The sequence below is a fragment of the Xyrauchen texanus genome, chromosome 1, assembly GCF_025860055.1.
Source record: "Xyrauchen texanus isolate HMW12.3.18 chromosome 1, RBS_HiC_50CHRs, whole genome shotgun sequence".
NCBI lineage: Eukaryota > Metazoa > Chordata > Actinopteri > Cypriniformes > Catostomidae > Xyrauchen > Xyrauchen texanus.
The window spans coordinates 32,562,759-32,634,847 of NC_068276.1; the positions used below are offsets into that span (position 1 = coordinate 32,562,759).

Below are 72,089 nucleotides of genomic sequence, written 5' to 3' on the forward strand. Positions count from 1 at the left end.
AATTGGAATACACAAATTTGTTGGTTTTTCATTTTCCAGGTACCACTCGGCATCTGTGACCTCATTACCTATGCGTTACCTTATTACCTATGTGTACCTATGCTTTTTGCATAGCCGAATTTAAAACATCGCTAGTTAACGCTACTAAGACAGACAGAAAACATGGGCAAGTTCTTGAAAAATAGTACAATAGTACTTTTTTTTTTTTCTCATTTTGTCCAAAGCACTTGTTGGTGCTCATTTGTTTTGGTTTTTCAGTAGCTGTGTAAAGGGAGCTCACTCTAATTTTGCATCTCTTTTATTCATCAATTCTATTGACGATGGTTATATGGGATAGTGGTGTGCCATGGGCTTTTTTAATCATAAAAAATTGTGCTGTGGCAGAAAAAAGGTTGGGAAACACTGATCTTAACCACAAAGAGTTCATCTGCAAAAAATCGTCCAAAAGAAACACACAGCAGTATGTAAATTCTGCAATGCAATGCTAACCGAGACTGCTGGGACGACATCAAACTTTTATCGACACTTAGAAAGGAAGCATAAAGTAAGGTAAGTGATGCTAGCAAGCTAGCAAACATTAGCAATCTGCATTCCATTCAACTTGGAAAGTCTGATTTTCCAACTTCCTACTGGGAAAAGTGCAATAGAACACCACTTGAAGTTTTAATTACAACTCTGATTTCGCCGAGATGCTGGTGCGTGAAGTCACATAATCTTGTCGACACCCAGGAAGATGTAAAAAACAAGTGATAAACATTCACTTTTATTAAATAATATTGATAATTTAGTCAAAGTTCCTACATTACACGATATTAAAGCTTGTTTAAAAACGTTAGCAGAGTAGCAGTTGTTCAAAACATGGTAAATTATACTCTTTTGATAATCGTACACCTGTAGCACAAATGCTAGCATTGCAGATTGTTTCTGAATTGGGTTGCTAGGAGACATCTCTGGTGACAGTCAAACACCTGCTAAGCTAATGGGAGCATCATCTTCCTTTAACGTTATCTTCTGAGCATCTCCATTGGAATGCATTTTGTTGGAGTTCGGAGATATCAAGTGGATTATCCCACATCCGATTTGAATGGAATGCAGCATCTGTACCAAATCTCATCTTCATCCCTCACCCAAAGAGATTTAGCGGGTATTAGCAATACATATTAGCTACCTATGTATTTACTGTTTTTTAGGGCGCTAGTTTTGTTTTTAGGTGTATTTAGTTAATTTCCTCTTCTGTGTTTTCAGGAGCTGAAGGCCTAGTGCAGGGGGGCTAGCTGTTCCCCGCGCTAAATGGTGGTAGTGCCCCTTTTCACCTGTGGAGTGCTGTGTGTCTACAACTGACTCACCTGTTTTTGTGTGTGTATGTGCGTGTGAGAGAGTGTACACTTGGGGGTGACATGTCTTTAGCGGGGAATTGCTGCCCCCGGCTAGCCTTCCTGCTCCTGGTAAGCCTCAGCCTTTGGCGTTAGTGTATAGGTTTATGGGTGTGTGAAGCCTACTACAAACTATGCAGCTGATTGTGGTACTCATAATTTTAATATACTTTTAAAGCACGAAAGAGCATTCAGTGCCCATTATGATTAATCTGTATAGATGAATAAAATATTTTGTACCTTGGTATTCACGTCTCTTGCCCTCTTGTCTTGAAACAATGAACCTGTGTGCCCTTTCCGATTTGGGTTTTTATTTCCCTGTTAAATACATGGTGGCGTAGTCTGCTCTTTTGATTGTCGTTTTCGTGGCGGCATCGGCAACGAGCGTCTCCCCATCGGCCGATGCCGCCGCCCTATCTATCCTCGACCGGCCGTACCCCGCTACACACACACACACACAGACACACATGCGCGCACACACACTCACAAATGGCAATAAAGAGGTGAGTCAGATATGCTCAGAATGACATGAGGGTGTGTAAATTATGACAGAATAAAAAATTTTGGGTGAACTATTCCTTTAATACCCCTTGTGACTTAACACTTGATTACAATACATCTGTAAATGCAGCACAATGACTGTGATCAGGGTGATATGGTAGGATTTTCTGTATGTATTAACAAAGAAAAATAATAAGAAAAAGTTGTTTTTCATGCCTTCAACATACTCCTAAAACTTCCCTAAATCTTTTTGGGTGTCTCTGTATAAGATTGTGTTTAACTGCCTTTTTGGAGTTTTCATGAACGTTTGCTGAGAAAAATATGTCTTTCTGGTTCAGAAAGCTTAAAGTAAATACAGTTGAGTGCATTGAGAAAAGTATTGTGAAATATGTTATCGAGTCAGTCTCTCTACATTCTCAATTTCTATATGTCTAATCATCCACCTTAAAGCAGTTTTAATTTTTTATTTGATTATGTAATTCGTCTTGCTTAATGGTTTTGGTTTTGTAGTTCATTCCTATGTTAAGTCTTTACAGTCTTTGTCATTTTGTCAAGTTTTTTTTTTTTTTGCTTTGCAAAAAAGTTTTTATGTTGTGATTCACCTGGTTAATTTGGAATTAGGAATTATAACTCTTTTATGGAGAATTGTATGAAAACACAATGGAAAAAACACAAGGGGAAAAATACATCCCACTCCAAGACAGCTGAAAAAGTGGGTGGGCACTGTTGCGCTCTGCTCCAATGTAATCTGTTTTTATACTTCTATGAATACATCCTGAGCATATGTGTGAGAATGGCTACTTTCAAAGATGCTTGGAGGGCCATGCCACAATGACATTATGATCTAGTTGAAAAGTGATATAGAGAGCAAAAATATATCTATATTATTTGATGTTTTTTAAATGCAGGACACACCATGGCCCATAGCTTGATTTTTAAATGCATGTCCTGTTTCACTTTCCTTCTTTCTCTCTCTTTCTTTCATACTTTGTCTGTCTGTCTTCCTCCTGCAATTTTTCTTTCTCCTCCCTTAGGCTTTAGAGGCCAGATGCTTCTAACAGCACATTTAGCTAAACTACAGTATGGTGTATATTTTCGAGAGCCCCCCCAAACACCTCCTCCCCACACAACCTGCTCTTCTTCTCCTTTCTCTTTTCCTCTTTTAAATCCCATCCCCCTCTCCATCTCCTTCTTTCCCTATCTACCACAGCTGAAATGGAATTGGATCAAAGAAGGGAGGAGGAAAGGGGTATAGAGACTGAGAGAGAGAGAAAAAAAAACAATCTCATTGGGTTTTATTGAAATATTTATAGTTCAAGGTTGGCTGGCTAAATTGAATATCTATGCTGATCTCACTCGCCTGTTTAACTTGTGCTTAGGCAAATATGTTTCCTAGGTGATAACCTTTTATGTACAGATCTAACTTCATTGAAATGCATGAAGATAAAAACGTGTCACCCTTCAGAGAGGCTCGGGTCTGCCACGCTGCTGCCTCGATTATTCAAATGATAATTGACCCCCACCTGTAGCTAGCTTATTTTCTCTCCTCAAATCACTTCATTGGTTTTCAGATGTGTAATAAATAACATTTTTGTAATGTACATTACAACCATTGCAGAATGTCAAGCACCTCTGGCAGAAAATGTTTATGAGATGGTGAGAAATATGGCCAATTATTATTTCCAGTCCTGTTAATGATGTAAACAGTGTTGATACTGAAGGTACAATATGCATTTACTGCAGTGAATTGTGAGGCCTCATCTATTTTCCTCCACATAATAAATGTGTTGATGTTTATCATCATTTGTATGTATCATTTTTCAGGTGGAAATGAATGCTGTATAGCGGCTGGCTGTCAGAAGGTGATAAATTGACATCTAGTGTCAAGCTACTGAGCCCTGTGATTTAAAAGAGCCATAATATAATACATCATCCACTTTCCCAGCCAGAAGGGAAAGTTGTCAATTATTTGAACGTATTTGTCAACAGCATTCATCCACAACCACACCCTCACACTCACCAGTCTGACTCTTGCTTTGTAATTTGTGCCAACCATAAAGCCTGCATTTTTACTAGGCCAAATGAAAAAAGTGTTTACTTTGTTTAATGTGTGCTATCCTCAAAGGGAAATCATTTTCAGAGGAATTGCATTCTGGATAATTTTAAATAACTAATTAAAGAGTAATACCTCCCCATTATTAAATGTGATTGACCGTACGCTTTGATAACCCTCTCCTCTCCTGTACAAACAAATGGCCGCAGTTTAGCTCCTAATGAGCAGGGATGCTAAATGTCCTCTTGCTTCATTAGTGCATGCATTAACCAGAGCACTGATTTAAAAAGAGCTCTAATGAAAGACGTCGAACATTTCCCACTCCGCTGCTGGTGCCTGTTTGCTCAGAGCCAGCCAAAGCTCCAAAATTAGAAATGTTTAATTATGAAAATGGTTACTGTGGAGAATTTCAAACGCACTCATTCCCCAGATCATTAGTTAAGGAGTAAGAGGAAGAAATAATAATAAAATGAGTAAAAGAAACAAAGGAGAGAAGGGAAATTTTTAGAAGAAATGCTCTCAGCACTGAAGGGTTCATATTTCAAGCTTAAAAGGGTGTACTCAGAAAATCAATTTTTTGAAAGTCCGCTCAGCACTAAAGGGAGCTCGGTGCAACCGAAGCAATCTTAAACTAACGGCCAAAAGGATAGCATATAGGCTCTGATTCATGCTAGGTATCAGGAATTCATTCCCTTTGGCTTAGACATCATACTCCAACTTGAGATCAAAAGTTGCTTCTTGGTATAAATCAAGTCGTAGTTTCTATTATTATTTTTTTCTTAATAAATGTATGTATGCGTAGAAGCAATCAGATAAGTTGTGTCTTAAGAGATGTACATTTTGGCAAGCTATTAAATCAGTTGGCACTCTATGTATGCTTTAACTAGGCCATACATTGCTAAAAGCCAGACACAGACACTCTTGACACTCAAAGGATGCCCAGAGTGCATAACACTCACATGGTCGTCAAAATGAAAACAGAAAATATACTTGCTGCCATTCACTCTACACTGACCCTACATACACTCGGGAAACTAACACCACAGCTTTCTGTGACTAAATGACATACGTCTGCCTTTTCATGTGTCTGTTTGATGAAGCCCTGCTTAGAGAGAGTCCTCTAGGGTGGATAAATATGGCAGACACATGTGGAGGCCTCAGTGGAAACACTGATGGTTAGAAATAATGACACGTTGCATATGTTAGATCCTGCTATACTGCTGGACAAATGTAATTGAGTATGTAAGTATGTGTGTGTGTCCATTTTTTTTTTTAGCATACAAAAATGTGCTGATTTTTTAGTTTAGATGGTTCTACTCTTAGGTGTTGGATAACATTGTCTGATACATCTAGTCCATGCAATGTTTTCAGGTATGTTGCAGCTAATGTGCCCACTTTGCTGTTAATGGGTTATTTGGTGTTGGTGATTTAGTGTTTATAAGATTACATTAATTACACTGTATATGTTTTTGTGTTTATTTATGCATATTCTAGGACTTATGGTATCAAGAGATACATTTTGGACATTTACTGTATATTTAGGCTAGGTGATTTAAGAATAGGGTTTGGACATTATTCTGCTCTGCTAATGCAAAACGCCATAAGTACACATTTTGTCAAAATTGAATTATGAAGTCCTGAAATCGGATCTCTTAGCCCACATCCACATTAATAAATTTTCATTTGAACACGCTTTAATTTTGCTGTGTTTATGCATCTCATCCAATGAACAACATTTTCAACGTCGATCAACGTTTTCCTCGACTGAAAACAGAGACTTTCGAAAACGGTCCCCATAACTGCATGCAGAAACGATGACGTTAAAAAACTAAAATGGACATGTGTGGACATGGCCTTATATTATGATCTGTCCTGTGACTGACAGGTTTCACTCAGTTATGGTTGGATTCAAAGTGTAAAATTTACACTAACCACAAATTCCACACTAAAACCACATATAAGAGTGTGTGTGTGTGTGTGTGTGTGTGTGTGTGTGTGTGTGTGTGTGTGTGTGTGTGTGTGTGTGTGTGTGTGTGTGTGTGTGTGTGAGCGTGTATTTATCACTTTGTGGGGACCAAATGTCCCCATAAGGATAGTAAAACCCGAAATGTTTTACCTTGTGGGGACATTTTGTCGGTCCCCACGAGGAAAACAGCTTATAAATCATACTAAATTATGTTTTTTGAAAATTTAAAAATGCAGAAATTATTCTGTGAGGGTTAGGTTTAGGGGTAGGGTTAGGTTTAGGGGATAGAATATAAAGTTTGTACAGTATAAAAACCATCATGTCTATGGAAAGTCCCCATAAAACATGGAAACCAAACATGTGTGTGTGTGTGTGTGTGTGTGTGTGTTTAAGCTGGGAGGTCACTGAGATGGTACAGCTGGGTGACTCTGCCCACATTCCTCACCAGGGATTCCCATTAGTTAGATTTATTGTTTTCTTTCTGTGCCCTTTGATTCATGCATTACACACGGCCCTAATCAGTACACTGCCTTATGGTGCAGTGCATATGTTCATTTCTGCATTTATACACATGCGCTTGCATATATCCTATGCATTCATTGACAAATTAATAAGCATACTTACACTCATGTACATACTTTTATATAGACACAAAAGTGTAGACACACAGTACACTAAATTTGAGACTTTAAAATCACCCTATTGTTTTTAAGGCATAACATAGCATAGTCATATTAATTTTTTTTTTTCATAGACAAATCTTATTTGTCCTGATATTTCATATCAACACAAAACGTAAGTTCATGTGCTCATGGTGAAACAAATTGCAGTGTTTTTTACCCTCCAAATAGTTTAAACTAAACTATTAAATCAGTACAGTACTATTTCATACATTGTGTATATTCATTTAAATGTATAATACAGTATTCTGTTCCCACTCAGGGGAGTTAGACTTTACTGCTCCAGTTAAATTTGTCCTTTATGACCCCAGACACTTATATGTTCCCATCATGTTTTATCACATATGAGGACTGAAGGTGATGATGATAACAGCAACAGTGCAAATGTCTGTAAAAAATCAAATCTTATAAAGTGATTTAGCATTTAAATGAGATGCCACATGTTCTTCTACAGACCAGGACTCAGGATTATGGGATGTGTGCTTTAGGAGGATGTATTGTGATAAGCAAATACACAAACCCACAATGGAAATGTATAAAACATATCATCAATTATATATAAAGAAAACACTGCCATAAAATAATAGTTCAACTTACAAGCACAACCAGAACTAATATTTTTGTTCAGTTAATAGCATTTCTCTAGGTGTGAGTACAAGAGTTTACATGTTGGAAAAAGCTGGAAATGTCTGTATGTCTATCTGCCTGCTAATCCAAATATGTTTACTCAAAGGAACAGTAACATACAATTTGGCCTCTCTCCTAGAATACCACAGGATTTCAGTGATTTTAACAGGCTCCCTCAGACATTCCTATTTAGTATGAAAATATTTTGTTTCAGACCCCAAATTTACTCCATGAATCATATTTTTTTTATGTTGGATGGGAGTTTTCACAAGTGTCATGTTTTAAGAAAATTGACATGGTTAATACTCTATATACGACTAATAAACTTCAGGTTCATTTCTCACATACATATTGCCAGGGAGACGTAATAAACGTTGTTTTAACAAATAAATCTAAAACATACTCAAATACTGCATGTACACACAAACACCCACTGTAGATGAACTGTTGATACTGTAACAATAAGTTACAAAGTAGAGGAGAAGAAAATATGCTAAACGTATTAGAACACTGGTGGCTTAGAGCGGGGATAAATTTCAGTGCACAGAGATTTTGGGGTAGTGAAGACAGCATGGGTGTGTGTGAGTGTTTTAGAGATTGGGACTAGAAGGTCTGTGCTGAACCAGCAGGTTTATCTGAGTGCAGTCTCACTCCTGTGGGCTGTTGCCAGAGCTGTCAGGTAAGTGAACTTCCATGTTGTGCCTGGAGAGATCGGTCTCTAGAGGTCAGTGCAGTTCCACTAGTGACAGCTGCACTGATAGTCTTTCTATAGAGCCAACATGATTGCCTGTACACTACTAGATGCAGGGAGGGCAAAATAATTAAAGCAAGGATCAAATATGTTTCCATGACAAGCAGTCACATCCGCACAAAGACAGACAGATACACAAAAACAGAGGAGCGTAGCCCTCTAGGGTCTCTGACCTTGTCTCTAGAAATGCTGGCGTGTGTGATGGTGTTGAGCTCATGAATGAATGTAAATGAAGGACTGCTGTGTGGTTGATTCAAAGCTCTGTACTGGTCTGGCTCAATAATATATATTTGAGTGATTTATATAATAGTTGAGATAGTTTTCAAAAGGTTTATAGGTCCCTGCATAAGTCTATATTTTAAAATAAATATATAAATAAATACAAATTAGGATTTCCACAGTCATGGAAAACAGATAACTTTAAAATGGTAATTTCCAGACCTGGAAAGGTCATAGAAATGACAATAAATAAATAAATAAATAAATAAATTAAAACTAAACTTAAATTGCCATGGAAATATCATGGAAATGTCTATAGAAAAAAAATAAAAAAAATAAACGTACCTATAACGTAAAAATGATTTCAATGGCTAGAATCTGCTCTTTGTGACTGCAATCGCTGTATAATTATTTAAAGAATATATATTTTTAATTAATCATGAGCAATTGGAGAAATCATTGAAATGCATGTGTCAAAAGGTGTGGGAACCCTAAATAATGATTTTACTAATAATTCCCATTATTTTTATTTATGAAAATTAATTGCAGAAATGCAAAGTTATAATACTGCTTGCCACAAGAATGACCATGATAATAATAATAATAATAATTTAACATATTGAACTGCATGTTAATATAAGCCATTTTATTTAACAATTTTGAGTGTTGTGTGGATATCTTCAGAACCTGTATTTGATTGGAGATAAAAAAGGTTTGACCACTCTTTCCATAGGACTGCAAAATTTGTTCCTCGGTTTCCGTGTGGCTTTTAGCAGCACATTTTATCTGCTGCAGAAGTACAAGCTGAGAGCAGAGCAAATGCACCTCCACCCCATCAGAGCTCCAGTTTAGCATAATGTCATTATGTCCAGTTAGTTTTAAAAAGCCCTTTTTTGTAAACATTTACAGTGTGGGGCACAAAGGGAGCTGCTGTTCCTCCTGCTTTTTTGTATTGTGGTTGTGGTCACGTTGGGCTTCAGCTGACTTGTCTCTAGAAAACTGGTGGCAGAAACGTGGCCTGCCCTGCCAAGTTTTAAAATTAGTAGCAAATTTAATATGTTCTGCGCTCCCATCCCCTGCCACAGAGATTGCGAAAATAAGTTTCTAGTTTGTCGCGGAGTAACGCTGGATGACCACAAAGAGGCAGAATCATTGGGAAATGTGTAACAGATGCGAGAAGCATCAGGAGAGGAGAGGGGACCGGCTACAAATATAAGGACCACCAAACACGCTGTGCGCCTTGAGCACATGTCATCTGAACACTTCCCACTCCACCATTCTCAGGCTCTTGGTATGACCTAAATGACAGAACCATGCTCCTGTTAATGGCATAACAGTGATTTATCGCTCTAATTTTGATGATTGCTATCCCCATAACTCCTAATACAGAGGGAAATATGTATTTTGGATAATGTGTGCCTGCTATGAGGCCTCATGGGCTGTTAAAGCATGGGAAGAAACATATTGCTGTCATAAATCTACATCTTTAACCTGCTGCATTAGAAGACATGGAGATAAATTATTTGAATCAAGAATCAAAGTGAAAAGAATGAAATAGAGTTGACACATGCTGATATCAGACCACTAACTTTTATTTTTGGAGCATTTAAGTATGCTTTATTAATGGTGCTCCAATTATATTATCTAATTTTCACATCACACCCTGCCATACTCACTTGCTTCTCCTTCATATGTGTTTCACCCTCTGCCTTTGTTGCTGGAAATACACAATAATTTAGCTTTTTTTTCCATTGATTATTATATATTTTTTTATTGCTTTATTTTATGATATTTTCATAGTTATGGTCATAGATGCTTGCTCCAGCTGGGTGGCTTGAATTTGTTAAATGACAGGGGTAGGATTATCTGAGCATGACACAAGCTTTGCCTGCTAGATGACAAAAATTCCTCAAGTGACTGAAATAAATGTGTAATTACTGACCCAACCCATCCTCATTGTTTTCTTTTATAAGATTATCTGGCTCTGCATCATTAGGGATCACTTGCATAGATGGTAGAAGCTGTTTTTAAAAAGGTTATCATGATTGCAGTGATAACTTTAACCAGTAGAGGGAGGCCACTGATTTATTTCCACCATTTTCTACAAGCAAGCAACCTTTGCAGATAACCCATCATTATCTATGAAGCTAAAGAAATGTGTCACTTATAATTTTTTGCCAGCCTCATCAAGGTTTCAGAGTTTCTCTTGAAAAGTAATTTATAATGTAAAAGATAAGCGTGCTCCAATAACCGATTCCTCTCAAAAAGCTCATGAGTGCTGATTACATATGACTTCACATCAGGTCGTAAATATTTGTTAGCCCACCTTTGAAACAGGCAAGCTGTGGCGCTGTCAGTCCAACCACATGAAAGAGTGAATGGAAACGTTTAGGGTTGGGAGCCGAATCAGTCATAGCTGAATTGAGATGGCCAATAAATGCATAATTATGATGCTCTGTCATTGGCCACAGCCCAGAGGGCTTTTAAACCGGGTGAAAAGTCCCACACGTGCATAATGGGCCTTTTTTATGGTAGTCTCGTCTAAATGTGAGCTGTGACAATGTGTGGTCTGCATTCAGTGCCCAAGGCTGCTGGAATAGACTGTTTACCTAGCCAGAACCGTATGTGGGTGTGTTGCAACAGCCTGTCTTGATTACACTGTGTTCTGGAATACATGATTCCTAAGCAATGTCATAACTACCATTCTACCACGGTAACCTTCACTCTCACCCGCCTCTTTTGGAGACATGATGTTTCTTGCAAGTTATCTGTGTGTGTGTGTGTGTGTGTGTGTGTGTGTGTGTGTGAGTGTGAGTGTGAGTGTGAGTGTGTGTGTGTGGGAGGGGGTGGGGTGGGGGGGGGGTTTGCAAGGACCTAATTTTTTAGGTTACAAACTGGTAATTACAAAGGTATTATGCTATAAATGTGGTTTATGAGGACATTTCTAGTATCCCCATAATTAAAATCGCTTAAAAAACATACTAAACAAATATTTGTTTTGCAAATGTAAAAATGCACAAAGTGTGAGGGTTAGGTTTAGGGGTAGGGTGAGAATTAGGGGATAGAATATATAGTACATATAGTATTATGTCAATGGACAGTCCTCATAAGGATAGCTGCACCAACGAGTGTGTGTGTGTGTGTGTGTGTGTGTGTGTGTGTGTGTGTGTGTGTGTGTGTGTGTGTGTGTGCGTGTGCGCGCATCAAGCTACACATAATTTAGTTTTCGAGGTTTTATAGAAGTGAGGATGTCAAGAACTGTTACTGTTATAACTTCATAAACTGTTACTTCTAGAGTGTGACTTCAATATCATTAGCTACAAAGTTTTTGAATTCTTCGGCAGTATAACAGATTTGCCTTCATTGTCAGCCTCATCCAAATAAAATTTGATGGATGGTGAATGTAGGCATAGATTCTTCAGTTTCATAATAATTCTTCTTTGACTTCCTTGCACAGTGGAGTTGAATGTAACAGAAGAGATTCCCACAGATCTGAAGACACCTAACAGGAAGAGTGAAGAGAGGAATGTAGAAACAATCCTGTAATGCAGCCCTGCTGTGATCTTCCACTGAATATCCCTAAACTGAACTTGATCTCCTATCTGTTAGACATTGTTTTTTCTCATTCAAACACATCATAACTAATTACAATGGTGGAATTTTGAGGTAAGGTTTCACTTTGGTAAAATAAAGTTTGTGTTGAGGTATTTCAGGAATTGTATGCATGCTGCAGACTTCTTCGAGGAAATGGCTATAAGAGGGGAAGCAACATTCTGCCTATATTCTCCTTGAATTTGTGCAAGGGTTGCAAAGAGGGAGTGGCTCCCTTTATCTCAGTTATCACATAGCATACAGTGTACGCATACATACATGTATGTAAACTTTCTGAGAAAATGGCACAGAGTGCATTTCTTAATAGAGTTTACATGCTTCAAACTTTCTCTGTTACATAGATGCGCACATGACATGACATGCACACAAACACAACTCAGAGAAGAATTGATACTGCTTTACGTTTGTTAGTTAACCACACAATAATGGAACACAGAAAACATATCATGTTTGAGTTTGGAATATTTAACTGGGTTGAATGTTTCTGTCACTGCAGAGTTGATGTGCTGTTTAGAAACCAACTTAAAGGATGGAAAAAAAGAATGCAACATAGTATGAAACTGTGATATCAAAAGCCAGAGTTGTGTTTATGACTAATAGAGTTATTTATATACTGTATGTTACAGTTTAACCTTAGTGAGTATTTAGGGTGAAAACCTTATCATCCTTGTCAGTTTTAAGGGTAAATCACATTTTAATTATATGTATTTTACCTTGGGTAAAATCTTTATGTCTCAATGAGGATGAAAGGATGTATAGCTGAAGCTATGAAAAAAATAACACATAGTGTTCCCATAATCCTCTGTGCCGGTCTCTCTTTCTTCTTCTTTCTTTTGAATGACTTCTATGCTCATCACTCCAATGATGAATAATGAGTCTGTTGACCCATGATTAAGTAAATGTAAGGTTGATGTAGAAGGAGTAGACCACTAGTGTACGATTGGCCTAATTATAGATACAGTTAGTCTAGACCTGTGCAATATCCTCTACATTAGGTAGGACTCAGTCGTTGCAGGACAACAACCCTTGGCCAGGAGAGGGTCAGGTCAGGCAGGTCATTCACAGTGCACTGGAAGTAGCAATGGATGAAAATGTATTATCTGCCCACAAGGCATACAAAGCCAGCTTTTCATTGAGCTCTTCGGCCACCATAATTATCTTTGACAAAACTCATTAGCAAGGACCTTGTAGCAACTATGGCGACCAGGAATTTCATGAGGAGAGACATGCACCGAAACAATGCCCTGGACAAATTTAATTGCGCCCTTTGACAAAATGTAATGAAGTGTGTATATTGTCCCCCTCATCAACATTTGAACTCTGAGCAATCATTGCTGAGATCTTCTCTCATATGCCCTCTGTGCGGGACACATCAAATGGCACCTTCACTTTACCTCTTTTGTCTGGCTTTGGGCAAATTGTTGTTGGAGATGTTGTCGTTGTTATTATGGACCTTATTAGCATGAATTGGACATTGCTATTCTGTCAGGCCCAGTTAGCTAGTTTTACATCACAATCATATGCTCTGTGAGCAAATAGTTTGGGGTTAGAGAGAAAAACCCTCATCACCCAATTTTTTATATTAAACCCTCTGTTGACATTTGACACAAATAACTGGGGTGTTGTCAATTGTAGTCAGGGTCACCCTGGTCAGCAGAGAATGATATATAATCATTGCACATCACTCTCACAGCAAACCAAAATATAAAAGTGGAGCCAGCAGTCATGGTCCATGCTTATGGAATATATTGATGTTGGTCAATACACAGAATGCTGCAGCACATATGTTTCAAGATAAGCATATTTGCCAAATCCCACCCAGGCTGTAAATATCACTAGCTTTTCTTGTTTTTTGGCATATAGGATGTTCCAAGCTTCTTGGAGAATTCGCCACAGTTCTTCTATCTATTTAGGATAGGGATATTTAGGTCTCAATTATTTCTGTCTCTTCATGTAATCCCAGACTGACTCGATGTTTAATGGGGGCATTGTGGGGGCCATGACATCTGTTGCAGGGCTTCCTGTTCTTCTATTCTATTTGCATAAGTAATGTTTGGGAGTATAAATGTATATTTCCTATTGACACACTAAAGTAGAAGATATAAATAACGACCTTAAGACAAATGTTTTTGTGAAAAAATCTTATGTGCCTTGACTTTTGCACAGTACGGTGTGTATATATATATATATATATATATATATATATATATATATATATATATATATATATATATATACACACACACACACACACACACATGAGAAAAAACAGTGGCTGATTAAAAAGACATTTTATTTTTGATATTACATGTTTAATTAGTGTCAGTTTCAGTTATTTTTTATTTGTCTAACCTGACGTTTGAGACTAAGGATAAAGGCTTGTTCCAAATGTGCAATTTATGAGATATTGATTATATGATTGTAAAAACTATTATATAAGCCCTAATAAGTCCCTTAAAACAGTTTTTCTCAACCAGGGGCTGGGGCCAAAAGGGGGCCTCAGGAAACTTTCAAAGGGGTGAGTGGTTATCTGTCTGTCTGTCTGTCTATCTATCGTCTGTCTGTCATCTTTTTCACTCCTTTTGGGGGATAAAAAATTACAATGACGATGTTCGAACTCATTCCAGTTAAACTATACAGTAAATGTTTTGTGCATTCTTCGTTTTGAAAAATTATTGTAATGCCATTTACATTCATGCACTCTGCAAAATGCATAGCATGTGTCCCCGTGCACCCTTCCATTAGACTAATGCACAGTCTGAACAACAGACAAACATGGTTACTCACGAATGCAGTTTTTGAAGAAAATTAGCTACACATTTTTGGAAGACATGTTTCCATATTCCCCATCTGAACGCGAATCCAATCTTAGATTTCTTCTGCCCTCGTTGGTGTAGATTTAATATGGCGTAAACCTGTTGTGAAACAGGCTCTTAATTGATCTATTAGTTGCAGTGTGAGCCTGATGCTGTGTGGCAGGAATCCATGCTATTATTGCCGGTTCCCTCAGGTATAGCGCTACCGCACTAATCCCGTTGCACATGCATCATTACCTTCAATAATGTTTGGCAGCTCTTCTTTACAGCTCCCATTTTAATTAAGTTTGCTTTAAATATTTAACACAAGGCAAATGCCTTTAAGTGGCCGTCGCACAACCTTGTAGCACTTGGCAATACAGAATCAGCAAGCTACGGGTCTACGGGTTTTTGGTTATTGTGCATTGTTTGTTTTCATCTTATTGTGGCAATCTGTGGTCCGGGTCAAATGTTGGATCGTGGAAATGCCGGAAAGCAAGCGGGTGGTTGAAAATCAGGCCTGCGCCGTTAAGAATTAGTCTACTGGTTTTTAAATATTCCAAGTTACTCTCCATCATACCAGTATCTCTTCGTGTTTTTTCTTTATTAATCAAAATAATATAGGCCTACAGTAATATAAAGGCATATATATATATATATATAGGTTATATTTAGGGAGATTTGTAGAAATAGATCTCGCCCGTTGGACGATTGCTTTGTAGAGTGCAGATCCCGAGAGATAATCCGAACTAAAGTCCGTTGACCTTTAATAAAATAAAATACAAATACAGAGCTAAGAGGCAAATCATGCCACCTGCATCGTGTCAGGCCTCTGGGATACATTTTTTTTTATCACAATTTCCTTCAGCATCAAATCTAGTCGACAGCATTGAACAGTTTTCAAACCCCCCAAAATATAATCGATTGAAATGCAAACATTTGTGTTTTTATCGTACATGGCATCTTTGACATGCTTAACAACAGTAATAATAATAATAATAATAATAATAATGTTGATGATGATGATAATAATAATAATAATAATAATAATAATAATAATAATAATAATAAAAAATAACTAAATAAGAACTGGTTCATTACTTACATCTATGGCATGATGACCATATCTGTTGAATGCTTTGCTAAATAAACTTTTACTCATAGGTGTATTCAATTTCTTGATATATGATCATGACCTTTTGTAGACCTGGGTTTTTTTTTGTTCTTCTTTTTTTTTCTGAGGAATTCTGCAGCACAAACAAGTGACATGACAGTCGGCACGACCCCTTTTTCAGTTCGCCCACAAATTGACTACAGCGCCTTTGAATAGACCTAATAGCCCACCGTCCTAATGCGCTTATTACATGCCTTAATCTTCCACTCCGTCCTGAAATAATGTCTATCTTTCTGCGGCTTAATTTCCCGGAGCCCGACCAGTAGGTCATTTCTCCAGCCTTGTTTATATTATTTATGCTTGCATGATCGTGTTTTACCTCTGACATTAAAAGTGTACTTTTGACTCGGTCCTGAAAACAAAAACATCACAAATGCATGAACACGTCATAGTGTAAATTACTTTTAATTATTTCAATTTAAGTTTTCATCCGTTTAGGATAATATTCTACATGCCAGCTCATTTTTTTTCTCAGCGACTGAAATGATCAGCCTAAGATCATACATAAACGAAAAACAAATTCTCTGTGTTTTTGAAACTTCTCAGTCATTGCTTAGCACGTTTAATTGTAGTGGTTAAAGATCCCCGGGGATGTTAGTTCGAACAATTAACTGCAGAACACTTCATGCGTATGGATGAGGACATGAACTTCCGCGTGACACCGTTGTTACCACAAGAACTGGATGATGAACTGGACAAAGCTGCATTTATAACCTATTGTTGCATGACTCATAGCCTGAACAGTAACAGTGTTTGATGCCCATACCGATTAAACAACGACAATGATAAACGGATGCCCCCTTTCTTCACACCCGTGTTGAGCATTCACATCCTCTAAATGTATTATTGCCTTCCAACAACGTCCAGACTTTAAGCATATCAGGAGGATACATTCCGTTACAAGGCTGGCTGATTACGCTATAAACAAAGAAATAAATACAGACAAATTGAAAATGAGTTCTTATAAAATATTTTATAAATGAAAACACATCACATTTATACACAGTTTCTTGATATAAACACAACAAACTCCTCAGGATCACAGTATCACACCTCATTTATTATTGATAAGTAAATCAAATTAAAAAGTCTGGCTGTAAGCTTTACAACAGCTTTCAAAAAGTAAATCACAGAACATTAAGAACATGACCACAGACGCATGGTACAGATAAATAAAGCAAATGAATAATTAAACAATAAATAGATAAATAGGAGTAGGCTACTAAACTAGGATTGCCAGTGCAAACATAATAAATCACAGACAATGTATTCTCATACACCCACAAAACATTGCATAAAGTTATTGAAACCATCAAATCATATTGTGCAAAATTATGGCTGCCTCCAGTTTTCACAGTTCTAGAAAGAGCGCACAGCATTGCGCTAGAATTTCAAGTGTCTTCTGTCATGAGCTTAGTTCTTCTTTGCTTCCGTTCCATAGTGCATAATGTAGATCATAGAAAATATCCCAGTGTTTATTGCCATTTCTGCAGTCCTAATTAAGAGGGAGAAAGGAAATGTATGAGCCCATATTGTGAAAGGTAGGCTAAGTGAACAGGACAGGTACTACTGGGTGACTACTTGATGAAATCCTTGTGGCAAAGAAGGATATGTATAACTCATTACCTCAAATCACACACATATATAATGTAGATACTAAATAGAAAGATACATATTTCTACTTTAATTGCGCAGTGACTGAAATTTTGCCAGAACAATCCAATGATGTTTATCAGTTAAGCTAAGGGCTGCACAGCAAAAATGTTTATTGTTGTCAGAGTTACTGTACAAGAAATATGTGTAATGGCATTACTTGATGTCTGCTCAAATCTATGCAGACTGTGGGGTGACAGATATCATGTAATCCTAAATGATTGGATTTCTTTCTTTTATTTTTTAGAAAAGAAGACAATAGTTTACATGCATGTCTGCATTGTTGTGGATCTAGCAGCTGAAAAGAAAGTGCATGTTTTCTTTTGAGTTTTTGATTAACTTTAACTGATTAAATTTGTTCTTGTTATTATGTGGAAAAATATGAGATCATCACCATGAGGTGTTCAGAAACTAAGAACATTTGTTTGTGTTTGTACACTTAGTTTGGTTACAATTTTGTACCCAAACGTGAGCCAAATCTTACAAATCTTTCCTTTGGGGTCCTTAGACCATTTTTGGATGTCCTTATTTGGAAAAAAAATATCCATACATAAATTAAAAAATATTAAAAAAATTATAATAATGCAAAAATATTTGTGTGTGTGTGTGTGTGTGTGTGTGTGTGTGTGTGTGTGTGTGTGTATGTGTGTGTTTAGTAACTCTTGCTCACCTTCCTCACCTCTTCATCACAGATCTGAATGTAGTGGTCTTAGTATCCTGCAGTGCTGGACATGTGTCACTGAGCTCTGTGGGTTCTGTCTCTATCTTCCCAGTGCTGGGAAAGCCTAAAGTAAACATAAAAGGCCGCAAATGCATTGTCAGTCCCCCTGAATGTACATACCCATCTGTCAATAAAATAGCCATAAACAATTTAAACACTACACAGATTTAACTAGGACACAATATAAGTTGAATTTTTAAGGTATTTAGAATATGTATCAGTGTCATCATTAACTAAGGATTTAAATATAACTAGAATGTTGACTAGCATTCAAAATTAACAACAGCTGATAAGTAAACATTATCAAACATTGGTATTGTTACTTGGTGCGTTTCTATAGTACTATGCAGATTAAACACAGCGATGCTGTACCTTCTATTGAGGAGTACTGGCAGGATTCTGTCAGTATAGGATAGGACGAAGAGTGTAACTGGAGGGTCTTGAAGCTTCCACTACTGTAAGCCTTATGTATCCCCTGCAGCCCTTCCTGGTAAAGGCTTTCAGTATTGATTAGGTCAACACTCTGCCCTCCTCCGACTGTGGGCAACCTGACTCCCTGCATCTGACAGTCTGCAGGCCCAGTCCGCAAATCTCCTCCATGCTGCGTGCTTAAAACAACCCCTGCAGCAGCTGTGCGTGCCAGTGACCAGATCCGGGGCTTCTCTGAAGCCTCAAAGTGAGAGAGTGCCACAGTACTTATGGAGGTGGACTGAGGTGATGGCTGCTGCTGCTGTGTTTTAGAGCCCAGAGGATCCGGGTAGTCAGGGTTTACAAGCCCCAAATTCTTCAGGCCACAGGAAAAAGATGCAAAGTTAGAATGGCGAGGGAGGTCAGGGTTACAGTCTCTCTTTAGAGGGGAGGAAGTCGGGAGGTCATCCTGACACGATTTCTCACAGTCACTGTCCAGCTTGTCACTGTCCTCGTCCTCAATTTCATCCAGGTCACTGAACTGCAGGTCCTGCTCATCCTTACAATCTTTGGAATCTATGTAAAAGCATTGAGAGGTACTGAAGTGCAATTCACATGATTTAAAAATAACAAACAAAGTTAAATAAATTGGATTAAATTACACATGAGAAGAGGTATGAGGTACCTTTGGTAATGCTGTCAGTGTCAGTCTTGTTGAGGTGTTCTTTCCTGTCATCCCCTGCTTTGTTTTTGGGGGACCAGGTCATCTTATTCTCTTTCTTTAATCTCCTTCTAGCATTGGCAAACCAGGTTGACACTTGTGTGAGAGTCATTTTGGTGATGATGGCCAGCATGATCTTCTCACCCTTTGTAGGATATGGGTTTTTCCGGTGTTCATAAAGCCACGTTTTAAGAGTGCTCGTTGTCTCACGTGTGGCGTTCTTTCTCCGTGTTGAACCATTAAACTCAACTGTCCCATACCTGGCTCATAACAAAAAGCAGCGTGTTTAACTTAAGAATTTATATATATATATTAAATTAACCTTGTTAGAGGTGAGACAGTCTTTAAACTCACCTGTCATACTGGTACTGTCCCAGTGAGTGTTCATATGGATAGTAGGCAGCAGGTTGGGTTATAGTGCTATGAAGACTTCCAGATCCCTCTTTGATATCATATTGTGGGTTCTGCAGATAAGTTAAGTACAAGAAAAATTATAGCATGCGACAGCTGTTCCATATATTAATAGTATTTAGTCTGATCCTGTACTGATTATTTTTTTATGACATTTATTATTTTATCTCCTTATTGTCTCTTAATTATGACTTTTTCTATGTTAAAGCAATATGCATTACTTATGTTTCTGTGTATATATTCCCAATTAAACCAAGTAGACGATGTGCAGTGTCTCTTCATTCTATATCTTGTGATTATTAAAAGTTATTCAACAATAACTTGATCCTCTTAGCAACCCAAAATAATCCATAACAAGCTGTGACATGAATGAGTCAATCGATTGAACGAGAACTCGCTTTATATCTGATGAGAGCGCTGCACATACCAAGCTTGAATAGAAAGCCGAGGGGTCGGCGCTGTACGGAAAGTAGTTGGCGTAGTTCTGACCGGCTGCGGCCGCAGCTGCTGCGTATGGAGAGCCGTACATCCCGAGCGCGGCGTTGAGCTCTGTCCGTGTGCTCGCCAGCAGCCGGTTCTCATAGGAGGGACAGCAGAAGGAGGCTGCTGTCTGAGACGCGCTCGATCCTTCAGTCACAGACCTGGAAATCGAATCGCAGCAAGTCGTACTGGTGTTTGCCGACACGAAATACTGCATGAAGAAAATTGTGGGTAGAAAACTCATTTTATTTTTAGTTAACAAAGTAACCGCACAGTTTCCTTAAACAGAAATGTAAGGTAAGCTGAAGACGCTTTGTTGATAGGATGAACAGTAAAACCTTCCTTTGAAACGGATTATATTGTATCCGTTTTATAAAGAAGAATAAACGTACTTTAATTTTACTTTGAGGCTTAATACAATTAATGGAACTATCTATCAACGTTTAGTTTTTTTTAAAACGTATTTGTGTGCGTGTGCGTGTGTGTGTGTACTGATTTACAGTGTACAATATGAAACCTGTGTTCATTTTCTGGTTAGTCGGAAAGTAAAACTTTCTGTTAAGTTTTGCTCAACGGTAAGTGAACCGTCATATATTTTTGCCTGCATAGAAACGTTTTATCTTTTCCATATTAGAGTAAAACCATGATTGTTCGCACGTCATATTGTCGAAATCGCTATTATTTGAAAATGTGTAATTAATTTATACGCACAGACTGCAGAGGCAACCGGCAAAGGGAGGAGTCTCGCTCTCACCATGAACAATTACACCGTAAAGGTAATTTACACGTTTACAACAACACGTGAGGTCATTTATAATTTAAATAACAAATTACTATAAATATTGACAAACCCCAAGATAGGCTATAGCGTAACTTTTGGGATGCAATGACAGAGCAAACTGCTACCCAGTGTTAAAATCCAGAGAATATCATAGAAATTACAACAATAAAAACACATAGTTTTAGCGGTCTTTAAGCATCTTCATAGGAAAATATATAATATTTTAATGCTTACCTGAGAAGTTGCATTGTAAGGGTATCCAAACTGCGAGAAAGACATAGCTGCTGCTTTTGTTACCATAAGCAATATTCTTCTGCTGATCGATTGAAACCAAATCTACTTCAAATCCACCGTCTTACACACATTTTCACACTCGGCCTTTCGCTCAATAATATATGACTGCACTTAACTGGGAAGCTCTGAGGATGTTTACCCCAGTCCTACTTTTATATAATCCCCTTAAGGAAACGAGAAATTACAGTTAAGCTTCATCAAGTACAAAAATATTGTTGTTATAAGCTTAAAGGATAACGTAAGACTTGCAAGATATGAACTTGCGGTTGTGCTATTATTTGTGCCTCTATAGTTCTTTAGAATTCATTCATGCACGGGTATCCGTGTGACGTCATTGTAATCCCGGGACGGCGAGGATAGAGTGATGTCTTTGCCAATCACGTCATGCTTCGCGCTTTTCTTGAGGTGTGTTTTGCTCACTCTTGTCCCTCTGCCCCCTTATTTATAAAACACTATGGTATTCTCACATGGACCCAATTTGTACACACGTTAGATATATGTTAATATATTTGCGCTAATTAATTTGATCAATATTTTCAGTAATGCAAACGAAGGTTTGATATATGAATAGTTTTATTTTCAGGTTTATAAAAACATTATATAGCACTATTCTAAGCTTTAACCACAATTATATGATTTACTTATCTTCCCTATATTACATTATGTGCTTGGTGATACCAAGGTTTATAATTATTGCATTTAAGAAACAACCCAGCTGATGAAGAAATGAACTGAAGAGGTATGTGCAGGACCCTTGCTCGCATCTGTCTGACCGATCAGAGGTCCGACCTGATGTTAATTGCGATGATGTTTCTATCTCTCTCTATTAGAGAGAGGTCCAGTCCCGGCAGACGTGCACACAGGGAGAACCAGTGGCAGGTCAACAGAAAACTGATTGATACTTATCTCGGGGCCTACGCGACCATTACGAGAAATGCGTAATTGTAACAATTAACAAATTGACATGGCCTTGTTTAACCAGCGAGTTACACCGTGCAAATATGCCTCTGTAGAGAAATTAGACGATCAGAATGGGGGAGAGAGAGAGAGAGAGAGAGAGAGAGAGAGAGAGAGAGAGAGAGAGAGAGAGAGAGAGAGAGAGAATTAGCTGCATCTCTCAAGTCTAATTATACGGCAGTAGTGGGAGGTGACGGGAACAGCATTCTAATTGAAGGATGTTTACTTGAAAGGGATGATAGAAATAATGCTCCCTCGTGCGGAATAAAGTCTGGATAAAGGATAATACAGCAGTTTTATTAAATGTTTCAGACAATATAATTAGAAGACACATCTCTCTCTCGCTCTCTCTCTCTCTCTCTCTCTCTCTCTCTCTCTCCTAATAACTATCCTAATAGTTTCACTGTGAAATCATTTTGATTGTAGCCTACTAGTGAAGTGCCCGCGCATCATAACACGCAGCTGTCACAATGTTCACGCGCTCCCCACGGCTTGCGGCTATTGCAACAATCTCATCTCCTCTCATTTTATAATTTCCAGGGATAATGCAAGACGAATAGTACCATGTCCACGGTGATCTTTTTGCGATTACGAGCTCACTCTTTGAGAGGCGCAAGAGAGCCGCGGGTAAATGCACGGCTCTAATGGAGGGATTTAGGATTACTCGTAAACTGCAACGACAGCAGCAGAATATAGGCCCATCAATACTTTGAGTAGGCCTACCACGTTCACTCTTTTTACTTCAGTGAATAGAATAGACCTCCACCAATATTTATTTTTAAAGCCAATTACTGTATAGCTCTATTCTGTATGTGTCTAGTTAAACATTTGATACAAAACCTTATAGTTGCTAAGATATAGCCCTCATGAAAACTTGCCTTGGTCTCCCCTACTAGTTTTAGGCCACATAATATTTTAGGTTAATAATCAAAAAGGAAAATAATTTAAGGTGTAGCCTAAAACCCTAAAGTTTCAAAACCAAAAACTCTATCACACTCTCTAATGTAAATTTATCATCCCACAATGCTCAGATTACAAGCACAATTAAAGAAAGAGGAACCAGTAAAAAGAAAGACCAGAATCTTTACAGTAGTTTGTTCAAACTCCTTGTGCAAGGACATGCATGATAGCCCAAGTGCATATGGGCACCCTCATCCATAATGCATGTGGAGCAGCGCCTGATGATCAGTACTGGGGGTGGAGGTAGAAAGTTAAATCAGCCCTAATTGAGGAGGCAGAGCACACTGACCGATCGTCCATACATATCACTATTCATCCCCATTGCTCCCACTGCTTTTAGGATATTTGGAGTCTGATACATGATTGGTATCAGTCTTGTCTGATACAATTACATCAATTTTCTGTGAATATTTTTTTTGTATGCATAAACAGTTAGCTATATAGATAGATGGATAGATGGATGGATGGATGGATGGATAGATAGATAGATGGATGGATGGATGGATAGGTGTGTGTGTGTGTGTGGGGGGGGGGGCCTTTGTTAGCCTTGCATAGGGATTATGGAGGCTCAAAGCCGCACAGCAGAAAGGTTAAACCAACAGCCAGCTTCACCTTCTCATTTAATACATTTCTCAGGCTGCTTTAATGAATTTCACAAAGCTTTTCTGCTTTTTCATAAGACAGATCAGAGCTTTTTTATGAAATAATAATAAGGCCCTGCTCAGAGAGGGGCAGAGTGGAGGGGAGGGGACACTCTGGATCGAAGCTGAATGATATCTCATTAAACAAGTCTGATATTCCTGATATATTCAGATGAATCCCAGACATACGAGATCCTGAATTATTGCTCATAGTCTCCCCACGCTTCGTTCCTGGCCAGGTATTAACACTGCTAAATTATCCAAAAATGTAAAATAAGGTAATAAATATTCTAATAAGAAAACCTCAAATTAAAATGTATGTGGCCATAGCATTGCCCAGCATAATCCAAAACAAACTTAATCTTAGCAGATGGATAAATTGACCAGAGTGAGGGAGACTTTGATCCTCAATTATCTTTGCCTAGGCATAATAAAGTTATCAGACTAGCTAATTAATAAAAGCTGTGTTGGATACTATAAAGTAGAAAGTGCTTCATTGTCTGTTCTGCAGTGTTAAGCTTGAATTCATATTGCTCCATTTCTGTAAATGCTCTTTTATTTAATAATTAGAGACATTATTTTTAAAGATGGAGCGATACCAAAGTCACTATACCATTTGTCCGGAGTACATTATGGTAAATATTGAATTAATGTGTAATAAGTTGTTGAATCAACACTGATTATTCCAACATATTTTTCATATATTTTATTTTTATTATTATTATTATTATTTGATGTGTGGTGAACTGCACTGTAGTGTATACTGTATATTTAGGTTTGTTCATCACTCTTGTGCTGAGCTTGTGTGAACAGGACTGTTTAGCTGGCAGTACTTCTGAGGGCCCCAGTGTAAATCTATTATTAGTGTTCCTGTGTTGTTGTCATGGATTTGTAGCTTGTTACACACAGATTGGAGGGTCAGAGAAACACTGTAGACTAGTATAAATCTGTTACTGTGTTTCTAAGAAGGCCCTCTAGTGACGTAGTTGAATGCTGCATTCTCGCTTGTGCACATGCATGTTGTATTCATTTAGATAACATACAGTATATGTCATATAAGGCTCCAAACCTTAATGGTATGTTTGTGTGCACATGTAATGATCAAAGTATGTCAAATGTATGTCATCATGCAGTGTAGACTACAATATCTCCAACAATTTGTGTTTCTAATAATTCTGCTGTTTTCTCTTCTCTCCTCTCCTCTCCTCTCCTCGCTCACTCTTTTCATTTTTCTAAATTTTCTCTCTTTGCTTGATGCCCCCTGGGAAAGGTCCCAACTGCAGATGCTTGTGGGTGGATAACCAAACACTGGTGCTTATACTTACAAATAGCTATGCTTGGTGTTTGTTTGCATAAACACTTTTGATTGGCTGCACTGTTTTTATTTGTTTTTAATAGTTGGTTGGAGCTTGAAGGACTGTGACAAAGACATGGGAGATACAGTTCATTGCTAGGTCCAAATCGCCATTACTTAAGTCTGGATTCTGATACTGTGGTGGCTATGCTGTATATGGACAGTAAGTTAAGTCTCATTATTTGCAAACATGAAAGCAATTCAGGCTGTTGTGATGTCAAATTTACTTTTCCACTTGCTCTTATTTCAAAGCCTTGTCGTGGGTACCGTGCAGTATTAGTATGAAGTTGAACTAATTGAGAAGTGTTCTTTCACTTTTAATTTTACTCCTGATTGAAAGAATGCCAGAAGAGGGATAATGTTGAGCCTTGCAGGGAAGGATAATTAAAGATTAAATTACATGTACAGACAAAAAAGAATATTTTTTCATCCCCTATTATGACAGGTACATTTTAGTTTTAGGTTAACAAACTTGGGATTTGGGTAAAACAGAAAGTGACCAATTGGTAGTCATCATTACATAACTGTTGTTATTCTGTATGTTTAGGAAAACTGACTTGACTGCTTTTATCTTCAGGTGAGAATGTGTTGCCCTGGAGGTAAGTGGGAACAGACAGGGGCTGCTGAAGTCTATCATTACCTCTGCAGGACAAAACAGCATCTCCTGCAATGACAGTTCAATTGCTGAGGCCTCTGGTCCTCATTTGCAGGCCAGACTCTGGAGAGATTTTTCTTCTTCATGCTTGGTGTCAAACACAAGCCAGATGGCTCTATTAATGTTTGCTCTATACATTTTTTTTTTCATCTGCCCTGTCAAGTCTTGTTGTGTTAGTTCCCAGTACTTAGTGCATTATTTCTGTGGTTTCTAATGTGAAACCAACCAATGTTTCAAACCAAGCAAGAAATCAATGTCCGAAATGTCTTGTCACTCTATACTCCTTTCTGAGAATCAGTTTTACTCTTAACACAGTTGTTTCCTTAGGTAATACCATTTATACAACCTTTTCACAATGGCCAAGATGAGCTAACTATGTCTAGTATGCAGCAAAATTAAAAAGAAATAACTGAATTGCTAAATCAGTCTATCTTGGTGCCACATTCATAAATGATGCACGCACTCTCCTGACTAAACCTAAACTAAAGAAAAAAGCAAAAACACATAATTTAACAGTGTAACCAAATGCCTTCGGAGGGGTGGGGGAGGGAGACAGAACTGTTTTATATAATTGACTGTACTTTGGGCACCTAGAATCTTGGATAGAATCTGAGAGGTTTTTCCTTTATTGATTTAGAGCTAGCTTTCTTAAGTAAACCCACAAGGGGTACTGTTTGGGTACTTGCAAAATGTAATATTGTATTTTTAAGATTTTTGTCTGCCAAGCAGTTTTCTCTTATATATGTATATCAGATTCAGTTATTCTAGTGAACCATCTTTACTCAAGAAATGATTCAAGTCAAGTCAAGTGGTTTTTATTGTCGTTTCAACCATATACAGTTAGTACAGTACACAGCAAAACGAGACAACGTTCCTCCAGGACCATGGTGCTACATAAAAACAACAAAGGACCAACACAGGACCACATGAGACAACACAACAAAATAAAATACCTATATAAAAAACCTATATATACCTATATAAAGTGCACGTGCAAACGTGCAAAAAGTACAGGACAGTACAACAAATTTCTGACAATGAACAGGACAATAGACAGTGCAGCGCCGACCAGTACTCAGTAGTGCAAAAAGATGACAGTTTCTAAAAATGTAAACATAACATACTATGAGATACTGTGTTCTATGCACATAGCAGTTATTGAGGTAGCAGACAGTTATAAAGTGACAGTAATTAAAGTGCAACTCAGGACACGTGTGTGTCAAACCAGTCTCTGAGTATTGAGGAGTCTGATGGCTTGGGGGAAGAAGCTGTTACACAGTCTGGCCGTGAGGGCCCGAATGCTTCGGTACCTCTTGCCAGACGGGAGGAGGGTAAAGAGTTTGTGTGAGGGGTGTGTAGGGTCGTCCACAATGCTGGTTGCTTTGCGGATACAGTGTTTTTTGTAAATGTCTTTGATGGAGGGAAGAGAGACCCCAATGATCTTCTCAGCTGTCCTCACTATCCTCTGCAGGGCTTTGCGGTCCGAAGCGGTGCAAGTCCCAAACCAGGCAGTGATGCAGCTGCTCAGGATGCTCTCAATAGTCCCTCTATAGAATGTAGTGAGGATGGGGGTTGGGAGATGTGCTTTCCTCAGCCTTCGAAGAAAGTAGAGACGCTGCTGGGCTTTCTTGGTGATAGAGCTGGTGTTGAGGGACCAGGTGAGGTTCTCCGCCAAGTGAACACCAAGGAATTTGGTGCTTTTGACGATCTCCACAGAGGAGCCGTCGATGTTCAGCGGAGTGTGTTCACCTTGTGCTCTCCTAAAGTCAACAACCATCTCTTTTGTTTTGTCGACATTCAGGGACAGGTTGTTGGCTCTACACCAGTTCGTCAGCCGCTGCACCTCCTCTCTGTATGCTGACTCGTTGTTCTTGCTGATGAGACCCACCACGGTCGTGTCATCGGCGAACTTGATGATGTGATTCGAGCTGTGCATTGCTGCACAGTCGTGAGTCAGCAGAGTGAACAGCAGTGGACTGAGGTGCTCTCAGTCCACTGAGAGCACCTCAGTGCTCTCAGTGGAGAGCAATGAGTAGAGAAATGTTGGTAGTTACAGTATTGACATGCAACATTCTTCAGGCAACACTTTTTGAATGACACAAATGCATTCCATTCAACAGATTAACCCCAAAAGATAACTCATTTTAGTAGTTCAGAGGATAAAGCCCTTGAAATGTAAGCAATAGACATTTCATTAAAACCCAGGGAAAGTACTGACTATTACATCCCTGTGTCCTGATTTTGTCTTATTCATTCTGTATGCAAATTGATGAATGTTTTAGGGGTTACTTCATTTGATGGAGGCATACCCCAAATAAATTCTAATGTCTGACATTTGTAATAATTTAAACTCCTTACTTTGTTGGCTAGAGAGTAATACTTGATTAAAAGGTTAGCTTTGTAATAATTTCAACACCTTACTTTGTTGGCTAGAGAATAATACTTGATTAAAAGGTTAACTTTTGACATTTAATACTGTTGATCATGAGGGTGGGATTTATTAAAAATATATACAAAATACTGCATTAATGTGCTGACACTAAAAAGGCATTAATCTAAAAAAAAATGCTTAATGTGGTAAAATCTAAATGAACTGTTTTTATTAAAGTAAAAATTTAAATACAATATTTAACATGTCTGAATCAACCTGACTTCATAAGGTAACACCAAACAAAACGTCAAGATTACATTTACATTTATGCATTTGGCAGACGCGTTTATCCAAAGCGACTTACAGTGCACTTATTACAGGGACAATCCCCCCAGAGCAACCTGGAGTTAAGTGCCTTGCTCAAGGACACAATGGTGGTGGTCGTGGGAATCAAACCAGCGACATTCTGATTAACAGTTATGTGCTTTAGACCACTACGCCACAGAGGGTACTGTTGTACCCTCCGTACCCTGATGGAGGGAACGAGACGTTATGTCAATTGTAGTGACACAAGTGTCTATCTTGAGAGCCTTGCGTACCTCTGAACATGAGAAAGGCTTATGTGAAATTGGCAGACAGAATTTGCATGTCCCGTCCCCGGACATACGGGTATAAAGGGAGCGGACGTGCATTTGTCAGTCAGGTTTTTGCACTGAGCAGCCGAGAATAAGGTTACGGCGTTACAGTGGTAGGAATAGTGCCTTGGCAAGGGGGACACAACGTCTCATTCCCTTCATCAGGGAACGGAGGTTAAAACAGTAACCATGACATTCCTCTTCTGTCACTCACTCGACGTTGTGTCGATTGTAGTGACACAAGGGGTCCCATTTAAAAACGGCATGAACTAAACAGTGTTACGTGAACTGCTGAGATAGTTGCAAGCAGGCTGTTGAGTGCTAGAAGCAGCTGTGTCAGCCGCACGTAACCCTCCCCAACGCCCCCAATATAAGGTGTCATATACCGCTCTTAGGTTCCCAGTACCCGCACGTGAACAGGCGACATGACTTAACATGGGAGCAAGCTGGCCAGCCGCGGCCTTTTCTCTCTCTCTTTCTCGCTATAGACGCGTCGGGAAAGGCGTCCTTTTCCGTTCCTATTCTTACAGGGGGAAAAGGCTCTGTGGAGACCACAACCTGCACAGACTGGGGGGAGGTAACTTGTGGCCAATACACAAATGGGTTGTCAAGCCACACGTGGACATGATGAGGTGGTAGATCCTGCCTGACAAGGTAGGAGTTACTACAGACATGGCGACCAGGGGGCAGCAGGGACTACCCAAGGGAGATACGGGTTCTGCCAGCAGGGGGACCGTACCATGGAAAATACATCACAGGGAGTTGCCTGAAGTGGGAACTATGCCTGTGGAGCACTTGACTAGTGGTGGTTCTAGTGGCGAATTCCTCGCTGATTTCGCAGGCCAGAGGGCTAGGTGGGAAGAACATCCAGGAAGCGAGAGCTCAATGGCTAACCTGGGAGAGAAGGCACACTGGATCAACTTGGTGAAGGGTGCTGTGTGCAAATGTAACACCCGGTCGGCTGTTCCGTATTACCGAGTTTTACAGGCTCGGACAAGACAAAACATGAGAACGACTCAACCCTGAGGTTGTAGAATCTAGCAAATCAGTTGGGTGTTGCCCATCAGCGACCCAATGAGCCAACCTCTGTTTGGAGACGGCGTTCCCTTTCCGCCATCCGCCAAAGCAGACAAGGTCTGCTCAGAGCATCCACATATACAGTGAGGAAAATAAGTATTTGAACACCCTGCTATTTTACAAGTTCTCCCACTTAGAAATCATGGAGGGGTCTGAAATTGTCATCGTAGGTCCATGTCCACTGTGAGAGACATAATCTAAAAAAAAAAATCCAGAAATCACAATGTATGATTTTTTAACTATTTATTTGTATGATACAGCTGCAAATAAGTATTTGAACACCTGAGAAAATCAATGTTAATATTTGGTACAGTAGCCTTTGTTTGCAATTACAGAGGTCAAACTTTTCCTGTAGTTTTTCACCAGGTTTGCACACACTGCAGGAGGGATTTTGGCCCACTCCTCCACACAGATCTTCTCTAGATCAGTCAGGTTTCTGGGCTGTCGCTGAGAAACACGGAGTTTGAGCTCCCTCCAAAGATTCTCTATTGGGTTTAGGTCTGGAGACTGGCTAGGCCACGCCAGAACCTTGATATGCTTCTTACAGAGCCACTCCTTGGTTATCCTGGCTGTGTGCTTCGGGTCATTGTCATGTTGGAAGACCCAGCCTCGACCCATCTTCAATGCTCTAACTGAGGGAAGGAGGTTGTTCCCCAAAATCTCGCAATACATGGCCCCGGTAATCCTCTCCTTAATACAGTGCAGTCGCCCTGTCCCATGTGCAGAAAAACACCCCCAAAGCATGATGCTACCACCCCCATGCTTCACAGTAGGGATGGTGTTCTTGGGATGGTACTCATCATTCTTCTTCCTCCAAACACGGTTAGTGGAATTATGACCAAAAGTTCTATTTTGGTCTCATCTGACCACATGACTTTCTCCCATGACTCCTCTGGATCATCCAAATGGTCATTGGCAAACTTAAGACGGGCCTTGACATGTGCTGGTTTAAGCAGGGGAACCTTCCGTGCCATGCATGATTTCAAACCACGACGTCTTAGTGTATTACCAACAGTAACCTTGGAAACGGTGGTCCAGCTCTTTTCAGGTCATTGACCAGCTCCTCCTGTGTAGTTCTGGGCTGATTTCTCACCTTTCTTAGGATCATTTAGACCACACGAGGTGAGATCTTGCATGGAGCCCCAGTCCGAGGGAGATTGACAGTCATGTTTAGCTTCTTCCATTTTCTAATGATTGCTCCAACAGTGGACCTTTTTTCACCAAGCTGCTTGGCAATTTCCCCGTAGCCCTTTCCAGCCTTGTGGAGGTGTACAATTTTGTCTCTAGTGTCTTTGGACAGCTCTTTGGTCTTGGCCATGTTAGTAGTTGGATTCTTACTGATTGTATGGGGTGGACAGGTGTCTTTATGCAGCTAACGACATCAAACAGGTGCATGTAATTTTTAGGATAATAAATGGAGTGGAGGTGGACATTTTAAAGGCAGACTAACAGGTCTTTGAGGGTCAGAATTCTAGCTGATAGACAGGTGTTCAAATACTTATTTGCAGCTGTATCATACAAATAAATAGTTAAAAAATCATATATTGTGATTTTTGGATATTTATTTTAGATTATGTCTCTCACAGTGGACATGCACCTACGATGACAATTTCAGACCCCTCCATGATTTCCAAGTGGGAGAACTTGCAAAATAGCAGGGTGTTCAAATACTTATTTTCCTCACTGTATATGCAAAGCACATACCGTACACCGCAATGAAGAGGCTGGGTCTGCCTCCTCCCGGGGCAGCGCTTGCATGTTCACAACCTGGTCCCTGCAGGGGGTGGTAGGAACCTTGGGCACGTAGCTCGGTCATGGTCTTACGATGACATGATCATCTGCCGGACCGAATTCCAGGCATGTGTCGCTGACAGAGAACGCTTGCAGGATCCCAACCCTCTTGATGAAAGCGAGTGCGATCAGGATGGCCGTCTTCAAGGAGAGGGCTTTGAGCTTGACTGAATCAAGTGGCTCGAATGAGGGTCTCTGAAGGCCTGAGAGGACCACTGAGAGATCCCAGGAAGGGAACAGGCTTGGCCAGGAAGTGTTCAACCTCCGGGCACCTCTATGGAACCTGATAATCAAGTCGTGCTTACCAAGGAACTTGCCATCCACTGTGTTGTGGTGGGCTGCGATAGCAGCAATATACACCTTCAAGGTGGAGGAAGACAGCCTCCAGCTCACTGGGGGAATGCAAACTTGTGCAGCCCCCGGTGCCAGCTGTGTGCCAACGTGTCTGTGCCTAGAGGGGCCTCCATTAGGGAGTACCAGAGCGGGCAATGGGAGTTTTCCTGGGAGGCAAAGAGATCTATCTTTGCCATGCTGAACCGGTACCAGATCAGCTGGACAGCCTGGAGGTGGAGCCTCCACTCTCCGCTGAGCGTAACCTGTCACAATAGCACATCCACTGTCGTGTTGCGGGATGTGAGTGGAATGCAGCGACCTGAGTCATGGCTGACTCCAAAGGAGGAGATGGAGTGCGAGTTGTGACATATGACCAGAGCGCATGCCGCTTTGGCGATTTATGTACGCTACCGTCGCAGTGCTTTCTGAACAGATCAAGACGTGCTTGCTCCAAACTAGCGGGAGAAACCTCTGCAGGGCAAGGAATACAGCCAACAACTCGAGGCAGTTGATGTGCCAACGCAGGCGGCGACCCGTCCAGGAGCCAGTGGCTCTGTGCCCGTTACACATTGCGCCCCAACCCAGTTGAGAGACATATTTGGTGACAGGACAACTTCTGTCCGCAGAAAACTCGGATGGTCCTGGCCAGCCAACGTGATAGGTTGGGTAGCGCAAGCCATGCGTTTAAGCTACGTGCGAGGGGCACTAACGCGATGATCGTTTTGGATGTACCAGGTGGGGCCTTGTGGCAGAGGGGAGCAGGTAATAATACGTAATAATAATACGGAGGCAAAAGCGCGTCCCGAGGCTTGGGTGCTGAGAAAAGACTCAAAGCACTTACCTTGCTCCGTGCTCCCGGCAGGGGGCAGATTAAGGACAGAGGAGGAAGTCCTGCAGGGACGTCTTCGAAACTCGTCAGTGCTTGCCTGCCGGGGCCGGGAAGTCATGGGTCCGAAGGTGAGGTGGCCGCATCCGGGGAGCCAGAACTGCAAAGCTTTGATGCCGGGGTGCCGTGAGAACGGCGTGCACCGAACTGATGACCCAGGAAGTGAGGAAATTGCTCTTTTGTTGACAATGTGGTTAATGCAGCCTGAATGGGGTGCGGCAAAAGTAAAAGGGAAAACTGAGGATTCTCCTCCTGGCACTCCACCTGTCTTGCTACCAGCTCTGGAGCAAATGTCTGACTTCCTGGGTGCATCGTCTCAGGAGCATTTACGGGCTTTACAGGACCAAGAAATGGTCCTGGAGGCGAGGCGTCGCCGCCTGTGTGGGGCTCGACGCTGGGGCTGAGAGCTGGGCCTGGGTTGAGGCGGAGCTGCCTGTTGTTTCTTCACAGGGAGATGCTCTCGGCAGGCAGACAGAGGGTGGCCTACGCTGACAGGCCGCCGCCATCCCGAGCGTGGACGGAAGCAAACGAGCGTGCCAGGGGCAGGACGTTCGTGGGTCTGTGCCCGGCAAAACCGAGCCCGTTGCCATCCCCAAATTGCCTCCATTGCCAGCCGGGTCATCCTCAATCCTGTGGGAAGAAAGAGTGACACGTGGGGCAGCTGGAGTGACGTTCGTCTTTAAGAACGAAAGCCGCGACCGCAACGTTGCCATGTTCATGTTCTCACAATAAGAACATGAACCATCCACAAACGCCACCTCAATGTGACCCAGGCACACGAGGCAGCATCTATGACCATTGGATCTGGAGAGATATCTACCACATCCAGGAACTACACAGCGGTGGAAGGGCATCTTTAAAAAGACGTGTCCTGAAAATGACATTCAACGCTTGCTTGTGTATGTTGCTCTTTTACCAGAAATAAACTCTGTTCGAGGAATATACTTAACTTAAATTAAGACCGCTACCCAGCCCGTCAGGGAGGTGTCTGTCGTTAGCAGCCTGCGACGATGAGACACACCTAGAGTGGGACCCAAGGTAAGAAACCGGGGTCTGAACCACATAGCAAGGGAACGAAGCACGCGGCGCGTAACCCTTATTAGCCCTAGGGGACTGGCCCTTGGATGAAATCCCCTGGCTTTTAGCCACAGCTGAAACGGTCTCATATGGAGCAGGCCCAAAGGGATCACCTTGGATGCAGATGCCATGAGACCTAGTATTTGTTGATACTGGTGAACAGTGCAACCTTGACCTAGCCTGAGTTTGCTCAGGGTGTTCAGAATGGACGTGATATGAGCAGGAGACATCTGTGCCTACATTGTGATCAAATTCCATATAACCCCCAGATAGGTGATTCCCCGGGGGAGAGAGAACACTCTTTGAAGTTGAGTCTCAGACCCGGAGAAACCAGATGAGCTAAGACAATATCCCTGTGCTGAACTGCCAGTTCTTGGAGCTGCGCTAAGATGAGCCAGTCGTCTATGTAATTCAGAATGCCGATGCCCCGGAGTGTCGAACGGGCCAGTGCTGCATCCATACATTTCGTGAATGTGCGGGGTGATAGGGCTAGGCCGAATGGAAGAACCCGATACTGGAAGGCTTCGTCCCCGAAAGCGAACCTCAGGAACTTCCTGTGCTGTGGCAGAATTCCAATATGGAAATATGCGTCCATGAGATCGATCGTGATCAGCCAATCGTAATGTTGGATCTGAGACACGACCGTCTTGACAGTTAGCATCTTGAACTTAAACACCCTGACCGAGCGGTTCAAGCCTCAAAGATCTAAAATCGGACGCAACCACCCCCACAAGGCTGGGTACAAGACCGTCAGGGTTTCTTTCTTTTAGAAATTACAACCCTGAGGTCCTGCTTCGGGGTCTGGTGAGGGTGATGAGCCTGTCCCCAGTCTTTACAAGGGGGAGCACGACTCGCCACGCTCAGAGTCGGGGTGGGACTGGGTGGCCGACGGCCCTGCCCCCCTGAGTGCGGCGAGGAATAAACTGCCCGAAGGCTTCCTCATGGCTTTTTGCCTCCAGGAATCTGGAGATAACCGTATTCATGGCATCTCCGAAGAGACCGGAAGGCAAAACCGGGGCATCGAGTGGGAAAACTCTGTCCTTATCCTTGATGCCTGAAAGGTTAAGCCATAAATGCCTCTCCATGCTGACTAAAGCGGACATAGACTGACCAATGGCACGCGCTGTCTGCTTGGTCGCACAGAGAGATAAATCTGTGGCCCGACGAAGTTCAAAAAAGGCTTCTTCATCGAGCGTTACACCCGCACTCAGGTCTTTCAGTAGGTCAGCCTGGTACACCTGTAACACGGCCATGGTGTGCAGTACAACACCAGCCTGACCTGCCGCTTGATAAGCCCTCTCCACTAGCATGGAGGTAGTCCCGCATGGCTTAGTGGGGAGAGTGGGTTTCTTGAGTGATGATGATGAACCCGGTGAGAGATAGCACCCACGATAGTCGAGTATAAATACGTCGAGGGTACATGAACATGTGAAGTATATTGGTTCCTCCATGATTGAAAAAGCTTGTGATGGAGGTCATCAAAGAAAGGAAGGGACTAATACAGCGTACCCTGTTTCTTTTTTTTCTTTTTTATTATATATATATATATATATATATATATATATATATATATATATATATATATATATATATATATATATATATATTATTTGGCCACCAGACAGAAATCTGTCTTATAGTTTGGAGCGTTTGGGGGGGTCTCATGTTCGCGTGGCCAGTCTAGCTGTAGTCTGGCCATAGCCCGAGTAACCAACTTGAGTAATTTCTCAGCCACTTTATTATTATGCGTGAAATATACAGAGGTTCAGCGCCCCCCTCGTGAAACGAAGAAGTGCCGAGGCGTGCTTCAGATTACGAGAAGGATCAGCTGGATCTGGGGAGAGATCGAGCGATATATGAGCCCCATGATGAAAGAGTGGGCACTGACTCCCAGAAGTAAGCGAGGCGAGCGCGAAGCATTTCGCCCGAAAGTAGGTTGCAATGCGCGCACTTGCCCTGCCCCAAGGCGCGAGCAGCATGCTCTTCCCCAAACAAACAAAACAAAATTGATGCGTGTCCCTGACAGTCATAGAACGTTGACAGGGAAACACGCATCGTTTGCTTTGCTTCTCCGACATTTTTCCACCTGTTTCTTTTCTATTTTTATATATATATATATATATATATATATATATATATATATAGAAAGAGAGAAAGGTTCACTGTGCACTGCCTAACATATTCTAAATCCTAGCAGAGGAAAGAACGTTTCTGACAGGCTTGTGAGACACATAGCACAGTTTGCTCTGAAGAAAACGGATCTGACGACACGCTGGTGATGCGTCTATTTATAGACTGGCCACAGGTGCATCTAATGATCATCACCAGCCGAGGCTATAAATTCCGGTCAATGTTCATTGACGTGTTACACACATATTCACAGCTGGTCACAATTCAGGATTGTTCCCAAAAGCGCTTAGCAAAGCGCAGCATCATATTGAAGCTTTTTGTAAAGGGAACAACAGTTTTTAGGTGGTTGAATGTTTCCATCAATAAATTTAAACATGTCTGAGTAAACATCTTCAGAAAGTGCAACAAAAAAGGTTACAAGTGCAAGTTATAGCAACATATTAACCACATATATGAACAATATAACTGCAAAAGATTGTAAAAATTGTCTAAGCAAAATAAACATCTTAAAGATGAAACAAAAAAATATTATAAATATTAACAATATTGCAATAAGTAACAAATGGGCTGTTAAGAATACACGTAATATACATTATATACAGTGCAAGATCCAGACTGTATGGCTGTGCAAGTGATAGTGTGGTGTGTTCTTTGAGTAATATTTATAAATCTCCAGGTCATGTACCCATCCATTGGTGAACTGAACGTGGGCTTCCAAAGATTTATAATTCCGAAATTGTCCAGCGGAATATGCACTGACACAACACGAGATAAGTAAAAATATCAGGAAATGTTATGGGAGGTAAGGCATCAGGGTCGCGGATCCACTGGTCTTTTGGGGCTTCATAAGGATCAACATTTCCGATAATGTTGATTTTCTGAACATAGCATTTCTTGGCATCCAGTAGGAGTTTGTCTCTGTACAAACCATCTTGTTTTAAACTATTTGTAAGCTTACTTAAAAATAGGTAAACTCAAACAATACGACATTTATATGCATTCAGGATCTTTCCTGATCATCAGCGCTGCAGAATATATTGAAGTATATGAAGTAACACCACTTTACACAAGTGTTTTTCACACACGTTTTTGCTTCACCAATAATATCTTTGAGATACTAAGCAACAAGAAATATGATTTTTTTTTCCAAATTTGTGAAGAGACATTTAATGTCTTATAATTTCTTTTAATTACATATGACCTTATTATTTACGAATATCAGAGACCCCAGTAATTGAACTAATTTAAATTCACCAATAAAACTTAGACTTAAACATAAACGAGTCCTTTTATTAATTTCTGCTATCAAATCAACTGCAAGCTTTTTATTCTCTCTTCCAAATACATGTTTTCAATGTTTATTGTGAACACCTCCTGCTTTTTTTACGTGGCAAACTGGTAAAAGGTGACAATTTTAGTTTACCACTTTTTATAGAGCAAGTAGTTATATTAAATATGCAAAGTAAAATATTACTTTGCACCTTCTCAAAAAGTCTGTCTTGCAGGTCAATCTCAAAAATCTTCAACAATTGCAGATCATACAACACATTTTTCTATCTGAAATACAGTACACTTGCTACTGTTGACCACTTGGTTTGATCTGGTGATTGCAACATGGCCAGAGATTCAATATGAAATCCTATTATATCCATCTGGTCTGCAGTCTGTATTGTGTGGTTCTTACTTTTGTTAAACTAGTGAGTAAAACTTTGAGCCCACTGAGGGCAGGCAGAGAAGGAATAAGTGAACAGTAAAGCTATAGCAAGATGTAAAGATTTTCTTAGAGGACTTTATTTCAAATCTCAGATTATTGAGTAGCTCTTTGTGTGATGGGCTGCCACAACAAATGAACGCACTCAGTCCCATACAGAGAATATTTTATGCCTTGGTGGATAGCATATAACTCCAGTATCCTAAAAAACAGAGAGAGAGAGAGAGAGAGAGAGAGAGAGCGAGAGAGAGAGAAAGAAATTGCGTAAATTCCAAATCCTTTTTAATTCATCAAAGCACCTTCTAAATGAAGGGTGAGTTAAACTTTCATACCCCATGAACAAGGCAAACAGCAAACCCCCTTTAAATTCTTTAAATACTTTGCTGACAAACTCTCCTCCTGGGCCTGACAGATCCACCTCCAGGAGTCAGTCTGTATAGTTACCACCTCCAAATATGTTTTTAGACTGATTTTGTACAGCAGAGGTTCCCAACCCTGTTCCTGGAAGCCCCCCAACAGTACACATTTGGATATCTCCCTAATGAAACACACCTGAATCATCTCATCAGCATGTTAGTAGAGACTCTACTGCCTGAATTGGGTGTGTCTGATAAGGCAGATATAGAAAATGTGTAGTAATGGGAGGGCTCCAGGAACAGGGCTGGGAACCACTGGCGTACAGTACCGTAATTGCATCAATCCATTCCTCATTGTGACATTAATATTGCAGTGTTCACAGGAAGTCTTGGAACATCTAATTTAAGACAGTCAGTTTAGTTCATACGAACAATTTTCTAAGTCAGTCATTCCCTCTTTTAATCTTAGTTTTTTTAAAGGAAAAAGCATGACTCAAAGTCACCTTACAGTCAAGCACAAGCAAACTTTGTGCTGATTTGTATGCACAGAAGCAGTTTGTCACACAATGTCAAAGCAGATCAAGCCATTTTGATGAGCAAACTAACTTTTTATGGAAAAATTACATCTTTGAATATGTAAATACACATTGAGAACAAACATATCAAATGCATATATAAGAAATAAAATAAAAACCCCTCCTCTTTTTCCTCTCTTCTTGATCGCTCTTCTTGTCACATTTCCTGCTGCTGTCTGAGTGTGAGCAGGGTGCCGGGGTCAGGTAGCTCAGCTCCATGATAACCCCTCATAAGAGCTGCCAGCATGGCTGACACTCACCATATGGCCCTATGACCCTGTCTTCTTGGGAACAGGACATTGCACAGGAAGGAGAACTCTAGGGAAGAGATTTGTACTCGGCCAAAAGGAATGGAAAAGATATGTACGAATAAATAAAAAAAACTGGGAACATGATGATAAGTAGTTTCGGAAAGCAGTGTGAATTGTGTTAAAAATTAACTATGTAGTTCACAGCTGAAATGCTTGTGCACTGATGATAAGGACTTTCAGCATGGCTGCTCCAAACTAACTATAGAGACAAGTGTTTTAATTGCATGTAGTTGAATAATGTTCATTTTTGGAAAAAGTATTTTATCTCTTATACTGCGATCAATAGTCACACACAGTGTTCGATAAGTTACTCAAAAAAGTAAATAATTACTAACTAATAATTACATTGTCTACAGTTTAATTAGATTACTGTACTAATTACTCTGTCTGAAAAGTACTTGCATTACTTAAGTAATTATTTACAGTAATTAATTACTTAGTAATGCATTAGAACCAACACTGGTCACACACATGTACACACATGTGTGTGACCACATGTACACACACACACACACACATGTTGTGTTTCCATGTTTTATGGGGACTTTCCATAGACATAATGGTTTTTATACTGTACAAACTTTATATTCTATCCCCTAAACCTAACCCTACCCCTAAACCTAACCCTCACAGAAAACCTTCTGCATTTTTACATTTTCAAAAAACATAATTTAGTATGATTTATAAGCTGTTTTCCTCATGGGGACCGACAAAATGTCCCCACAAGGTCAAAAATTTCGGGTTTTACTATCCTTATGGGGACATTTGGTCCCCACAAAGTGATAAATACACGCTCACAAATACACACACACTCACACACACACACACACACACACACACACACACACACACACCTAATATCTGGACAGTTCCCTGGGCTTGAGGAGGGGAACTTGCAGCCTGGCCTTATTAGAATGCTCTGTGTGCGATGAGAAGAGAAGAGCAGCAGCTTTCCCAATGTAGACCCCACGTCACATGCAGGCAGCGGCGGTAGACAGGGGTCACTGCTCCTTGACCTCCCCTTCCTCTTGGGAGATAGTCCAGGTCTGCTTTCTGTCAGGGTGTCTTCCACACCGCACCCCAGGGGGCCACACCATGTGGGAACACATTGTTTTAAACCTTATCATTCTGTGAAGGAAATGGAGAAAGAGAGAGGATACGAGAGAGAGAGAGAGAGAGAGAGAGAGAGAGAGAGAGAGAGAGAGTTTTCAGTTTAAGATGTGTTGATTTTGTTACATTTACAAGGGAACATCATTTTCCTCCACTCAGAATGGAGATTTTTTTTTTCAAAACTCTCTCTTTAGTACTGCATACTTTAGAAAACAATTACGTTAAGAAATGTAAAACAGAGTTTTTAGTAACAAATGATTAGCATGGACATGGCCAGAGACTTCTCTTCTCTTCTCTTCTCTTCTTCTCTTCTCTCTCTTCTCTCTCTTCTCTTCTCTTCTCTTCTCTTGTATTTCTTGTTCATCTCCTCTCGATCGATAGTGTTAATTGGTCTGCTCTGTCAGAGCTGCATTGATTGTGACCACTAATAAAAGAGATATTGATTGGCAGTTTGTTTAACATTGCACACTGCCCTTAAATGCTATCCCAACAGCATCCTTTTCCTGTTTCCAGCACTTCTTAATGTCATGAATTATGTTGCTCGATTATGTGTCTTATATATATATTTAAGCAATATCACACAAGTGTGCGATATGGTCCTACATAAGCACTGCTATGATTCGGCCACAGGCCAAGTGCCGTAGCATGATTACTAGTGTGATATTGCTTATATACAACAGATCAATGAACAAGTATATTTTTTAAAAAAATTGAAAAACTGAGTATGGTAATAAAAACACATTTGTGTATGGAACTACTTTTTTTACGTGGCGGATCAGAATCTGCTGTTGTTGGTTCAAACCAAATGATGCGTTCAAGCCTCCGTTAGTAATTCAAAAATGTCTCTTCAGAAATATTATCATGGCTTGTGCTGTTTGTGTGTGTGTGTGTGTGTGTGTGTGAGAGTGAGTGAGAGAGAGAGAGCTAGATAGAGAGATGGAGAGTGTGTGATCACCTGTTGCCACACCCAAGCAGAGATGCTGTCAGCTTTCAGAAGATCAGCTTTCTCAGTGGAAAAATAGTCATCCAAGTGGGGGTAATTCTCGCAGTCTTTCACTATAGAAACCTCAATGTCCTCCGCCATTTTGAACAGTAATTTTTCTCCTATGTGGAAACTCCAGTAAGAGGTAATGTGCTAACTGTATACAATATATATATATATATATATATATATATATATATATATATATATATATATATATATATATGTTTTCGAGTAACTACATGCCCTGGAAGCTGTGTTCTCTGTTTTCTGATGTAATGTCTAATTAATAATAGTCTGTAGTGTTTATATTTTGACTTGCTGTGTGTATGATCTGAAAGCATTGCTTGATTTTGATCACAGATGAAATGGGGTTTGAGGCGATTGTTTGATTTTGCCAGAAGATTCAGTGGTTTTGTGAATGTAGATTGAAGATTTGGTTTTGTGTTTAAAGTTACATTTACATTTATGCATTTGGCAGACGCTTTTATCCAAAGCGACATTCAGAGCACTTATTACAGGGACAGTCTGGAGTTATGTGCCTTGCTCAAGGACACAATGGTGGTGGCTGTGGGTGAAGGTTTCAAGAAATGTGTTTTAACAATTTAACAAAACTGTAAATTATTTTCAGTTTATTTTTGTCTGCTTTATAATCTCCAATCTTCCAGATATTAATTGAGATCTTACACTAATTTATATTGTATTAGGGCATGGTTAAAAGTGAAAGTCCTCTGTGTGTCCCCTGAGTCTGAGGGAGGGCTTCAGAAACAGTCTTAAGTACTGTACTTCATAGATTTAATTTTCTCCATTAACTATTCAGTGATCAATAGAGTTAGTTTTATCCAATCAATAGGTGCCCAACCACCAGAAGGACAATGTGCATAAGTTAATATTTGCATTTGAAAGTGGCTGATGTCACATGGCCCCATTGGAAATCCATAGCATTTTGTGCAGCTGGATCTTACGGATCTCTGTTTATGGCTGGCCACTATTGATTCGGGCCACCGTATTTACTGCCTGGACAGTGCCATTGGTTTTAATTGTCAAAATGTTTTTAGAAGGCAGATAGACTGCTCACACATTCTCCTTCACCCCTATGTCTTTAACCTTCTATGTCTTGCCCTCACTTATGCCTCTTTTCTTCTTTCTCCCTGTCTGTTCTTTTTTCTGTTTTGTGTTTTAGTCCTTGTGGCATGGAGAAACTGATTTTCATGCACAACCTTCTTAATTTGCTTGTTGTGAATTGTTGTGTGTGTCTGTGTACATCCGAGAAAGAAAATGTGTGAGTTTAAACTGATACCTCTATGAACCCCATGGGACCAGCTTGCATCACTTCTAAGTGTGTGTAGCTGCTTATTGAGCCCTGTTCCTGATGGATTTCTGGTTGTTTACTAACTCATTTTCTGATGTAATGTGTTTTCTCCTGATCTCATGGACCTGCAGCCCAGTACACTTGAGCCTTTTTAAACACATGTTCAGTCAAAGCCATTGCTTTGATTTTATAGCCATACATTTCTTGTCATATTTGATCTTTACACTCTGAATTGACTTGTCTTTTCCAAAATGATAAAAAAAAATCTGTTTATCTTAGAATAAAGGATTTGTTTCTTTATTTATTTATTACAAAAGTAATATAATGTCTATGCATGTGATATTTACTGTAAACACATTTTATTCTTGTGACAGGAATGATCATGTGCAGATCATAGACTATATGATATAAAAATTCATCTCTCTCATCAACTAAGAGAGACTATAGCTAAAAGGAGCATAAATATACACACAACTTACCTCAGTCTGTGTATGTGTATGAGCTCTACCCATTTACAAATTGTGATGAATAACCAATTCTCATATTGTAAAAACATTATCATCTTGTTCAAGAAAATGTCATCAAAATATTTTGACCATGATTCATTTACTTATTTGCTTGTTAAGGCACTTAAGATGTTAAAACAAAGTAGCACTGCACTGAATCACAACTGTCAATCTGACTCTCACAGCTCCTTTAAAAAAACAAAAACAAAAAAAAAAACAACATATGAGATAATGTTCATTATGCAACTCATTATGCAATGCCTCCCCAAACCACTTTTGTATTGGTAAAAAAGGGTTGGTCAGAGTAATTCTTGGGTTAGATTATGTTGCTGGAATAACATCTTGGGTTACTTAAGTGTAACCCTTGTTCCCTGATAAAAGCGGAACGAGATGCTGTGCTGAAAAGCGCTTTGGGAACAACTTAAGGTGTGACCAGCTGTGAATAAGTGTGCAACAAGTCAAAGAACATTGACCGGAATTTATAGCCTCTGCCGGTGTAATCATTGGATGCACCTGTGGCAGGGCTTTAAATAGATGCGTCACAGGTGCATCGTTAGGTATTTTGTCTGAAGAGCAGTCCTGGGGCATACCAGTGCAGCAATGAAGCGCAGCATCTCGTTCCGCTTTTATCTGGGAACAAGGGTTACACTTAAGTAACCCGAGACGTTCCATTTCAAAAAGCTACACTTATGATGCTACGCTGAAAAGCGCTTTGGGAACGAGAATACCCATGCCGCCGCCATGTGGCTGTCTGGACCCCCTACGGTTGTGTAGTGTGCTCACAAGAGCGTGAAAGGTCTCAGACATGAGCTTGAGATGTCAAATCAAGGACATAAGAGCCCGGAGTGGCATGAACATCCAAACTATACAATCTGATGAATGTGTGTGGAGAGGACCAGCCCCATGAAGGGGTCTTAGTCCTAGCAGGAGGCCTCAGTTGCATAGCTACACGAATGAAGCGAGTGAGTAGAGTTGATGTCCCCACAACGGCACCCCGTCAATCAAGGCGTGGCAAGCCACATAGACCCTAAGAGTGGCGGGGCATGTGCCTGCTGACAATTTTTCCTGCAGAAAGTCCAGAACTGAAGCAATCTGGCAGTTAACTGGATCTGCATTATGTGCACTGCACCATCTTTCAAATACACCCCATTTATTGGCATAACATCTTCTGGTAGAGGGAGCCCTAGCGCTTAGAATGGTCTCGATAACTTCAGATGAAAACCCATGTCCCTCAGTTGGTACCCTTCAGTGGCCAAATATTGTCCCCTGCACCTGAGACAGATGGTCCCTCCTTTCTGGAATCACCCAAGGCGAGCCTTCGAGGAGAGACATTATCTCCGAGAACCATACCCTGTTCGGCCAGAATGGCACTATCATTAAGAGGCAGGACCCTTGCTGGCGAACTCTGGCCAAGACTCCCGGGAGCAGAGAAACTGGGGGGAAAGCATACAGATGCATTCTGAGCCATGTATGTGCCATTGTGTCCAGACCCAGGGGGGCTGGGTGACTCAGAGAGAAGTAGAGGGGACATTGCGCTGTCTGTTGGGAGGTGAAGAGGTCCACTTCTGCTCTTGTAAAATCTCAACCAGATTTGTTCCACTACCTTGGGGTGGAATTTCCACTCCCCCATCGGTATTTTCTGTCTGGACAGTAAATCTGCTCCCATTCAGGTATCCAGGGATATAAGCTGCTCTGACTAACAGGAGCTTGCCCTGGGCCCAAAGGAGAATCTGCCGTGCCAATCTGTTGAGCTGGCATGAACGTAGACCTCCTTGATGGTTTATGGAAGGGACTTCCGCTGTGTTGTCCACCCGCACCAAGACATGGTAGCCTCTGGAGGAAGTATTTCAGGGCCAGAAATACAGCCATCAACTTGAGACAGTTAATGTGACAATCGAGCTGACGACCCTCCCATTCCGCTTGAGCTGGACGACCACTTAAGGCCGCTACCCAGCCCGTCAGGGAGGCGTCTGTCATTAGCAACCTGCGACGGCAAGACGCACCTAGAGTGGGACCCAACGTGAGGAACCGGGGTCTGAACCATATAGAAAGGGTACATAGCACAAGGTGTGTACCCTTATCAGCCTAGGGGATTTGCCCCTTGATGAAATCCCCAGGCTTTGAGCCACAAATGAAATGGTCTCATGTTCAAAAAGGCCCAAAGGGATCACCGAGGACGCAGTTGCCATGAGACCATTAGTCATTGATACTGACGAACAGTGCAACCTTGACCTAGCCTGACTTTGCTCAGGGTGTTCTAAATGGACTCGATTCGAGCGAGAGACAATTGTGCCCACATTGTGATCTAATTACATACAATCCACAGATAGGTACTTTTCTGAGTGGGAGAGAGGACGCTTTTCTTGGCGTTGAGCCTCAACCCCAGAGAAACCAGATGAGCTAAGACAATATCCCTGTGCTGTAATGCCAGTTCTTGTGACTGTGCTTGTATCAGCCAGTCGTATATGTAATTCAGAATGCGGATGCCCCAGAATCGCAAAGGAGCCAGTGATGCGTCCATGCATTCCGTGAATGTGCGGGGTGAGACCAAATGGAAGAACCCGATATTGGAAAGCTTCGCTCCCGAAAGCGAACCTCAGAAACTTCCTGTGTTGTGGCAGACTTTCTATATGAAAGTGCACATCCATGAGATCGATCGTGACCAACCAATCATGATGTTGCATTTGTGACACGACCATCTTGATAATTATCATCTTGAACTTGAATGCCCTTGGAGTGATTCAAGCCTCGAAGGTCAAAGATCGGACGCAACCCCCCCACCCTTCTTGGGAACCAGGAAGTATTTTCTGTAAAAACCTGACTCTTTCTCTGGAAGGGGAACACGTTCTATGGCCCCTTTTACCAAGAGATTTTGCAGTTCTTTCCACAGTAGACATGCCTGCTCTGATTTTACGGTAGTGGGGACCACGCCATTGAAACACGGAGGGTGGCGAGCGAATTGAATTCTGTAGCCTTTTTCGACTGTTTTTAGGACCCACATAGAAATACCTGGCAGAAGTTTCCACACTGCCAGGTTCTCTGAAATGGGTATTAATTTTGAAACTTCCTCTTGAGGGGATGTTGAGTGTTCCGCATCCTGGACTAAGGCAGGAAGCAACGGTACACCCACCTTTTGTTGGAAGTCTCTAACTCCCAAAACACCAGAGGCGGCAGGAATGGAGAGGTTTCGTGGAGGTACAGGGAGGGCCGAAGTGGATGATACACGTGCCCCGTCCCGAGGGAGCTACCCCCACAAGGCTGGGCGCAAAACCGTCAGGGTTTTTTTCCTTTTTTGAAATAACTGCCCTGAGGTCTTGCTTTGGGGGCTGCTGAGGGCGACAAACCGGACCCCAGTCTTTACGAGGGGGAGCACGATTCGCTACGCTTTATTTCTGAGCCAACGGCCCCTCCGCCTGAGTGGGGCGAGGAAGGAATTGCCCGAAGGCTTCCTCGTGACATTTTGCCTCCTGAAACCTGGTGATAACTATATTCATAGTGTCACCAAATAAGCCAGAAGGCGAAACCAGGGCATCGAGAAGGAAAGTTTTGTCCTTGTCTCTTAAGCCATAAGTGTTTCTACGTGCTGACTAAAGCAGACGTAGGCTGGCCAATGGTAGATGCGGGCTGTCTGCTTGGTCGTGCAGAGAGACAAATCCGTGGCTCGATGAAGCTCAGAGAAAGCCGACCGTGGTGCCCACACTCAGGTCCACAGATTAGACTAGTGCGCCTGTAACACTGCCATAGCCTGACCTGCTGCCTGATAAGCTTTCCCCACAAGCGTGGAGGTGGTCCTGCACAGCTTTGTGGGGAGAGTGGGTCTCTTTAGCGATGATGCCGAGCAAGGCGAGAAAGAACCTGCAAGTGTCTCTTCTACCGGCGGCATCACCGAATACCCCCGAGCCTCAGCACCCACGATAGTCAAATATGTCAACGTCAAGGGCACGAAGACACGGGAAGTATAAGGATTCCTCCATGAATGAGAATACTTGTTATGGAGGTCATAGAAGAAAGGAAGCGACTGATATAGCGTTCCCTTCCCTCCTTTATTTATTTATTTTTGGCCACCAGACAGAAATTTGTCTTCTACTTTGGAGCATTTGGGGGGGTCTGTTGTTGGAGTACTTCCTCAGCCACTTTATTATTGTGTATGGAATGTACAGAGGTTCTGCGTCCCCCTTGTGAACCTAAGAGGCGCCGAGGTACGCTTGAGGCTTATGAGAAGGATCAGCTAGATCTGGGGAGAGAGCGAGCAATAGGGACTAGGGTTGTGCCGATGGACGAAATCATCGTCCATCGTGATGGCTGACCAACATCACGATGTAGAGCCACCATCGTGATGCCACGCCCCCTTTTGCGAGTCTTGCTAGTGTGACTCACTAATCCTAGTCTCTTCTATAGTTAACCTAAAAACTTTGCAGGGATTGCTCTGTAAATTAAATTGAGAATATAGCTAATGCATATATGCTATTTTAAATACTGTATGTGCCAGAGACGTGATGTGTTAGTCTGTGAAAATACCGTGTCAGGCAGGCTACACAAATATTGATCTTGACATTGTTAGCTTCTTGTCTTTTTTTTACATGTCTTACACTGTACATTTAGATTAAAATATTTTATTTTAAGCCTTTATTAATTAATTATTAGTAGTTGTAGTGTCTCAGAAAATCTTGCTCATTGTCACATAGCTCTTGTATACACTGAAGCGGCAGTTTAAGATAAACCCAGACCAGCGAACGTCAAATAACTTTTGTCTGGTTAATACTTTTAAAGAAAAATTTCCTTGGCCATAAATCCATAATGTCAAATCAAATGAAAGAAACAAGGTGAATATGAATAACACACATTTATTAAAACATAGAAGAACAACAAATAAAACAAGAAAACGGGAACAACACTCAGACCGAAACTCGGCATTAACATTTAACTTATAATTAGCAGCAGAATTAACTTCAGCACAGGCTACAAAATAAATTATGTTATGGAAATATTGTAAAGTGGTCATCTGAACTACACAAATGAATGTTTAAAAAATAATATGCAAAATCGAATAGCTCCGCAACGGATGGCGAAAAATGCGTAAAGAAGTCTAATATCTTTCGCCATAGACCATGTTTAAATTTCGATGTTTCTGGCCAGAAATACCAACATATTCACTTTATCTGGTTTTAATAAGCTGCGGATTGGAGTAACTACACTACCCGCTGTGCTGAAGACCCGCTCTGATGGAGTAATGGTAGCACATATGCGCAGATATTTCCGTGCTAATCTTGTAATGAACGGAAACATTTTGTCGTCCTCTTTCCCATCAATGGCCATTTCCTGCAGGTACATGGTCATTTCTGCCTCGACCTTTTGCTCATCAGTGAGCGTGGCTGTGGCTGCTCTTTCGCAAGAAGGCTGCCCAAAGACGACTTTTTTTTCTTAGGCGCAATATATTAAAAAGCCCGGATGAGTAGGCTACTAATTAGTTGGGCTAGTAAAATAAAGAAATTATAGTTTTTCAGTAGAAAAAAAATATCTATGTAAAGAGATATATTAAAATAAAAAGTACTTAAAAGTCCACAACTCTTCTTAAGTGGAAGAAATATTTTTCCCCCTTACGTGCAACCTATTGGAAAGCGCGGATGAGTCAGTTGGGATAGTAAAATAACGAAATTATAGTTTTTAAGTGGAAAATAGTATTTATGTAAAGAGATATATTAAAATAAAAAGTGCACAACTCTTCTTAAGTGAAAGCTAAAAAAAAATGCTTCACGTGTCGTGCAACCTGATAAAGCGCCGACGAGTCATTAGTTGGGTTAGTAAAATAACGAAATCATAATTTGTCATATCATTTTTGAAAATTATATGAAATTATATAACCCCCTACCCCAACCCCCCCCCCCCCCGCCGACGATATCATCATCCATCGCGATGTTTTACTGTCAACATCGTCAACTGCCAATGCCTGCACCCACCCTTCCACAACGCAAGAACAGCATGCTCTTCCCCCAAACACACAAAACAAAACTGGTGTGTGTCAGTTTCAGCCATAGAGAGTAAACATGAGAACACACACCGCTTGCTTTGTTTATCAGTCATTCTTTTTCTTCTTTTTTTTAAAGAAATGAGAACGTGAAAGGTTTCTGCGCACTGCCTAACAAATTCTAACTCCTAACAGAGGAAAGAAAGTTCTGACAGGCTCATGAAGCACACAAACACAGAGTGATCTGAATACAAAAGATCTGACGATGCACCTGTGATGCGTCTATTTATAGCCCTGCCACAGGTGCATCCAATGATTACACCGGCAGAGGCTATAAATTCCGGTCAATGTTCATTGATGTGTTGCACAGATATTCACAGCTGGTCACACCTAAAGTTGTTCCCAAAGCACTTTTCAGCGCAGCATCATAAGTGTAGCTTTTTGAAAGGGAACATACTTTCCACTTTTTCACTGCACGTTACGGTTCGACTCGCCTCAACTCTACTCGATTTACTTTTCTGAGCTTGCATTTCCAATGCAATTTATAGCCACCTCAATGTAGGTAGGATTATAGGCTGATCGTCATAGTTGTTCTGCCTCTACTGCTGTGACATCATATTAAACACGACACAAACTGGCCAAAACAATAACACGACCACTAGCTGTTAGCTACTAGCTCATTGTACTGCATAAAGCAGTTGTAGCATGGTGATTTTACAGAAGTGCAACAGTGAAATTGGCCGGGTTGTAGAAGCAAGCTTCCAGTAGCTGGTCAATTAAATAAAGTGAAGCTTTCAAGCAGAGTATAGAGTTAACGTAACAAAACATACCATCCTCCATCGAGGATCAACGCCAGTCCAGGGCACTCTCCCTCCCATTGCTCGCCATTTTAGATAGCATCAATTTGGTCGAACCACTTCCACTTTTCCTTGATGTTTCTGTAGTCACTTTTAAGTTTTTTTTTATTTTTCCCTACTCTGTTGGTAGGTCCGGTGGTAGCCGTGTGCGGCCAACAGCTGATACACTTCCTGAGAGACTTTTTCGTTTCGCTCATCACTAACGAGTGGACTGTCTGCACCTCGTTTATCTTTTGCGCACATCCATTTCTTTTTTCACAATTCGAAAGTCGTATGAACAAATTATACTGTTATCACTGTTACTATAAAACTAGCAGGTTGGTGTTGCGTGTCGGAAATTCAGTGACGCTGGTTGTGACGATTCTATCGGTTCGGCTCGCTTGTAACCTCGACCGAGATAGTACTAAAAAAAGTATCAGGTACCAGGTACTATCCACAGTGGAAAACTCCAAAAAACGAGCAGAGTCGCGTTGAGTCGAGTTGTACCGTGCAGTGGAAAAGCCCCAATAGAGTGGCTAAAGACACTTTGAAAAGTGAGTCTATTTTAAATTGCTCCCTGCTGTGTTTTTAATCCGCTAAAAATCAATAGAGCTTTTACTGTCACTCTGAATGGGAGGCAATGTGTATTGATGTCCAGATGTCATTTGGAGAGGATTTGAAGCTTCTATTCCTCTTTCTCTTGCAGTGGATGGTGCGATATATCAGCTCATCCTGCCTTTTATTTTTAAGAGAGTTAGTAAAGCTTTCTGCTGTGTTCTGCAGAGTGCAGGATGTTGGGCCTTGCTACCATCTCTTTAACGTGCTTGGTTTACACAACAGGGCTTATTTTAAAGCCTTTTATTGATGTCCGTCTCAAAGAAAGCTCTTTAAATGAATACAGTCTTAATGGGTTATCACTGTAAGCTCTTACACGTAGCTTGGCTCGCACAGGGCAAAGGCAATTTATCTGGCAATTCAATCAGAGGAGAGAAAGTTTAACATGATTCAATAAGGCTTTCCTGCATGCAAGTCTCTCCAAAGAATGGGGAATGAGGAAAGGCATGGGAAGATGAGAGAGGAGGAGGAGGAAGAGGGACAGAAAGGAAAAGAAGAGGGACAAGTAAATGAATCGAGAAAGGACAAATAGAGGATCAAAGAAGGAGAATGAGCTGTCTGAGAATAGATAAGTGTAGGAGCAATACGAAGAGAAGCATGAATTGGAGCAGAAAGCTGGGAGGCTAACGCCTGAAACAAACTCTACGCAAGCAACTTCATTTCTAGCTATGCTAGCTCAATTTTGTTGCATTGTTGCAATCCTAGCTAAAAACTAGGGTGTTGCATTCTCAGCTTTGACACAAGGATATATATATATCGCCTTATACCCGCAGGGGGGCGTGGGCGGGCCGTGGGGGCGTGTTTATAATTTTATTACCTTTGTTTTATAACAAATATTCAATCAACTATCATAAACTATGCATCATTTGATAGCTAAAACACTCAAAAATCACGTTCTGAACTTGTTTTTGCAATCAATACACCAGAGAGGAAAGGGTTAAATTAAATGCTGACAGACCGACCCTGTAAATATGAACAAAATGAACGGCAATACTCATCTTTCATCTCCTATGGTTCAGATCAGTTCGGACGAATCCAAGAAACACCAGCATACATTTCAATGTAAGGATCTACTCTTCAAAATGCATCCTACTTTTTAATCCAAAACAACAAAAAAATAGGGAAAAAAACGAAATATCCTCCTCAGTTTTCATGAGCGCTTCCAGTTAGAGTAATCCATCATGTTCACTTTCAATGAAATATCGATTCTAATTTGTATTCCAATGTTCAAAAACCATCTCTCCCCCGTAGTTTGGACTGTTTCCGATAAAATGAGCCATTCCCTGTTTCTCTCCTTCAATCACAGGCTCTGTAATGACCAAAATATGAAGGGAGCGCAACAACAGGCTGCGGGACCTGTCACTCTCGCACCTCGGTTTTGATTGGATAAAAGCCACCCAATGTCTGGTCAGCAAAATTTTGATGGATGGGAGTATTAACCAACTAAAACACGATTGCAGTGATTGACAGTTTGCTTAGTTTACCTCAGAAGATCTGTCTAATACATAGGTCTAATACAAGTGCGTCCACTCGTGCGCTCTTCGTCATTTTACGCACAGCGCGCACAGTTTTAACATTGTTTTGCTACACGGAGCTAGTTTCAACGCGCGGATTTATTCTAACATTATATCTAACAATCTACATCATGGATCGTCGACTGAAGAGGAGTTTTTGTGGTGTTGAGAGTGTTTTGGAGGAGGTAATGTGGAGTAGCGACGAAGAACAGCAGAAAGACACAGAAACAGACATCTTAGACAGAGAGAGCACGGTGTCGAGTGTCGATTCGGCTGAAGAGGAGATGTTTCTCCATGGACTCGATCCCGTATTAGATCGGTAAGTTGAAACACATCGTCTTGAGTTTTTATGTTTATGAAGTATTGGCAGTTTTTCTGTTCATATCATGTTTTTGATTATAAAATGACTAGCAAAGACACGAGGCTACACGAGTAGCTAGGTGATAGCTGTATATTATACATAAAGACATAATATTTATATCACACACACACATTATATTTATGATGCATATAATATAACAAAAATATATTTATCTTTATCTTTCCTGTCTTTCAGTGGCTTTGGTTTCCAGTTGGTAACAAACCTTGTTAGTGACTGCCTTGGATCAACATAAATACTGTAAATACTGTAATTGCTTTTTTTTCTTTAGTAATTGGATATTTATTATAATTATCAGTTTATTGTAATTTATTTGAGTAAAAAACACTGTTGCAATTACAAATGTTGTTTTCTTTTTATATAATTTATTAATTAGTTGTAAAACGATCACTTTTGAAATGCATACATGAAGTGAGTTTTTTTGTTTCACTGTTTTTGCTATCAGAATTGTTCAAAATAAAGAGTATTTTGTTAAAATGTTAAAATGTTGTGCTGAAATCATTTTTTCTTGTGTGGTTTGATGAGCAGAACAGTTCTGAATTGATATACATGTATGTAGTATGTAGTGTTTACTCCTTATGTCATTTGGTTACCAGATGTCCATTTGGAGTCTCCAAATGGCCTTTTGGAAAGGGACGCCTAGACTTTCCCTGAATAAAAGCTTACAGAAACTACATTTTTGGGAGTATCATCTTCAAATTTGAATCAGAACATGGTCAGACATTCAGTTTTATCTTTATGGTGTTTTCAGGCCTTTAACATAAAAGTCTGATACATTTTTCCCTAAATGAAGTTCATTCATAGAAATCGTGAGTCACTTTCATGTAAATTTGTAATATGAAAAAAAGTAATATGACTCTTGGGTAACAAAGTTTCAAGTGTCTAGTTTAAAAAAATATCAGAGTTATGAATGTGGACCATATGGTTTAGGAGCTACAGACATTTGTATTTGGGTATGTCATTTTCAGAAAATTCTCAAAAATAGGGGTGCTGGTTAAGAGGATATATATAGTGCACTATTACCTCTACAAACCCATACCCATTTAAATGTAATTTCATTTGCACATTTCTGTATAAGAATTCTGCATAAATACAGTAGACAATTCATCTTGTCCTGTAATTCTGTGTCTAGCTGCTGTTGTATTTCTGTATGTACTGGAAGCATTTTTTTTTTAAGTAATTACAAGGGTAGTATGCTATAAATGTTGTTTATGAGGACATTTCTAGTGTCCCCATAATTCAAATCACTAAAAAAAAATAAAAAAATAAACAATGTTTTTTGAAAATGTTTTGTGAGGGTTTGTGTTAGGGTATAGAATCTAATGTTTGAAAGCATCAAAATAATGATGTCTATGGAGAGTCGTTTATAAGGATCACACCAACATAAAATGGCATCGCGATATGCAGAAAAGGTCTGTGAACCCCCTCAACAACTTTTGGGACAGTTGCTATATAAAATCCCAGGCCGATTTCACCTCCCAGTCCAGCCCTGTCCGCTACCTAATAGAAAATATAGCTTAGCTACTGAAAAGCTACTTGATTTAAAAACTAACAAAGCTACTGTCTCGCTACTCAGAAATGTAGTTAAGCTAATAGCTTTGTTATTTGTAGTGAAGCTACTGCCCATCACTGAAAATAGAGAACAGTGGATTACAGCAGTCAGAAGAGAAAACATGCCAAACTCACTTTCACTTCCTCAGCAGCATTACTAGAAACCCTATCACAGCTGTGGTCAACTTTAGCCATGAAATTCTTTTATCATATAATCATATAGGTTCTCTGAACTTGTTATAGTATTTGTAAGTCAATGGGCTCACTTACATGTTACATGTTAAGCCAATCTGCTCTCATGGTGTAAGCTGATTTGAAATCAGTTAGCCAATCATCTTGCATTTCTCTCTTTGTCTAACATTTAAATGACTCTTTAAATGAGTTTTGCAGATAAGCCGGATTCACAATAGTACTTCTCTGAACCCCCCCAACACAGCTCAAAATGTCTAGAACTGCTACAGGGTAATTGTTTGTGATGTCTATTTGCAGGGGTTAAAAGTAACTAATTTCATATACTTAAGTTACTGTAATGAACTACTTTTTCTCAAGAATTGTACTTTTTTAAGTAGTTTAATATTTGTATAATTTAACTTTTAATTGAGTACATTTTAAGTGCTATAAGTGTACTTTTACTGCGAGTGTAAAGCGTAATTTTCCCACCATCTGTGTTTGCTACTTCCCTGTCCTGAAATTATTTTATCAATCAAATTGATTGACTATGAGAGTCTCTTGACTCCTGTCAAATCAAATCACAAGTAAAAAACTTGAAAAGCAGCTGCAGATCTGGCGCCAAATGTGGAGAATGCCTCAAGCACAGTTCAACACCTGAACATCATGGCCGCACCTGAAAGGAGGCATTTTCGCAGTGAATAAGACCAATTGCTTGATCGTGTCATGTGAGTTTAACTTGCTCAATCCATATAAAACCATTAATCCTGCCTCTAATTTGAAGACACATATCAAGGTAAATTTCATATGTGTGCTTACTAGACTCTGTGTCTATAATGTAGCCTGTAATGTCACTATCTATCACTGAGATAATTGGGCTGCTGTGAGAAATTAATGCAATGTTATCAATATGGCTGGGCAATAAAATTATCTATATGTTTATAAGAAAAAAAAGAAATGTTCTTGATCAAACTTTGAGTAGTGTTCTATATTTAGCCTGTGTTCTACATCTAGAACAGGGGTGTTCAATACAACGATCGCGACAGCAACAGGTTGGTTGATCTAGAATCTAGATGAAATATTAAAGATTATTTTTTTTATTTTCTAAAGAAAAACATTTATTTTTTATTTTTAATATCAACATTTGTACAGCAATACTTCAGGCAGAACATTCTCTCATCATTTACTCACTCTCATGCCATCCCTGATTTGTATGACTTTCTTCAGAACACAAATGAAGATTTTTTGAAGAATATTTCAGCTCTGTAGGTCCATACAATGCAAGTAAATTGTGACCAGAACTTTGAATCTCCAAAAAGCATATAAAAGCAGCATACAAGTAATATATACAACTCCATTGGTTTAATCCATGACTTCAGAATTGATATGATAAGTGTGGGTGAGAAACAGATCAATATTTAAGTCATTTTTTGCTATAAATTATTCTCTCTGCCCAGTAGGTATGCAAGATATGCATGAAGAAAGTGAATCACCAAAAACACAAGAAGAAAGTGAAAGTTAAAGTGGATATTGACTGAGCAGGGAGGAGAATTAATAGTAAAAAGACATTTAATATTGATCTGTTTTTCACCACATCTATCATATCGCTTCTGAAGACATGGATTAAACCACAGGAGTCACATGGATTAGGCTACTTTTATGCTAATTTATGTGATTTGTGGAGATTCAATATTTTAGTACTGATTCACTTTCATTGTATGGACCAAAAGAGCTGACATATACTTCTAAAATCTTAATTTGTGTTTTTCAGAAGAAAGAAAGTCATACACATCTGGGATGGCATGATGGTGAGTAAATGATGAGATTATTTTCATTTTTGGGTGAATTATTCCTTTTTAAGCGTGATGTAGCCCCTGCACCATACCAGGTTTACCATTCCTACTCTTCCTCCTCTATTCTGCATGAAATTACATGCCAAGTGATCCTGCTTATTTAGCATTTATTTGCATTCCTTGCATTGTTTGAACATGTTTTATGCACAACAATAACGATCTGTCGGCATTAAGGGAAATTTAGACCCTACACATAAACTGATTTTAATGTAATTGTTTCAAACATTATGGTTTAAAATGGTGATCAGTGTATTGAAAATAACTTTTTAATCTTAAATTCTGTTATCATGTCTCCCAAAGATTTTTTTGGAATCAGATTCATGTAGTGTTTATTAGGAATGGGCATTCATTAATGATTTGGTATTTCAATATTTAAGCTCATAAAATACGAATATTCTATTATTTAAATGAAGGTAATTAATGAGAAAGAGACGTAAAATATATATTTTTTTGTCATAAATATTGGATCGCCATTAAAATATAAATAAAAAAATCTTCAAATTATATTCAAAATTTACAGTTATATAGTACAGTGTAAACACTCTGCAAATAATAGTTAACATGTTAAATATAGTATCTCATGTCATGTTTTTGTTGAGTAAAACATGCTCATTAAACTATACAAATTTATACACACCAGTTTAAATTATGGAATGTCCCTTACTTCCGCTAGCAAAGTCTTTCTCAGATGCCATGTTTGTTGTTTACAGAAGCATTACGTTGCTACGGGGACACTGTTTTCTGACGAGCTGCACATATACGAGAGTAAAGTGCACACAGTTTATCCAGCACATTTACACAGGAACCCAGCTTTCTCAGTAAGCCACATTCTCACAATAACCCACTTTTTTGGTGTGCATCTGAACATGATGACAGAACCGTTTGCTGAACAAATGTGATCAACTTGTGTCCACACTCAACAGCGCCACCTAGTGCATTCTGTTATAACTGTCAGTTTTAGTTTGTGTGTTCAGGATTTAACATGCATCTCACTGTATATATTTCCAGCAAAGCACAACTTTGCAAAATTCAAATAGTATTTTCACTATTCGAATAATTATTGCATAACGAATATTCAAATATTTGACTACTCGTGCACATCCCTAGTGTTCATCATAGATAAGTGATGTATTTTAAAAGCTGGCATATAGTGTTCATTATAATGGGGAATAGGTTTTGCAACTCGGTACTCAATACTCACTACTCATTAGTACTTTTAAATGAGCTACTCTTTTACTCTTACTTGAGTAGTTTTTAGGACAGCTATTTTTACTCTACTCATACAAAATATTTTGGGAAGTAACAGTACTTCTACTTCAGTATGATTTTTCAGTACTCTTTCCACCCCTGTCTATTTGTGCAGCAGCATGTTGCATGTTCGATGCAACTTGTCTTGTGTTTTGAGTTCTGGCCATTTAATTGTGCATCAGCAGCATGTCCACATGTTAGCAGCAGCAGCATAGCAGATCTATAATATCCTATCAATATACAGTGTCATACCCACATTAACATGTCAAATTTTTCCAAGAGATTTTATGGCAGAACAATTTATTTATTACATTTGCATACCTGTGTAAAGTATGTGTCTGGCTAGGTAAGTAAGTTGGACAGGTCACAAAGACATATAAATTCATAAAAATATAGATTCTAAGTGACTGAAACAGGGTAGATTGTGAATTAAATGTTTTTGAACACGTCATTTTTGTCTATTGGTCATTACAGAAATCACTCTCTCTCCTTCCTTCTCACTTTCTTCTTCATCTCCACCTTTTCTCATTTTCTCATCTTCACCTTTTCTCATTTTCAGAGACTATTGTATCATTGCGTAACTGGTGGGTGTTCAGAGACCTATAAAGCAGAGGTTGCACACTGTAAGTCGGGTTGAGTCTGCCTGGATGGGTTTGGCCTGTGGGACTCTGCTGGTGGCCCTTTATCTCTTCTCCACTGAGCCTGCTGCCTTTGTCATTATTTATTTAGCCCATAAGTGTTTAAAATGGAAAGGTCTAGAGGGACTAAGAATAGCTGATGAAAATATTCACCGATACAGTGCAGGGTAGGAGGGAAAATTTTCTTTTCCAGTTTGTTCTGATTCTTGGTGAGATAACCTGTGTACCTGAAGCTTGGATAAAGATATAATATACCTTGATGTACTGTGTATTCATTTAGTGTTGTGTCATAAATAACATAAAATGACAGAAGAGTTGAGGGATTGAGTATCATATTGTCTGTGTGTCTGTGTAATTGGAGATCCACTTGAATAACTGATCTTTGACTGGGGGTCCCCAAAGGGGACTGGCCTGAAGCGATTGCCCCTTGAGATAACATCGCCATCAGACACCCCCCAGGTCAAATTTCACCCCAGGGACAATGCATAGGCCATTGCTTTTGTTAACCAGTTTGAGTTTGGATGTCGTAGAAAGGTCTTATCAATCTTGTCTGAGCTGTGCAATGACTTATTGTCTGTTTATGTTGGCACATCTAAGATTGTTTCTCTTTTACCAATGACAAACTGTCAGCTATTAAATTAGCAATCAGTTGAGTCACACTTTTAACATTTTAAATCCTGTACAATTTTGGATTCTCCGGTATATTGGTACAAATTTTGGCAACATTTTTGGTTCATTATTTATAATAAGGAATAAACTGAACATACAATAAACTGAAAATGTCTCGGGTTACATGTGTAACCCTTGTTCCCTAAAAAAAGCAAAACGAGATGCTGTGCTGCTAAGCGCTATGGGGAACAATCCTAGTTGTGACCGAGCTGTGAATATGTGTGTAACACATCAATGAACATTTATAGCCTCGGCTGATGTAATCATTAGATGCACCTGAGGCCAGGCTATAAATGGATGCGTCACCAGGTGTCGTCAGATACCTCTTTTTGAAGAGCAGTCCCTGTAAAAAAAGCTTCACTATGATGCTGCACTGCTAAGCGCTATGGGGAATGCAATACCCACGCCGCCGCACTGGGGCCCTACGGTTGTGTAGTGTACTCACAAAAACGCGAGAGGTCTCAGACATGAGCTTGAGATGTCGACTCAAGGGCATAAGAGCCCGGAGTAGCATAAACATCTAAACCATAAAATTTTGATGAATGTGTGCGAAGAGGACCAGCCTGCCGCATCACAAACTTGTTCAGGCATGAGCTGAGATGTCGACTCAAGGGTATAAGAGCCCGGAGTGCAGAACATCCAAACTATAAAAGTCCAATGAATGTGTGTGGAGAGGACAACCTGCCGCATCACAAACTTGTTTAGGCATGGGCTGAGATGTTGACTCAAGGACATAAGAGTCCGGAGTAGCAAAGCATCTAACCCATAAAGTTCGATGAATGTGTGCGAAGAGAACCCTATCGCAACACAAACTTGTCATAAAAATCGAATGAATGAGTGCGGAAAGGACAACCTGCCGCATCACAAACTTGCTGCAGAGGGAGACCTCTAGCCAAGGTTTTAGAGGAGGAGAGCTCTCTGGTAGAGTGCGCACTAACCCTACTGGCGAAGCTTGACCGCACGCCTCGTAGGCCCGGGCAATAATGAGGATGCCTCTTAGAGGGCTCCCCGCCCACCAAGCCGTGGCAAACCGCAGTGGCCACATAGAACCTGGCAGTGGCGAGGCAAGTGCCCGCTGACAGTTATTTCTACAGAAAATCCAGAACTGAAGCAGACTGGCAGTTAGCTGGTTCTGTAATATGAACTTTAGTAGAAGGAAATGCACGCAGGCGCATTTGTGCGTTACTACAATCGGGGGCTGGGCGACTCGGGGAGAAGTAGAGGAGACATTGAGCTTTCAACAGAGGTGAAGAGGTCCTCTTCTGCCCTGTAAAATCTACCCAGATCATTTACAAGTGGAGGGAGCCCTAGCACTTGAAATGGTCTCGATAACCTCAAGAGAAAACCCTGTGAATTTTTTGTACCATTAAGGGCCAGACATGAAAGGTTTCACAATTCGGGCCAGGGATGAGAAGGTCTTCCCTGTTTGGAATCGTCCAAGTCGAGCTGTCGAGGAGAGGTATTAACTCCGAGAAACATATCCTGTTCGGCCAGCGCAGCACATTAATAGGAGGCCTTTGCTGGTGATCATAGCCAAGACTCCCGGGAGCAGAGAAACCGGGGAAAGTAATGCATACAGACACATTCTGGGTCATGTATGTGTCTTAATGTCCAGACCCAAGGGGGCTGGGTGATTTCAGGGAGAAGTAGAGGAGACATTGCGCTATTCATATAGGCAAAGAGGTCCTCTTCTGCCCTAAGATCTCACCCAAACTTGTTCCAAGTGGAAAAAGCCCGGCATTTAAAAAGGTCTCGATAACCTCAGGAGAAAGCCTGTGTTCCTCAGTTGGTACCCTTAGGGGCCAAACATGAAAGATTCCACAATTCGGGGCAGGGATGAAATATTGCCCTGTGCCTGAGATAGCAGATCCTTCCTGTTTGGAATCGCCCAAGGCGAGCTGTCGAGGGAAGAAATTAGCTCAGAGAACCAAGCCCTGTTCGGCCAGCGCGGTGCTATCAGTAAGAGGCAAAAACCCTTGCTGGCGAACTCTGGGCAACTACTACCTTAGGGTGGAGTTCTTAACTCCTCCGTTGGTATTTTCTGTCTGGACAGTAAATCTGCTCCCACATACGGGCATCCAGGGATATAACTGACCTGAGTGACAGGAGCTTGACCTGGGCCCTAAGGAGAATCCGATGAGTCAGAAATACAGCTGACAAGAATGTGGGTCTCCTTGATGATTTATGAAAGAGGCTACCGCTGTATTGTCCACCCGCACCAAGACATGGCAGCCTCAGGAAGAGGCATTTCAGGGCCAGAAATACAGCCATCAACCCGAGACAGTGACTGTGACAACCGAGCTGATGACCCTCCTATCCCCTTAAGCTGGATGACCATTTAAGTGTGCTACCCCGCCCGTCAGGGAGGCGTTTGTCGTTAGCAGCCTGCGACAACAAGACGCACCTAGAGTGGGACCCAAGGCAGAAAACCAGGGTCTGAACCACATAGAAAGGGAACGAAGCCTAAGGCATGTAACCCTTATTAGCCTAAGTGTTTTGGCCCTTGGAAGAAATCCCCTGGCTTTGGGCCACAACAAAAATGGTCTCATGAGCAGAAGGTCTAGAGGGATCACCAAGGATGCAGTCACGCTTGAACACCCACGGGCAGTTCAAGCTTTAAGATCTAAGCCAGATGCCACCCCTCACCCTCCATGGGAAACGGGAAGTATTTAGTGTAATATTCTAACTCTCTCTCTGGAAGGGGAACACATACCATGGCCCCTTTAACCAGAAGATTTGAGTTTTTTTTTTTACATAAAAAAGAAATCCGGTATATGGTAGTGAGAACATGCCGTTGAAACACGGAAAAGCGGCGAGTGAATTAAATCCTGACGCCCTAATAAGACCCACAGAAAAGAATATATCTGGCAGAAGTTTCCACGCTGCCAGGATCTCTGAGATGGGTATTAAATTTTAACACTTCCTTGTGAGAGGTTGTCGAGTGTTTCGCATCCTGAATAAAATGCAGGAACAGCGAAAACACCCAATTTTAATGGAAGCCTCTGCAACCTGAAACACCAAGATGTGGCGGGAATGGAGGGGCTTCGAGGGGGTACTGTGACGGTTGAAATGAAGCACGCGCCCCGTCCCAAGGGGATCTACCCCCTAATCTAGGTTCTCTTACTAGAAATTATAGTCCTGAGGTCTTGCTTCGGGGGCTGGCGAGGGCGGCGAGACTGTTCCCAATTCCTGGGAGTAGGAGCACGACTCGCCACGCTTTGCTTTTGAGCCTCCCTTCAAACAGGACCTAGGCGGGTCTGAGGCTTGCTTGTCAAGCACAGAACCCACACCCCCGCCTGCCGCCAGACTTTAAACCCCTGGACAGACCTCTGTTTTCTGCAGATAGGAGTCCCCATACAGCAGGTGTCCTGATGCGTTCTGGTCACCACAGACGCCTCCAAACAGGGTTGGGGCGCCGTGTGCAACAGGCAGGCATCTGCCGGCTCCTGGAAGGGGCCCCGGCTGGGTTGGCACATCAACTGCCTAGAGTTGCTGGCTGTAATCCTTACCCTGCGGATGTTTCTTCCACTAATACGGTGCAAGCACGTCTTGATCCTATCAGACATGTCACTCCCTGCAGAGGTTTCTTCCACTAATATGGGGCAAGCACGTCTTGATCCTATCAGACAGCACTGCTACGATAGCGTACATAAATTGCCAAGGCGGAGAGCGTTCTTGTAAATGTCACAACTCGCCCTACATCTCCTCCTTTGGAGCCAGCAACGACTCAGGTCGTTGTGTGCCACTCACATCTCGGGCAACCTCAACATGGCAGTGGATGCACTGTCGCGACAAGATTCGCTCAGCGGAGTGTGGAGGCTCCACCCCCAGGTGGTTCAGGTGATTTGGGAGCGGTTCGGCAAAGCTGAACTGTATAGATCTGTTCGCTTCCCAAGAGACCTCCCATTGCCTGCTCTGGTACTCCCTAGTGGAGGCTCCCTTCAGGACAGATGCAATGGCACACAGCTGTGAGTCTGCTTGCCCCAACCCCAGTGAGCCTACTTTCATGGGTGTTGTGCAAGGTCAGGGAGGATGAGGAACAAGTTACTCTGGTGGCCCCCTACCGGCCCACACGGAATTGGTTCTCGGATGTCACGCTCCTCGCGACAGCCCCTCCTTGGCGAATTCCCTTGTGGTTTCGACCACACTCGTCGAGAAGTGTGGCATCCTCGTGGGCACTGGCCAATGGTACCTCCCTAGCAGACATATGCAGAGCAGGCAACACCCAATACCTTTACGAGATATTACAATCTCAGGGTTGAATCGGTCACGTCCTGTGTTCTCTCAGGTCCAAGCACGTAGAACACGGGAATGCGGAACTCTGTACTGGAATAGGTGCCCCACAGGACGGACCCTTGTTGATTAATCTACCTGTGTGTATTATCCGTGGTACGGTCCCCCTACAGGCGGACCCGCGTCTCCCTTGTGCAGTCCCTGCTGTCCCCCGGTCGCTGTGTTTGTAGCAACTCCTCATTTGCAGCAGGTAGGATCTACCAACATGCCATTCCCACATGTGTCCTGAAAACACATGTGATGTATTTTGCCACTTTTTACCTCCCCCCAGCCTGGGCAGTTGGTGGTCTCCACGGGGTCTATTCCCCCTGAAAGAATAGGAGTTGGAAAAGAACGCCTTCCCCGATGCATGTGATAGTGTTAAGATGGCCCCAGCCGCTTTAAGTCTATGCGAGAAACATAGAGAGAGAGAAGGTGTGGCTGGCGCGGCCTGCTCCCATGCTTGACACTGTGCTTTGTTCCCCCCTTCGGGGTGCTGGGAACCTAAATTGTTTATGAGGATTTTATGGGGCGTTGGAAAAGGGAGTCTGATGCAGCCTGTCGTTTTGGCACGCAACTGCCTGCCCGCACCTTCATCAGCAGTGCACGTACACGGTTCAGTGCATGGCGTGATTGAATAGGGATCCCTAGTGTCGCTTCACTCGACACATCGTCGAAATGAGTGACAGACAGGGAACGTCTAGGTTACTGTTGTAACCTCCGTTCCCTGATGGAGGGCCACAATGGGCCACAACGCTGAACCGAGCCACTGCTATGGCCGAACCTTATTTTCAGCTCCTCAGTGCAAAACCTGAATGGACAGACGCATGATTCCCTCCTTTTATATCCGTATATCCGGGGGAGGGACATGCAAATTCTGTCTGCCAATTTCTCATTGGCCTTTTCTCAAGTTCAGAGGTTACTGAGGCCTTCAAAGAAGACCCCTAGTGTCACTTCACTCGACACACGTCTCATTCCCTCCATCAGGGAACGGAGGTTACAACAGTAACCTAGACATTTTAAATTGCTATTATAATTTATGACACATAGACATAGATGTGCTAATATAAAATTTGTGTTCTGATCACCAGTAAACTAGCTTAGTCAGGGAATGCAATGCACAACAGTCGCAAACTTCAGAGACTTGCTTGCTCACATTCCCTTTCAGTTTTTGTTTTGTCTTTTACTTTATTTTGATTTTAGATTGTCAAGGTTTGGTTGCCTGGCTCTTTCTATTTCTCTTTCTCTCTTGCCTCCCCTCTCTTTACAAAGGCCGGGCCTCTGCTAGATCATCTTTGACTGTAAAGTGTCCCATTAGGGAATCACACTCACTCATGAAACACATAAAAATACGATGACACAAACCTGTACTGATCAAAAGAGGTTTGAAATAGTCTGGCTTTTGTCTGTGCATGGATACCTGCTGAGATTTTGGTATATTTCCTACAATCACATATAAATAAAAATATTTAACAATGATTTAAATGCTTTTTTATTTAGTATTGCCTTAGTCATGGTATGAATAGGCAAGGGGTTTAGGAGACGGGTCTGTGAAACAATATTAACCAACAACATATTCCAATACTGAGAGCACTCACATTTTATTGCATTCTAGAGTAGAGCTGACAACGTTGCAGTTCCACTGCGGTATCTCATGAAAACACATCCAGTCAATAACCTTAAATCTGTGGAGAATTTAAGCTGAAAATTAAAGGAAGTCAATAAACTGCATTGCAGATGGGATATTTAGATTAAACTTTACTTAATTTAATTTCTAGACAATACAGTGTTGCCGAGCACCTTATGAATTGCCCATTATTCCAGTTCTGTATGTGAAGCTAAATGGCTTCTGTCATATCCGTCTAAGCATAACCTGGTAAAGGTTATTAATGGGAGCAATAAAGGGCAAATTATCCAGTGAAAGCAGTGAAAAAATAAATATCTTGAGTCATAATGTGCGTTTGTTTGTTTACCTTTTGTGGTTATTGCTTGTGCTGTTTGCTATTGGTAACTGTCAGAGATGTGACAGCAATGTTGTTTTACTCTTTGAAAAGTGAAAGCTAATTTTTATAACCTTCACTTATAAAAGGATCCCTAACAGTGATATAATACAGAGAATATGAAGCTGGTTAAGGGTACCGCAATCAACTTTCTTCCCAAATGTACTAGCCAAACATTTGAATTATTTATCTACCCTATTATATCCTGTAATACCTGTATTGAATTATAAAGTATCCAGCACCTGAAATTTCCCTGTCTATGAGTCACATCACACTGAGTCCTCCCTTTCCTTTATAGAGAATCAACTTTATCAACTTTACACACAGCAGTGTGTATTGATTTCCCTCCCTCTCCATTATGAACTACTCAGCACAGCTTTATCACAGGGTCGTGCCACGATTGGCTGACGGTAATATGAAATTAGGCAGCACCCAACCAGCCTGTCAGGATTGATTCCCCCACCCAGATTACATGTTACAAAAGAATAGAGCTGTCTGTGGCATAACTAAACAAGTTAACTCCATGTGTCATAAAATGTAAGCTGCATTGATTCATAGGGACCTGGTTTTCATGCAGAATAAAAGGAAACAAACACTGTTTCGCCTTTATGAGATGTTCATGGAGTTTGTTATCTTTGCTCTCTGACTTTGCCTACTCTCTTAGTCATTTGTTCTTTCACACAAGCTTTCAATGTTTTTCTTGCTGAGTTGCAAGAAAAGTAAAAGGGATTTTGTTTTGTGCTGTAGCTTTTCTTTCTGTGTTTTTCCTCTTGTGCAAGCACTCAAGCCTTTATCTCCACAAAGTGACTGCTGTATTTGTCTACAAATAATGTTATTTTCAATGCATCCTGATGTAACAATTAGCTTAGTCAAAAAGCTAATTTAAAGACCTTGTGTGGAAGGGACTTCCACATAACCTGGGTCCAGGGTGGGTTGACGCACTGCTCAGCATGTGTCATGCACAAATTTTGCCACCTTAAGAAAAGTGTTTCCGGTAGCATCACAGAAGGGACATTTCATGAGTTTGCCTTGCAAGAAAGTGGGATGTATACACAGTAAACAACAAAAACATGTATTTGGAGAAGAGAAAAAAGTTGTGGCAGTTACTTTTGATACATTCATTGCAGGAAGTGATTAAAATACTTAAAAGGTTTATGTTAAGGTTATATGTTTCTGGTTAATTAAAATTAGTTAAATACCTGACGTCTCTGGATGCTTGGAAACTATAAGGTAAATATTTATGAGTAAAATAAACTATAAAACATTAAATATCTCTTTTTAAAGTTTGACAGTTCAAAATGACAGTCATCATTAGTGAGGTAAAAGCATGATTAAAAATCCATACAGTGTGATGTCAGTCCTGACATTGCAAAATCAGACTTTGCATGTATGCAAATTGCCCAGTATTCATTCGCTGCTGCTTTGAAAAGTCATCAGCAAAGGGAGAGTTGACAGAGTGCAACGCCGACACTTCACTCCATAAAGTTAAATGTATTCGGCATTGTTGACACAAGTAGAAGCCCATTGACATGTAAATACACACATTCTCCTAAACACAGAGACTATCTATAGACACAGCTCAAATTAGAAAGGAAAAATTCCAAATGTATCTCTGAATGCTAACTCAAACTGACACTTATTAAAGGAAAAATAATTTTGTATGAAACAAAAACATGTTTTAAGTAATCTCTTCATTCTAGCAGTATGAAAACAAAGTACTCCAATGATGCCAAGTTTGATAAAGTATGATCAAAGAATATAGATTATATTATATGCATGCAGATGTACAGGAGATCAACAGATGTAGGAGAGGAAATTGAAAACACACACAGGGAGAAAGAGAGTGAGAGAGAGCTGTGCCCCATAAACCAGATCTAAGCAGGTGAACACTTTTTCCACACTGTTACTCCTGCTAATTACAGAATGGAGCTCAGTCAAGGGGAAAATGCACTCTATTTGAACAAACACTCCAGAATCAGCCCTTCAGGCCTCACACTTAACCACTCCTCTTTGTACAGAGTGGGGGGTCAGCGGGCAGGTTGCAAGGGGGGATGTAAATTGTTTGATGAGCATATGTAGCTCTTGTCGCAAGCGCAGATGTAGGCTAGATACAGTGTTTTCCCTCTGTGGGGTTATGGGTTAATGAAACGCTCCCTCGCTCCCCGGTTCTCCTCTTCTCCTCCCGGCACAGTGATAAGTAGCTAACCAACGGTGCCTGTAATTACAATCTTACAGAAACCAGACAGATCTGTATATAAATCTCACCATCCAATTACAATGTGTAATAACTTTGCACTCAAGCTGGTAATGAGCTCTAATACTGCAGCATGTGATAATCCCCTCTGGATGCTGGCTTGATCAGATGTTGGCTTTGTAATTAGAGTGGCAGAAAATCATTATTTCGTGTTCAGGAAAAAATGAGGTTGGTGGGAAGTTAATTTTGCTAGCGTTCTCTGAAGCGTAGACACGAATTTAATGATTTAATCATGATTGTTAGCTATTTTGCAATCAATTTGTAAGGATTGTGTCACAACAGAGGGCTTTGCTAGGGAGAAAGACCTCGAAAGAGTCGCTGATATGGCATGTAAGTGTGAGTGTGTTGTGTTTGTCTGTGTATGTGTGTGATCATGTGCCAGCCATAAAGAGATAAGGTTCTCTCTTATTATTAGTTATGTTATTAGTATTTATGTTATAATGCAAACTCTATTGAAATTAAAAAAAGACATTTTAGGGGAAAAGTAAAAATACAATAAAAATAATAAGTGAACATTATCTGCTGACTGACAAAACATGTGAACCGAAAAATAAATCAATGAGTCATTTAAAAAAAACAAAAAAAGGAATTATCAACTTCATGATGAGAAGGCCACTTTACCTACATACAGTATATCATCCATAAAAACATTTTAAAAGTGGCTTTCTAACATAAATCACACTAAAAATGTATCTCATTACAACAATGAGATCTGATCTGTAATTTTCACACAACACCATACTCCACTGTTGGGAGTGTGTGATTTCTGTGTTCTTTGAAGCAGTGTGACGTGAACTGCTTGAAAATATCTTCACTCACTGAGTGCGTCCTATTAGATGTGGGTGTGCGTGTGTGTGTGTGCGCTTGTGTGTGTGTGTGTGTGTGAATGAGAGATAGAGAGAGATAGGACTAGATTATACTATCCAGTGCTGTTATACTCTACCCTCATCCTGATAATCTCAGGTGATTTGCACTGAAAGCATATCGATGCAGGACTGGCTGCTCTCCTCTGAGTCTCTACTCTATAATTGATACTGTTTTGAAGTTTCCTCAGAGACCCATATCTTTTTAGAGCAGTGGTGCTTTTTGATCAATTATTATAAAGCATTATCCTCAAATATTTGAGTGCACCCAAAATTTTATCCTGTCCATTTAGAGAGCTCTATACTGAAACACACTGCCTGTACAGACTCTTCAGCGAATCAAATTTCAAACAGACTGCTGTAATTAAAACACATCTTCCACCTAAATTGTTTGTTCTATCCACCTACAATATATGTTGTGAATTTGTGTCTCATTATATATGTATATTCATACATGTGTATGTGTGTTGGAACTGTATGTAGTGCATGAAATGTAATATATACAGTATATAAATAATATATATAGTTATCAGTCAAAATGTATATTTTTTATTTACAAGACAATACATGTTTTTGTATTTTTTTAATGGTAAATTATTGTTAAAATGACGGTGAAATGCAATATATTTGATTTTAATGTATCTATGTTTCTGCTATTTTGTAAATATGTTTTCATATGTTTTTGGGACTAAAGGCACACCTTGAGGAAATTTAGCTTTTTCCTTGTCACAATATATATCAAGATACATTTTTTTTTTTTATGATTATTTAATGTTGATGGAGCAACATAAGTGTTATTTTTAAATAAATATGTAATTTAACTATGTAATTAAATATTAGATCAAATTACCTCAAATCAGTCTTTAGACATAACAGTACATGTGTGACACACCAAAGTATGTAGACATTTGGATAATGTTTGTATTGTTCAGTAGAATAAGAATATCTCAACAGAAATGTGATGCTTTATTGCTGTGTTACTTCTTATGGACAATTGACTACACTGAAACTGCAGTTTTCTATTGAATGAGAATGGGACTCATATTTTGAAAGTGGACTGTGGCTTTGAAAGAGGAGTTTGGGAGATCGCCGGTGAAAATAGTGATACTGCGCCTGTGCGCCTCATAACTGCTGGGGATTATGTGCAGCGCGGACGTTTTTCTCCCACCTCTTCATTCTGTCCTGTTTTAACAGGTATGACTGTGGAAAAATAACACAAAATATATCAGGTTGCATAACACACACGTATATGCTTGTGTTGTCATAAGTGTAAATGCTCTGATTTGTGAAAAGATTTCAAATTTGACAATGGTCCGCCATTTTCCCAGATAGCAATAAGTCGGCGGGCCGCTGGCGGCGCTCCGGAGGCAGTAGAAGCGGCAGAATGGCGATATCGCAAACACGTTTGACGGCGCACCGCCGGCGGCAGCCGCCTTCCTACCACCTTCATTCCGCGGCCGGCCCGCTGGCCATCCGCCGTTCCGCCGCCGTTATATCGAAGGCGGACCTTCCGCGGAGCGTCGGAGGCAAACGCTTTTTTCGAGCGATCTGCCGCCGCTTATTGTATATACCGTAATTTCCGGACTATTTAGCGCACCCGAATATAAGCCGCACCCACTGATTTTTAAATAAAATATTATTTTGAACATAAATAAGCCGCACCTGTCTATAAGCCGCATGTGCCTAATGGTACATTGAAACAAATGAACTTTACTCAGGCTTTAACGAAACACGGCTTGTAACAAAAATAAATAGGCTTTAACGAAACATGGTGTAGCAGCGGGGGCGTGGTCAAGCGCCCGTCCGGGAGAGAAAAGCGGTAAGGGCGCTTACACCTGAGCTAAATTATGTCTAACACCTGTGTCTGACACATAATTTAGCGCAGGTGTAAGCGCCCTTAAAGTAAATAGTAGCCTACCAAGAAAGTCATTGGTCACTATCTTCCTCGTCCTGTGCACTGAAACCATCTCCTTCGGTGTTGGAGTTGAATAGCCTCAGATTTAGTTTTTTTGAGTCAATTCCTCACGCTGCTCTGGAGTAGAATATACCATTATAACTGCAATGCTGACCTGTGGCAAAAGGATTTACAAGCTATATTTAACAATAGAATAACAGTTAAGCATTGTGACGGAATGAAAGTAGAATTTTTGGTACTAGTTAATGTGCAATATCAAATATCAGGCATGAAATAGGATTTACAAACTATAATAGAATCGTTAAGCACTGACGGAATGAAATAAGCCAATACTAAAGTCACGGTAAGTAGAATATTTGATACCAGATAATGTGCAGATATCAAGTATTAGATGTATAATCTAGGATTTACAAGCTATATTTAAAAATAGAATAGTTAAGCACTGTAACAATGAAATAAGCAGCAAATTGTATATGAAATAATTGAGATCTTTGGTATCAAAGAATGTGCAGGATAACAGGTATAATATAAATTTTGACATTCAACTTACACATGACAACAAGTGGGAATAAATATAATTAACAGCAGAAAATCTGGCTGTAGAGAACACTGCCAATTAGAATATCTGGAGTGGTTGGGGTCTGTGTGGTGTAGTGGGCTAAGAATCACCGGTTTTCCCCGACCTCCAGAATGAGGCAGTGCAAATTGGCATATCTTCAGTGATTCCGTGTGCACCTGTATAAAAGGACAAACCATCCCATATTCATCCAAGGAGCTGCCCTCAAGGCAGGGTCACGAGAGAAAAGAAAAGAAAAAAAAACAAAAAGAGCAATTTCCACAGTGAACAGTGTGGATTGGGTGCGTGTAGTCTGACACTTCTAGCAGGCTTTTTTAGGGGTCTTGATGTTACTGACTGCAGGATAAAGAAAGGGTTCCAGTTGTCAGTGATGCTGGTGTGTCAGTAGTCAGCCTAGGTTTAATGGGTAGGCTGTGGGTCCCTCTAAGCTGCGCGGCACGTTTTTCCACCTTCACGTTCAAATGCTCCTTTCAGGTAACGCATAACGTTAACCTGGATCGCTTCATCAGTGGCATCCTGTGTTGCCGGGTTCTTCCAGATGGCTCCTGTAGAAAATAAAGATCTGTCATTCCATTTGAATGGCATAAGGTCATACACATCTACTTAAATCTAAAAAAAAATATCCAACTTACTTTGAACAAAGGTCTTCAGGAACATGTCTCTAAAACATGCTTTATCCCCTACACCAGTCCAGGTTGTATTGATGGAAAGGTGATTGGAGAAGATACTCTGAAGCATTCGCCACACGGTTGTCTTTAGGTCCCTCCCACATTTGATTGCCAAAAACCGAAGCTGAAAATAAATAAAAAAAGTGTTACAAATTACATTTCTCTGAAGCTTCTCATAAATTTAAAATGTGACATGCTGTGTATTCAGACTGTAGAATATGCAGTGTACAACCTTAATTTTACTTTTTAGATTACCCTATGGCATTATAAACGAAATCGGCACACTTACAAATCGTTGCTGGAGCTCTTTATCCTGCCTCAAACTGTTGTCAAGCAACGCCAAATCTTCCTGGGTGTCTAGGGGGGAGTAACAGATCCCCTGTCAGGGATAACTCTCCAACAGACACATTGGCACTGAAATGTTGCAGCATAGCGTCCGTTTTGTTGTCCATGCTACGCACAATATCGCCAAACTCTCCAAGACGTTGCAGCATTGGGGTCTGATCTGCACCTACAGGGGTTCCCAGAATAAAAGAATAAAGTAGTCAGTCCTGGTCCTTCAACTACTAAACTATGACATTTATATCTAGGTCTACTACATGTACAGGTGGCCCCAGTGGGAATTCAACCAACAACCACAGGTGTTGTTTGCAAGTTGTACCTGATTGCCCAGTACGAGCAAACGCCTTCAACATTGTCCCAACTTGATTCACCTGCTCTATAAGTGAGCCGCTGTCACCTGGGAAGTAACAATATATTGATTAGCAATACACTAAATATAATAGTAATAGAATATAACCACAATTATCATACCAGTAACTTTCCCTGTAATTTCTATCCACAGTATGTTATACATGGCATACAAGTTCATAATGAAGAACCCTTATGATAACATAAATTTAATTTTTTTTCTTTGAAGCAGAATATTTGTTTGTAAAAGGGGAGGAAAAAGAAAATAATGAAATATTGGTATACAGATTTTGGTTGATATATCATACTGTACAGTGAAATTTGCTATTGTTATATCCCTACTCACCTGAAGGACGGATAGATCAGGCAAATCTCCAGTCAGGCCTTTGTAGAGTGTGTGCTCCTGCATATCCACAGGTATTTTAATTCAAACATGCAACATATTGTAATAAATCTACAATATT

General features: G+C 40.6%; 1 protein-coding gene and 1 long non-coding RNA gene across 5 annotated transcripts; one reads left to right on the forward strand and one right to left on the reverse strand.

The window, feature by feature from the left end:
* Nucleotides 1-16,714: 16,714 nt before the first annotated feature.
* On the reverse strand, nucleotides 16,715-21,473 carry LOC127650023 (iroquois-class homeodomain protein IRX-6-like). Of its 4 annotated transcripts, none has more exons than XM_052135158.1 (7): nucleotides 21,161-21,473; nucleotides 20,093-20,306; nucleotides 19,609-19,718; nucleotides 19,219-19,514; nucleotides 18,498-19,109; nucleotides 18,084-18,189; nucleotides 16,715-17,246 (listed from the first exon to the last, which is right to left on the reverse strand). In XM_052135158.1, exons 1-7 carry the CDS (start codon nucleotides 21,172-21,174, stop codon nucleotides 17,165-17,167), a joined length of 1,434 nt encoding a protein of 477 aa, XP_051991118.1. In that variant the 5' UTR covers nucleotides 21,175-21,473; the 3' UTR covers nucleotides 16,715-17,164. The 4 variants fall into 4 exon arrangements, with proteins under 4 accessions (XP_051991118.1, XP_051991102.1, XP_051991109.1 ...); XM_052135142.1 differs by having other exon boundaries at nucleotides 20,093-20,356; XM_052135149.1 differs by having other exon boundaries at nucleotides 18,075-18,189; nucleotides 20,093-20,356.
* LOC127650045 (uncharacterized) lies at nucleotides 20,228-26,093 on the forward strand. The gene is made up of 3 exons (XR_007971382.1): nucleotides 20,228-20,372; nucleotides 25,177-25,295; nucleotides 25,710-26,093. It is a non-coding gene; the product is annotated as an uncharacterized LOC127650045 (long non-coding RNA).
* Nucleotides 26,094-72,089: the final 45,996 nt, after the last annotated feature.

Bases quoted from the DNA above. Each gene is read 5' to 3' on its own strand.
- LOC127650023 (XM_052135142.1), bottom strand. From the start codon at position 21,226: ATGGTAACAAAAGCAGCAGCTATGTCTTTCTCGCAGTTTGGATACCCT. The intron at 19,719-20,092 runs GTATGTGCAGCG...ACTTATCTGCAG, and splicing joins CGGCTTTCTATTCAAGCTTG to AACCCACAATATGATATCAA. The intron at 17,247-18,083 runs GTGAGGAAGGTG...CCTCTTAATTAG, and splicing joins TTCAGATCTGTGATGAAGAG to GACTGCAGAAATGGCAATAA.